At 35.2% G+C, this 72,089-nt stretch overlaps 4 protein-coding genes across 7 annotated transcripts; 1 reads left to right on the plus strand and 3 right to left on the minus strand.

Annotated features, from left to right (window-relative positions):
* Window positions 1-32,204: 32,204 nt before the first annotated feature.
* LOC141666736 (uncharacterized) lies at window positions 32,205-35,104 on the minus strand. 2 transcript variants are annotated; one of them, XM_074472906.1, is made up of 2 exons: window positions 35,025-35,104; window positions 32,205-33,618 (listed from the first exon to the last, which is right to left on the minus strand). In XM_074472906.1, the coding sequence occupies exon 2, from the start codon at window positions 33,579-33,581 to the stop codon at window positions 32,670-32,672; it is 912 nt and encodes a 303-aa protein (XP_074329007.1). In that variant the 5' UTR covers window positions 33,582-33,618; window positions 35,025-35,104; the 3' UTR covers window positions 32,205-32,669. The 2 variants fall into 2 exon arrangements, with proteins under 2 accessions (XP_074329007.1, XP_074329009.1); XM_074472908.1 differs by lacking the exon at window positions 35,025-35,104 and adding an exon at window positions 34,816-34,978.
* Window positions 35,105-36,855: 1,751 nt separating this feature from the next.
* On the plus strand, window positions 36,856-39,243 carry LOC141666746 (peroxidase 43). Its single transcript, XM_074472921.1, has 4 exons — window positions 36,856-37,250; window positions 37,453-37,635; window positions 37,773-37,935; window positions 38,573-39,243. The coding sequence occupies exons 1-4, from the start codon at window positions 36,891-36,893 to the stop codon at window positions 38,995-38,997; spliced, it is 1,131 nt and encodes a 376-aa protein (XP_074329022.1). The 5' UTR covers window positions 36,856-36,890; the 3' UTR covers window positions 38,998-39,243.
* Window positions 39,244-39,774: 531 nt separating this feature from the next.
* On the minus strand, window positions 39,775-43,812 carry LOC141720708 (uncharacterized). 2 transcript variants are annotated; one of them, XM_074523297.1, is made up of 4 exons: window positions 43,644-43,812; window positions 42,370-42,814; window positions 40,715-40,774; window positions 39,775-40,582 (listed from the first exon to the last, which is right to left on the minus strand). In XM_074523297.1, exons 2-4 carry the CDS (start codon window positions 42,799-42,801, stop codon window positions 40,148-40,150), a joined length of 927 nt encoding a protein of 308 aa, XP_074379398.1. In that variant the 5' UTR covers window positions 42,802-42,814; window positions 43,644-43,812; the 3' UTR covers window positions 39,775-40,147. The 2 variants fall into 2 exon arrangements, with proteins under 2 accessions (XP_074379398.1, XP_074379389.1); XM_074523288.1 differs by having other exon boundaries at window positions 43,523-43,810.
* Window positions 43,813-44,048: 236 nt separating this feature from the next.
* Window positions 44,049-48,757, minus strand: LOC141666754 (uncharacterized). 2 transcript variants are annotated; one of them, XM_074472932.1, is made up of 2 exons: window positions 48,603-48,757; window positions 44,049-46,603 (listed from the first exon to the last, which is right to left on the minus strand). In XM_074472932.1, exon 2 carries the CDS (start codon window positions 46,280-46,282, stop codon window positions 44,327-44,329), a length of 1,956 nt encoding a protein of 651 aa, XP_074329033.1. In that variant the 5' UTR covers window positions 46,283-46,603; window positions 48,603-48,757; the 3' UTR covers window positions 44,049-44,326. The 2 variants fall into 2 exon arrangements, with proteins under 2 accessions (XP_074329033.1, XP_074329040.1); XM_074472939.1 differs by having other exon boundaries at window positions 48,570-48,693.
* Window positions 48,758-72,089: the final 23,332 nt, after the last annotated feature.

The raw sequence follows: 72,089 nt of genomic DNA on the forward strand, positions 1-72,089 counted from the left end.
GTCTTCTGTTACACAAGATATAAGGGTTGGTATGATAAGCAATTTCGTATCAGGGATCAGTATGTGGTAGGTATGTATTTGTGGAGTATTACCGTGTAGGTATGGTTTGTATATGTGAATTCAATAATCAACGATTTATGAAGAAACAGGCTTATGGCTCGAGATCAATAAGAATCAGGGTTCGGGTTAAGTACTTCAAAGTACTTGTAATATAGAACAATAACTGTTTAAAGTAATTGCGATATAATGAAGAGCGTTCTAAAATACTTGCAATATATTCAATAAGGAAATAAACACTTGCCTTATCGATTCGCTTTCACTTTACTAGCACTTATCAATTGATTCTCACTCACTGACTACCTGCTTTCCCTTTTTACATCTCGCTTCCTCTGTTAAATATCACATATACTCATCAACACTATTTCTCAACTCACTCTATTCGATACAAGCTTTTATCTACCCTTCATTTCACCCAAATCCGAGGTACGGATTAAAAATTACAGTAGAAACAGTCAAACAATGCACGTACAATCATATTATGCATCAATCAGATCACATATAACACGTAACACGTCAGATTTTTAATTAAAATAATTAATCAAAGAAGATTCGGGGTAAAAATGATGTTTCAGGTATTTATTACGAATTTTTAAGCATTTTTCGAAATTTAAATGGGACTCCGAATCATTTTATAATTAAATAATAGGGTTCGAACACCCGAATCTGGCTTTAAAACAATTTTATAATAATTATCGAGCCTTGAAAATAATTTAAAATAATATTTTAAAGCTCGAAATTATTTTTCAGGATTTTTAAATCAATTTTAAATAATTAAATCTAATTATTAAATCAATTAAAATTAATAACTAATTAAATTAAATAATCAATTAATATTTAAATTAATTGTCTAATTAAATAATTAATTATGAACTAAAATTAATTAATATAATAAATAAGTATTATTTTAGAATTAAAATAACTTTTCAGAACTAATATAGATTTTTAGAAATTAAAAATTAATTTATATATATATAACAGAATTTTAAAATAATTTTTTAAAATAAAAGAAATCAGAAACAGAATTCAAGTTTTTGCAATTGAGTTTACAGGATCATAACCGGGTTTTGATTAAAAAAAACGGGTCGGTAACCGGGTCGGGACGAACCACCGGTTTCTGGGATGAACCCACTTTCCGGTGGCCGTCGCCGGACCCCGGCGACCTTAATTTGGCTGCAAAACTCGACCTCTGGCATCGTTTTCTGTTGTGAAATCGTTCCCCACTCTCCTGCGAACTCAGACTGATCATTTAACAACATAAACAACAACTGGAACAAGAAATCTGGCGGGTTCAACCATGAACTCCGACAGTTTTTAAATCGATCGATTCGAATATACTAGGAACTGTTTGATACTTTCAGATATATGAATCGTTTGCTAATCTCGTCAGGAACATGATGAAATCAACAAAAACCGCTGATAACCCCCATCTCAGAAACGCCCAAAATCAATCAAGAACATTCATATGAATATAACCCTAATTTTATTATTCGGAGATTAAATTCAAATTTAACCATGTTATTGAACTCTATTTTTGACATATAATATACCAAATTGACCAGGAAGAAATAATCTACACGATTATGCCATCAAATCATATCAAAAACATCAAGACCAAAAATTTTTCTAATCCATAATTAATTCAAATTTAATTAATTGAATCAGAAAAATACGTTGATTTTTGGGCAAAACAAATGGTTGATTCAGAAAGAAGATTTCGAGAGCTTCGTTTTGATATGCTGCACGGCCGAATCAGAGTTCGATAACGCCTTCGTTTGTACGATTGATTCTCAAGGACGTATCATTTTTAAGGTTTTTCTCTGTATTTCTTATTTGTTACTGATTGGTTATGATTATTACGAGTAAAATGAAATAATAAAAGGGCTATATATATTTATGGAATATTGGTTCGTGTTGGATCATTTTGGATCGTTAAATTAGTTATTTAGCCACTAAGTAACTACAAAAACGATCCGATTTAATACCCGTATTGGATAATTATCCCAACCGGGCCTTTTGTAAAACACTTTATACGAAATAATGTAATATTATACCGTCTTTCAAGAATACGGGTTTTGTTGATATATCGAAACAATTATCGTATCGAAAATTGTACGCCGGAACGCGTACGGGTCAAACCGTAATCCGGATCGAAAACGTCAAAACACGGAAAATGTCCGGAATTACCAGATTAGGTTAGGAAGGAGTTTTCGGAAGAGTTTTTGGTTGTAAAAACGGCTGAGGTTGGGCTATTCTCGGCTTTATAAAATAATTTTATAATTATTCAGAAAATAATTAATAAATTCACAAATCAATATAAAATCATATAATATTCCAAAAATTACTAGAAAAATTTCTTAATTATCTATATTTTATTCTGGACATAATAGAATTAAAACACTCACATTTTATCACATATATACATCTAAATATTATTATCAATTAGCAGATAATTTACCAAAATTCACATAATAATAACATAAAAATCATTTATTGATAAAATAATTACATGCGATATCCCGTATATTACATGAAGACCCTTACTATAGAATCAAACACAAAGGACCATTTCTTCCTTAGGTTTGTTCTGTTCAAACTTGCCAGATTGATTCTTCCACCATAGTTGATGAAATCCATGAACTCAGCTAACTCATCCTGTATTGGCACCTCCACTAGATTAGCAGTTAGAAGACCCAAAACTGCATTCACATCTAGCTCATTGAACTCTATATGTTGGCTTTCAAAGAGATAGGTATCCGTTTCGAAGAGCTTGTTCCCCCAATTGAGCATGTTACCACCAAGGACACAGAGTTGTCATTTATAATAGTTCTCACCACAGCTGTTGTCCAGAATTCATGCAGAACATCCAAGTATAGGATTGGGTTAGCAGTTAAGGGACCTGCAAGATAGGATTTAGACAAAAATTTCACAAACCCCTTGAAACTGTCAGGGGTTGATTAGCATCAGTAAAAGCAATATAGTTGGTTCCTTTCTCTGGGATTACAGCTCTAACAATATTGAGTGCCATTGTTGTTGAGTAAGAGTGAATGGGTAAGAAGAATTAGTGAGACAGAGCTTGAAACGAGAAAGAAATCGGTTTGGAATTGAAAAGGCTAGGTCACTTAGAGTTCTCGAAGGCGTAAAAATATGTGTATTGAGATGTCTGGGTATTTATAGTAAAAGTAAATGACTTATCGAGGACTCAAAAATAGACGTTTTGAGTATACTTATCGAGAAGTCATTTTGAAAAAAAAATATTACAGATCGAGAAGTTATTTTAATTTACTCCTTATAGAGAACTAAAATTAACTTATCGAGATGTAAAATAAATACCTAGTTTGTCCGGAATGGACTGAATTGTTTCTAATTTTTATTTGAATAAATCAAAATAAAATCAGAATAATTTTGCCAAAAGTATTTTACCAAAATAATTTATTGGATTAAATTATTTCAGTTCTGAGTTATTCATAAGACTAAAATTTATACTTGTAGAGAACTCTGTGAGTTAACACTTATAGAGAACTCTACAATGACTTATCGGTAAATCATAATAAAGCTTATCGAGAAGTCACTCGAGAAGTCAGAAAATTGACTTATCGAGAACTCACTCGAGAGGTCTTAAAATGACTTGTCGATAAGTCAATTAGACTTATCGAGAACTCAGTTCTCTGTATACTTTTGACTACTTTGATTCTGCCTTGCTAATTTTACATATTGAAAATGTAAATCAACATCCAGACAGTTTTCTTAGAATTTGAAAATTTTCAAGCTGAATTTTGAACTTTTGAAAAATAAATATGCAGAGATTTCTGAAATATTTATAATTCATATTCCAGTTAATTTCTAGTTAATCAAATGAATTTTGATTTACTAGAAATTAATCTGCTGCAAAACATTAGCCGAGTTCTTACCTTAGGATGAAGAATTAAGCATTCCAATTTCACCTACAAGTCTAATGAAAGTTGCTTCATCCAAAGGTTTAGTAAAAATGTTAGCTAATTGTTTTTCTGTTGGAACAAAAATGATCTCAATGGTACCATTTGCAGCATGGTCTCTAATAAAATGGCACCTTACATTAATGTGCTTTGTCCTAGAGTGATTAACCGGATTAGCCAAAATAGATATAGCACTAGTATTGTCACCCATAATTGGAATTTTGTGTAACACTAGGCCATAATCCATTAGCTGATTTCTAATCTAAAGCACTTAAGCACAACAACTTTCAGCAGCTATGTATTCTGCTTCAGCCGTGGAAGTTGACACAGATTGTTGTTTCTTGCTATACCATGATACAAGTCTTTGTCCAAGAAACTGACAGCTTCCACTAGTACTCTTTTTGTCAACCCTGCATCCAGCAAAATCTGCATATGTGTATCCAACAGCTTCAAAACCAGTTCCCTTAGAATACCATAATCCCAAGTTTGGAGTCCCCTTCAAGTATATGAAAATCCTCTTCACAGCCATCAAATGTGATTCTTTTGGATTTTCTTGAAATCTTGCACATAGATATATAGCAAACATGATGTCTGGTCTACTTGCAGTTAAGTAAAGCAATGATCCAATCATTCCTTTATAGCTTGTAATATCTACACTCTTGCCCTTTTTATCTTCATCCAACTTTGTTACTATAGACATAGGTGTAGATGCAGGTGAACAATCAACCATGCCAAACTTTTTCAATAAATCTTTAACATACTTAGTTTTGCTGATGAATATTCCATCACTTATTTGACTGACTTGAAGTCCAAGAAAGTAACTTAATTCCCCTATCATACTCATTTCATATTCACTCTACATAAGCTTAGAGAATATTTGACATAGCTTTTCATTGGTAGAACCAAAGATAATATCATCCACATAAATATGTACTAGGATCATATCATCACTATGCTTCTTGTAAAAGAGAGTCTTGTCTATGGTACTTCTAATAAAACCATGTTTAAGTAAGAATTCTGACAATGTATCATACCAAGCTCTAGGTTCCTTCTTTAATCCATGTAGAGCCTTGAGTAGCTTGTACACAAAATCTGGAAATTATGGGTCTTCAAAGTTAGGTGGTTGTTGCACATAAACTTCTTCTTCTAACTCACCATTTAGGAAGGCACTCTTGACATCCATTTGATACACTTTGAAATTTGAATGTGCAACAAATGCTAGAAAAATCCTTATTGCTTCAATTCTTGCAACTGGAGAAAAAGTTTCATCATAATCAATTCCTTCTTTCTGTGAATAGCCTTTTGCAACCAACTTTGCCTTATTTCTGGTAACTGTACCATTTTCACCCATCTTGTTCCTGAACACCCATTTTGTTCCAATTACACTTCTGTTCTTTGGTGCATGAACTAACTCCCAAACTTTGTTTCTTTCAAACTGATTAAGCTCTTCTTGCATGCAGATATCCAATCAGGATTCATAAGAGCTTCTTCAGTTTTCTTAGGCTCTATTTGAGACAGAAATCATGCATGTAGGCACTCATTAGCAGTTGCACTTCTAGTCCTTACACCAGTATTGGGACCACCAATTATTGCATTTGGATTGTGACTCTTGTCTCATTTTCTGATGTAAGTTTGTTGACCGGTGTCTTCATCAATTTCTTCATTACTGGTATAACTAGTAGATCCTTCTTCTCTTTCTCCCCTTGAGTTTGTGCTATCATAATCAGGTGTATGAGATGAGCTTCTACTTACATGATTTTCATGTTCAGCAATCTCTTCATTCATCATCTGTTGTGCATTGACTTCAGCCTCTTCATCAAAATCACTGTCAATATTGAGATTTTCAAATGCAAGGGCTTCAGCTTCATTATCATCAAGGCATTCCAAGCCTGGACACTTGTCATCATCAAAAGTCATATATGTTCTCTCCATGATTTTCTTTTGATCAATTACATAGACCTTGTGGGCAGTTCTCTCCAATGAATATCCCAGAAAAATTGGTTCAAAAACCTTTGAGTCAAATTTTTCCACATATTCAGAGTTGTCTTTTAAAATGTAATGCTTGCTTCCAAACACATGACGATTCTTTACAGTAGGCTTTCTCTTAGACATGATTTAGTAAGGTGATTTGCCATGAATCTTGTTAATAAAATATTTGTTCAGAGTGTAGCATGCAGTATTTACATTTTCTTCCCAAAAACTAGTTGACAGATTGGCATCTTACAGCATTATCCTTGCAGCTTCTACTAATGTTCAGTACTTTCTCTCAACTACCCCATTTTGTTGAGGTGTTCTAGCAGCAGAGAATTCTTGAACAATACCTTTATTTTTGCAGAATTCACCCAATGTTGCATTTCTGAATTCTGTTCCATTATCACTTCTCAATCTTTTCACACAGTTTTGATCTTCAACCTGTTTCTCTTTCTTCTTTATATGCTCAATTATGATGTGTGGAGTCTCATCTTTAGAATGCATAAATTCTACCCATGTGTATCTTGAGTAGTCATCCACAATCACAAGTGCATATTTATTTCTTAAAATTGATAAGACATTTACTGGCCCAAACAAGTCCATGTGAATAAGTTACAATGGTGCACTTATGGAATTCAAAGTTTTTAATTTGTGACTTGATTTTTTCATTTTTCCTTTCTAACAGGCTTCACAGACTTCAATTTGAGCAAACTCTAATTTTGGCATGTCTCTCACCAGCTCTTTCTTGACCAGAGTGTTGATTACCTTGTAGTTTAGATGTGAGAGTTTCTTATGCCATAACTTGCTTTGCTCTATGGAAGCCTTGGTGTAGAAGCAACAAATTCCATTCTCATTTGTTGAGTCCAAGTCTGCAATAAACAAGCTTCCTTTTCTTGCTCCTTTCAGAGCAACTTCTTTGGTTTTCTTGCTGATGAAGATACATTCTTCCTTGTCAAATAGAACTTTAAAACTTTTATCTGTAAACTGGTTGATACTGAGAAGATTTACTTCAAGACCAACTACCAATGTTATATCATCAATGACAATATTTCCAGAAACAATCTTGCCATATCCCATTGTGAATCCTTTATTGTTGTCTCCAAAGGTCACCAAAGGGCCAACCTTCTCCTCAAATTATGATAGCAGGGCTTTGTCACCTTTCATATATATGGAGCATCCATTGTCTATGATCCATATAAACTTCTTCATTTTTCCCTGCACATAATGAGTTTAAGTGTGTTTAGAAACCCAAGAAGTGTTGGGTACTTTCTTCTTGTTAACTGATTTAGCAGAAGTAGAGTTAAAAATCTCAGAAAGAATAGCATTCAGAGATGTTTGTGCATTTTTCCTTGTAGCTGTAGATCCAATACTGACTTCTTTGAGATCTACTCTCAGCTTGTGGCAACTTTTCATTACTTTTAAGTTACAGGGAATGCGGTCAAACTTATCACAAAATGAATAGGGATCATTTGCCTTGGCTTCATTATACTTGCAGGCTCCTTCAAATGGCTTGCTAACAACCTTTTTACAAAGGTAAGTTAGGTGATTCACAGAGCCACACTTTTCACATTTCTTCCTTGGAGCATCTATAACATAAGCAAAATTGTTGCTTTTGTTTATCCCAATCTTCCCATTTCTATTCTTCTTCTTATTTCTTGCATCTTCAGTTTTCATTTCCTGGACAGTTGTCTTGGAATCTTGGTTGGCCATGGGCTTCTTTTCAGCTTTGGAAGTTGGAGTTGTTTCTGCATTCATCTTCTCATTGTCTTCATCATCAATTTCTTGCTTTATGATCAATTTTTCTTCACTGAAATCTACTTCACATGCTTTGAATATAGGTGACCCAACCTTTTCAGCATAGCTGGAACATCTTCATTTTCATTTGCTTTTCCTTTTTCATCTACAGCTTTCTTCTTGTTGTTCAAGGCATCATAATCAAGACCAATAGCAATATTAGCACATAACTTGTTCTTCTCATGGTATTTTCCAGCCAACTCAGATGCATCCCTAAAAGATTTCAACTTGACTTCATTCTTTTCTAGCTTCTCCCTTAATACTGCTTCAATCTTATTTCCACACTTGAGCTTGTTCTTCAGATATGCATTTTCTTATTTCATAGCTCCAAGTTCTACCAGCAACAACTCAATTTTTTGTTTCTCATTTTCAAGCTTCTCATTTATCTTTGTCAGTCTGCTAACCTCTTCATTAGCAACAACCATACTTGTATGAATGTGAACATTTCTTTGCGCATCTTGTTAACAGTTTCCTTATATTGACTTACATTTAAATCAATGGTGGTAAGAGTTGGTACCTGTGTTTTTATGAAGGATGACTCTCCTTGCTCCAAGGCCATAAATGCATAATTTCTAACTTCCTCATCTTCATCATTATCAGAATCATCCCAACTCTTTCCCTCTGTAATATAGGCTTTTCTTTGTTGTTTCTGCAGAAGAGCTTCATACTTTGCTTCTAGTTCAATATAAGCTTTGTCTTTCTTTGTTTTCTTGGGTTTCCTGCATTCTGTAACAAAATGGCCTAGCTCATCACAGTTATAGCATCTTATCTTTGATCTGTCAACAGATCCAGTTTTGTAGCCATTTTTGCTATCAGGTGTGTACTTCCCTTTTTCTTTCCAGCTGATGTCAATTGTCCTTTTCCCTTGAAGAATCTTGGCTTCTTTACTCTAATGTTAGAGAATTTTCTTGCCAGAAAGGCCATTGATTGATCTAGCTCATCAAGTTCATCTAGGGTGTAGAACTCATCTTCTTCCAATTCCAGTATGACTTGTTCCTGTGAATCATTGTTTCTTTGCTCACTAGTTGAGACACTTGGAGTCTGTAATCTTGGCTCATCATTAGAGATCTGGCTTTCATTAAAAATAAGAGCACTTGAACCATATACAACATGCCCTTGACCAGTTTGAATCATTTCCAATTCATATGTTTTTAAGATTCCATATAGAACTTCCAGAGTCAATCTGCTCAAGCCTATCCCTTCTCTGATTGCTGAAATTTTCTGTTCCAAATGGTCAGGGAGTGTGAGCAAGAACTTCAAGTTCAGTTCTTCAGCTTCATAATATTTATCATGTAGCTGCAAGTCATTAATCAGCTTGTTAAACCTTTCAAACATATCAGTAATGCTTTCCTTTGGCTTAGCCATGAAACCCTCATACTGTGAAATCAGTATCCTTCTTTGATTTGATCTAACTTCCTCTGTTCCTCCAAACAGTATCTCTATCTTCTCCCAGATCTGCTTAACAGTGTCACATTTGACAATGTTATTGTACATTATATTGTCAAGTGACTCTATCAAGATCAGCTGCAAGCCACTATCTAGGGAGACTTTTTCTTTCTCAGGCTCAATATATTCTGAAGGATCTTTAGGAGCATAATGAGCTGGAATGACCATGTCCCCATCTGTAGATTCCTCAACTCTTACCATAGGAGTGAAAGGTATATTCTTGAGAATCTGAATGTATAATGAATTGGCCATCCTAATAAACAAGAATATTTTCTTCTTCCATAGAGTGTAATTAGTCTTATCAAAAGTAGGGATTTTGATGCTACTGATTTTCTGTGTATTCATTCTTCCAAGATCTTGAATTTGTTTACTTTCAGATTTTGCTCTGATACCACGTGTTAGGTAATGAATCACACACAGGGGGGGTGCATGTGTTTTATTGTTTTTCTGCTTTTCTTGAAGTGTTTATGGTGATGAACAAAGTAAATTAAAACCTTGAAGTAAAATATGTTAGTACTGAATTTAAAAGGTAAGAACAGTGAACACAGATCTTTCAAAACTCAATTAATTTTATATTAAAATTAAGATTGTCTTGCTACAAAATTTCTGGGCTCTTTGTTGATAAAGAGCTTAGCTTCTTTCTTGAGAGAATACAAGATTTTTGATCTATTTGTTACTCCTAAAATAAAGCATCCAGTGTTACTTTATAGAACAGTAAACATTTCAAGCTGCTTTTTGTACACTTGTCAATCCAACTGATTGGATTGTTTGTTGATTTTTAATCTTGGATATTGAACTGGTCTGCACTTTGTACTTTGAGTTTTTACATCGAGATCTCCAGTTTTATATATAAAGAACTTGACATCTCGAGAAGTATAATGACTTATTGAGATCTCTCATCATTCTATAGTTGTTTTGACTTATCGAAGTCTCTAAGTTCTCTATAAGAGAATTTGGCTTGTCGAGATCTCTAAATTTCTGCATGTAGAACTGACTTATCGATATCTCAGAGATCTCTAGTGATATTTGACTTATCGATACTGTTATTCCCTAACAATACAACAAGAATTATAGAAGGGGGGGTTGAATGTAATTTTGGCTTCTTTTTGAGATTTATGAAAAATGGTTCTAACTCAATTTATATCTAACTGTTTGATTTGTAAAGTGCGGAATTCAGAGTTAAGTTAATCAAACATAAAGTAATAAAAACTCAGGTCTTTAAAACTTTCTGGTGGATTTGAATGTATCCACCACATATATATATATATATATATATATCAAGTGAAACCTGTGAAGCATGAATAGCTCACAGCTGCTTTACAAGTGAACAAATAAACTAAAGAGAAATTTTACAGATTACAGCTTACAAATGTTTCTCTGCTAGAAATGTGTTTGCTTAGTTTGTTAGTTAGTTTGTTCTACTAGCTACACTTGGTTTATATATCACCAAATTTACATGGTAATAAGACAAGATAATAAAACAAAACCTATCAAGTCTAATTCTATGCTGCTTCACTACTCTATTCCAGCATCTTTGAATATCTTCATAATAGCATGAAAATGGTAATACTTCTTTGTTCTCATTTTCTTGCTAAACAGACTGCCACATTCCTTTTGCAAACACTCGACGCATGTGACTGTGTTGTCACTGTCAACAGATATTTGAATTGATCATCCATCGGGTACATGCTTGTTATCCGTCGGGTAGCCTTGTTGATCATCCGTCAGGTAGCTTTGTTGATCATCCGTCGGGTATCCATTTATCACTTTACTCCATTTTATTTGTGCAAAATTACAAGACATCTTATATTTACATTTAATCAACCTATTCTGCACATCTACTAGCAGTCTATATGATTCATAAGCTACTACGGAATCTATATAAAGTTATTTACAGAAATGTGCTACAGTACTTATTGTTACATAAGCTACTCACCCGATGGATATCAATTAATCATCAGTCAGGACTATATTGAATCATCCGTCGGGACTATAATTGATCATCCGTCGGGTGCTACAAAATTCACTAAGTTAAATCTATTAAGGTGTTTTGTTTAGCATATCATCAAGTACACAACATATTCCCAACAATCTCCCCCAATTTATGTCTACTGGAATTATAGCCATAAATTAAGAGAAACTTGACGATAACAAAACATCCTAAAGATACAGATTGAAAAATAGTAGATAAAACTGATAAGTGCTACAAATTGCTGAAATTTGAACAATGCAAAGTACACAAAGAAATTGCTCACAATTGTTATCAAGATGCTCCTCTAGTCTAAGCAGATAGATCTATTTCCTTGATTGTCTGGAAGACTTCTGTTATTTTCTTCAATTTGATTCTGAAGTTGTCTGTGGAATTCAAGTTCATCAGCTTCAGAAAGATTTAGCATTTCCTGCATTTCCAAATGAGTCTCATTGCTAGAGATACTCAATTGGTACTCCAGTATGAAGAATCTTCTAACACCTTTGTCATTTATGAATTTCATCAGCCAATAGGGCCTTAGATACACTCTTTTTCCCATAAAGGGAATAGATAGAGTTTTTGGAAGTACATCTTTAGCTCTAATACTCCTTAGTTCCTCAATCTTCTTTAGAACTATTCTTCTTGCAGTCACATTGTATCCAAAGTTCTTTTTGAAGGATGAGTAGACTTTAATCAGAACATATTGGCTTTCTTGGAGAATCCTGTGAAGAGGTCATGTCATCTCTTTCCCTCCCTTGTATCTAAATACCAGTCTTTCAGGAAGATGTCTGTAAGCATTAATTTCTTTTACTTCTTCCAGTTCATCCAAGTAGAGATTCAAGTCTGAAAATTCCTTGAAATCACAAATGTACATAAGATCTCTCTTGTTGACTGTGGGTTGGGATTTGGTTAGAGCTTTGGATTTGAGAGATACATGCTTCACTTTCTTGCTAGCTCTAGTCTTTGTCTTCTTTGTTTTGAAGATGGGTAAATTTAGCTCAGGAATTGGTAAACTATCCCCGTCTACAGGCTCATCCTTATGAACAATTGGTTCACCATGAATATTTTTTGTTGGATCAACCACTTTGAATTCTTCAAATACCACTGAGGGTTCTGATGTCTGAGTTGTAGTTGTAGGATTTTTGGGAAATTGGTCTTCCGATTCCTCATCATTAAAGTTCACTTTCCTCTTGGAATGGAGTTTGTATCTAAATCTTATTTTCTGCTGTGATTCTTCTTGCATTTTCAGATCCTTAGGTTCAGTAATTACAGTTGGTTGTACAGGAAGTTCTGTTATGGTTTTTACAGCTTAAAGCTTGGACAAGATAGCAGCTTGTTCTTTCTTTTGCTTTTGCTTCTTAGCATCCAAATAAACTTGCTTCTTTTCTAGCCTGATTCTTTCTTTCTCTTCCTTCTTAGCTTCCACAAACAGTGGGTGTCCAACCACCACACAAATCTCCTTACCATTTCTGTAAATTTTAGCAATTCTCCTTTTCAATGCTGAATCAGTTGGATCCTTGTAGAATGCAATAGACCTGGCCAACAGCTTCTTCTCATCTGGCCTAGGTGTTTCAAACACTGTATCCATAGGATTCTTGTCTGAAAACTTAGAGTAGTTCCTTTTGGCCTTCATGATGAGATCTTTCTTTGGAGATTTGATGCAGGAAGTTTGACCTCTTTCCAGATAGTTCATACTTATGTCATTTATAGAAATTTTCATGACTTTAGAGTGATGATTGAAGACTTTGTCTGGCTTCTGAATTGGCTCAAACTTTTGTTGGATATCTACATCTATCTTTCTCCGTAATTCTTTTATTTCCTTCTCTAAAGTTGTAATATCAAGCATCTTGGGATTTAATTTTGACTCAAGCTTTTCAGCTGCTAGTTGGATTAGATCAATATTATCCAACACCGGTGGCTTTGTGAAAGCAATTGTTGGCACAATCACTTTACGGACTTGTATGTTTAGCATTTTTTGCTCCCCCTCACTTCTTGACCCCCTTGACTGAATGAGACAATTGAGCTTGCTTTTTCCCCCTTAGAAGAGGTTTCTTTCTCCCCCTTTTTGTTATTAGCAAGTTAAGTAGAAAAAGAGGTTTGTGCTGCCACTAGCCTTTGAAGTAAGTCTATTTGTTGTGCCTGATATAGATGTATAACTGTTAGAGAGGCTTCCATTGCTGTCATTCTTTTCTCCAAGGAGTCCACCTTGGTTGGAAGATCAGTGTTCTTCCTTAATTGTCTTTTAACATCAAGCATTGTAGCTTCTGGAAGTTTTGCATCTAATCTTTCAGCTATATCCTTCTTCACTTGGGTGATCTCTGTTTTGATAGAAGTGATATCCTGATTGTGTTGGAAGCCTTGGATTTGATGCAGATGTAGAGAATTAAGATGTGCTTGTAGAAGCTGCTTGGTGCCTGCATCTATTGTAGATTGAATGATATTATGTATTTCCTGGATTTGATGAATAAGAGTGACCTTAAAATGTTGAAGATCACAATACTTGGAGATTGCCCATGAGGGAAGGCCAGATCTAGAACTGGTGCCTACTTCTCCCCCTATGTTCATGATTTCCTTACTTGCACTATCATCTCCAAAGAAATCAGCAGATTCACCTGTTCCATAGTCAATATCATTATCACCTTTAGGTGGCATAGCTGTAATAGCATCCTTAGCTCTTTGCATTGACTGAGTGGTGTGCACCAAGTTCAGCATCCTTTCTGCAGTCTCATTGCCCTGTCCAGCCAAAATTTGATATGCCGGGACAGGATGAGTAAATGCCTCAGCATCCAAAGAGGATGAACTTATAACAGCTTGATTGTGCTGAGATAGTTTCTCTAAGTCTACATCATTGGCATTCATTGGCTCACTTGCAATGGATTCCACCCTTATTTCTCCTGTACTGTATTTCTCTCATTTTCTCTCTCTTTTTGCATCAAGGGCTCCCCTTGGCTCCCCACCCTCACACCCTCACCTTCACCATCTATGGTGGGACTCCTCTCACTCACTTTTGTCAGTCTTGAAGAAATGGACTGCACTGGTTCACTCTTTTTCTCTCCTTTTTCCTGGGAGAAACCCAGACTCTCACTCAATTCACTCCCTTCCCTCAGTCCTAGGAGTGATTGCACTACTACTAAGTCTTCTGCACTTGTAAGAATTGAAGAAATTTGAGGTTGTGCAGAGACACCCGACGGATGAGGAATATCCATCGGGTTAGTAGTTTGACATCCAACGGATGACTGCTGTTTAGCTTATCCGTCGGGATACAATCACTACTCGACGGATGATGAATATCCATCAGGATAGAAAAAATAATTGAGTTTGAAGTGGAGACTATTATAGAATCTCTGTAGATTGATGAAAATTTTGGCACAGATGTCTCAACAGTCGCAGAAAGAAAAGGCAAATGAGCCAACAAATCATCTAAAAGATGATGCTCATTTGTTTTCATTTTTGGCTTCTCCAAGAAAGTTAAAGATGGAGAATTTGGAAGTGATGTGTTTATCATGTCAATATCCAATGAGTGTGTGGGAGAATTTGGTGTATCAGGTGCTTCAATTATGAGAGATTTTGGCTGTGACTCCATATTTATTGGAGCCACATCAACCTGACTTTGAGAAGGTGCAGTGACTGGGTCTTTTGCACTAGTTTGTACAGTGTGTGAGCCCTGTGCATCCCCAAGGGTTTTTGATCTATTCTTTCTAGCATAAGTTTGTAGTGAGCTAGTGTCCCTACCACTCTTGGCCTGTGCTCCTGGTTGGGAGCTTGTTTTAATAATAACACCCTTTTGGGAGGATGAAACCAGTAATGAGCTAATATCCTTATTAAGCACTGCAGTTTGTTGAGAAACTGCAGTGTGGCTAGGATGGGAAACACTCACCTCTCCAACCTTATCCTTAGGGCTTCTTTGATTTTCACCTTGTCCCTCACCTTTCTTGCCCACCTTCACACTCCCTTCTTTAGGTTTGGTGGATTTTACAACTGATTTCTTTTAAAAGAAATCAGAGGGGGCTTTCTTAGCTTTGGATTTAGGAACTTTTGTTGGTTTGGTAGCTTGGGTAGGCAACTGTTGGGTCATTGACATAGTTGCCATAGCTACAATAGAAAGCAAAGAAATTTGTGAGGTTGGAAGAGTGGAGACAGAAGAAATTACCTCACTTACCCGAGGTCCCTCTATTACTGGAAAGTAGTATAAGGGAACCTCCCTGTGATGGTTTGCTCTGTTTAAATCTGCAATTATCCTTCTTTCTTGAACCCAATAATTTAACTTGTTGGTTGGGTTCTCAATCACAATATCTTCAATAAGATGGTTAGCAAACATCATAAAAAATCTAGCTTAATAGACACTTTTACCTCTCTTATTGATCTCTCCTAACTTAAAACCTAACTCAAACAAAATCAAATCACTGAAATTAAAGTACTTATCAGTAACTAGCATGTAAAGCATGTTAAGCACAGAAATGTTTATAGATTCAAAGTTACTAATTTTACCAAAAAACACCTTAGTTACTACATCACACAGATAACTCCATTCTTTCCTAAGACCCAACCTCATAATTTCACTTAATTTAGAAGTAGTGAGTGCATAGCCCATGGAATTAAGCATATTAACAATATCAATGTCTGTGTGTAGAGCAGTTACAGTATTATCAGGAATCTTGAAGCATGCTTTAATAATATCACTATTTATGCAAAACTGCTTACCTTTCAGAGTGAATGTGATGGTCTTGTCTGTTGAGTTGTACACTGCAGTTGTCCATATCACTTCAACAACCTCACAGTAAATGGTGGGTGATTCCAGCATGGCATAGTTGAGTTTGCAATTCTTCACAAAATCCATCATTTTGTGATAATCACCAGACTGTTGAATCTCCTTATTCACCAAAGCTGAGAAGTTATTTTTCTCATAGATATAACCGGTTTAAGACATAATTTTCACTACAGGTGCCATTGGTAGAGATTTGGAAATTTCCAGAGAGAGAGTTTGCTTTTGAGGAGAAAGAAATTAGAGCAATTGAATCTTGAGAATGATAAAAGAAATGAATAAAAGTGAATTTAGCTTTTATACTATCTCAGAAATTAACTGACAAAAATAATAAAGTAAAATAAAGTAACCAATGAAAATTGCCCAAAATAGCCGTTTAAAAATAAACTGTAAAAAATCTGTCTCTTATCCGTCGTATCATGCTTACAAACTGTAAGTATACTCGATGGATAATGTTCAGAGAATTAACGGCTAGAATTGAGACAATTCGACGGATGAGGATAAATCAGTTATCCGTCGAGTTATAAAATATTCCAGAAAAATAATTGATTTTATTGACAAATTGTATTCCGACGGATGATCAAACTCGATGGATAAAGATCATCCATCGGGATGTAAATTTTGACTTAGCCAAAATTTCATCCAAAACAGAAAAATCAATTAAATTTCTGGCTACATAACAACTTGCAAAATATCTGAAATGATTTAAGAAAAATTTAGCATATTTAATTCACTTACCAACCTTGAAAAGGTGGATTCATCCAGTGGCTTGGTAAATATATCCGCAAGCTGTTTTTCACTTGGAACAAAATGCAGTTCCACAGTACCATTAATCACATGTTCCCTTTTGAAGTGGTACTTGATGTCTATGTGCTTTGTTCTTGAATGCTGTACTGGATTTTTCAGTGATGACAATTGCACTTGTGTTATCACAAAAAATAGGAATCCTATCCACTTGTAGACCATAGTCCAACAATTAATTTTTCATCCACAAAATCTGTGCACAGCAACTACCAGCAGCAATATATTCAGCTTCAACTGTAGAAGTAGAAACTGAATTTTGCTTTTTACTGAACCAAGACACAAGCTTGTTTCCTAGAAATTGACAGGTTTCTGTTGTACTTTTTCTGTCTATTTTACAACCTGCATAATTTGCATCTGAATAACCAATTAGATCAAAACCAGAATCTCTAGGGTACCAAATGCCAAGTTTTGGTGTTCCCTTGAGATATCTGAAAATTCTCTTAATAGCTACCAAGTGAGATTCTCTAGGATCATCCTGAAATCTAGCACAAAAACAAGTAGCAAACATTATATCTGGCCTACTAGCTGTTAAGTACAGAAGTGAACCAGCCATGCCCCTATAACTTGAAATATCCACAGACTTTTCAGTAGTGTTTAATTCAAGCTTAGTTGCAGTGGCCATGGGAGTTTTTGCAGATGTGCAATCCATCAGATCAAACTTCTTTAAAAGATCATAAATGTATTTAATTTGACTAATGAATATTCCATCACTAACTTGCTTAACTTGTAAACCAAGAAAGTAAGTTAGTTCTCCCATCATGCTCATTTCATACTTACTTTGCATCAATTTGGCAAACTTTTTGCAAAGTTTTTCATCTGTAGAGCCAAATATAATATCATCTACATAAATTTGAACAAGTATACTAGAGCCATTAATATTTCTAAATAATAAAGTTTTATCTACAGTACCTCTTATGAAGTGATTTGTTAAAAGGAACTTTGATAAAGTGTCATACCAGGCTCTAGGTGCTTGCTTCAGTCCATAGAGTGTCTTCAAAAGATAGTAGACATGATTTGGGAAATTTGGATCTTCAAAACCAGGAGGTTGACTGACATAGACTTCCTCCTCCAAATCTTCATTTAGAAAAGCACTCTTGACATCCATTTGATAGACCTTGAAATTGGCATGGGCTGCATAGGCTAAGAAAATTATGATGGCTTCAAGTCTTGCAACATGAGCAAAAGTTTCATCAAAATCTATTCCTTCTTATTGACAATAGCCCTTAGCAACCAATCTAGCTTTGTTCCTAACCACTATGCCATTTTCATCCGTCTTGTTTCTGAATACTCATTTGGTGTCAATTGGATTCTTTCCTTTAGGCTTGGGTACCATCTTCCATACTTTATTCCTTTCAAATTGGTTTAGCTCCTCCTGCATAGCTAAAATCCAATAAGGATCCAACAAAGCTTCTTCTACCTTCTTTGGTTGTTCCTTAGATAGGAAGATGCTATATATACATTCTTCTGGATTTTCTCTCCTTGTTTGAACTCTACAAGATACATCACCAATGATGAGCTCAAAGGGGTGATCTTTTGTTCATTTTCTTTGTTGAGGTAGATTAGCTCTAGATGAAGAGGCCTCATTGTAGTCTTAATATGTAACTGAGTTTTGATTATTAAAAACTCCCCCTGAGTTTATGGATCTTTGATTTGAGAAAGGGGAACTTTCTATAAGTGATCTAATCTGACTTTCAGCTTCTTTTGATGACCCGACGGATGGTGCATTTTGAGTTCCGACGGATGAAGCTGATTGTCTCCCGACGAATAAAGCAGATTATCTCCCGACGGATGAAATATTTTGCAACTCGCCAGATGTTGAATTTTGTGCTTCATTAGTAGTAGATTTTTGTGCATTATCCTTGGACATTGTTTCCTGATCACTTTCATCATCACTATCATCACTAACCATCTCCACATTATCAAATTTGAGACTTTCATGAGAATCTTCATCTTGCAGTCCTTCAATCTTTTTATCATCAAACACAACATGTATTGATTCCATAACAATGTTGGTTCTAAGATTGTAGACTATATATGCTTTTCCCACAACATATCCAACAAAAATTCCTTCATCTACTTTAGCATCAAACTTCCCATGTTGATCAGTCTGATTTCTCAAGATAAAGCATTTACAGCCAAAGGCATGAAGAAAGTTTAAAGTTGGCTTCCTGTTCTTGAACAATTGGTAGGGTGTCATACACTTTGCTTGATTAACCAAAGAAATATTCTGAGTATAGCATGCAGTATTTACAGCTTCAACCTAGAAGTATGTTGGTAACTTTGATTCTTCAAGCATTGTCCTTACAGCTTCAATAAGTGATCTGTTCTTTCTTTCCACTACTCCATTTTGTTGTGGAGTTGTTGCTGCTGAAAACTCATGCATAATCCCATTCTCTTCACAAAATGCTCTCATAACAGAATTTTTGAACTCAGTTCCATTGTCACTCCTGATTCTTCTAACTTTGAGATCGGGATGATTGTTGACTTGTCTTATGTGATTGATGATGATTTCACTAGCCTCATCTTTAGACTTTAGGAAATATGTCCAAGAGAACTTTGAGAAATCATCTACAATTACTAGGCAAAATCTTTTCCTTGAGATGGATAACACATTGACTGGTCCAAACAAATCCATGTGTAGCAATTACAGAGGTTCTTCAATTGTTGAATCAAGCTTCTTCCTGAATGATGCTTTAATCTGCTTTCCTTTCTGGAAGGCATCACACAGTCCATCTTTAGAAAACTCCACTTGAGGAATACCTCTAACCAGTTCTTTCTTGACAAACTCATTCATGGTCTTGAAGTTTAGGTGGGACAACTTCTTGTGCCACAACCAACTTTCATCTTGACTTGCTTTACTGAGAAGACAAGTGACATATTCTGCATTTGATGAGTTAAAGTCATCTAGGTACACATTTTCTTTTCTCACTCCAGTGATAACCATTTGTTGCTCCTTTTGTTTGTCACAACACTGGCTTCTGAATTGAAGGTTACTGAATTGCCTTTATCACAAAACTGGCTGATACTCAACAAATTATGCTTGAGACCATCCACTAAGGCAACCTCCTCAATGATGATATTGTCTTTAAAAATCAAGCCATATCCCACAGTATAACCATTGTTATCATCTCCAAAAGTAATACTTGGGACAGCTCTCTCCTTGAACTCTACGAGCAGGGTAGAATTTCCAGTCATGTGTCTTGAACAACCACTATCCAGGTACCAAAGATTCTTTCTGTTTCCCTGATTACTTGAAGAACTTGTTTCTATTTCATCAGATTTGGCCATTAGGGCTAGATTTACATAGCTAACATCTTTATCCTCATCCAAACCATTTGCTGCCCAGTCATTTTCATGTGTAATAAAAGCCATTTCCTTTTGTTTGAGCAAATCAAAATACTTCTATTTATAATCCACAGGCTCAAACTTCTTCTTGCTATAATCTGACTTTCTACACTCACTGGAAAAATGCCCTGCCAAGCCACATGTGAAACATTTGTATTTTGATTTATCCACCATGTTTCTATTTGGCTTAGCTGCTCCAAAGTTCTTCTTGAACTTGAGCTTGGCAAATCTTCTGGAAAGGAATGCAAGATGTTTATCAATATCATCCATGTCATCTTGGCTCAAAGAATCTTCATTTTCAGCTACCAGCCCTTTTCCCTTGTTTTCACAGACCTTTGTAGTAGACTCAACAGCTACTACCTTCACCTCTTTCTCTTTCTCTTTCTCCAACTCAGTAACCAGTAATATGGACCCTCCTTTCTTCCTTCCTTTCTCCATCATCTCATCCTGCTCTATTTCAAGCTCATAAGTTTTCAGGATGCCATACAGTCTCTCCAAAGTAAACTCCTTGTAATCTTGAGAGTTTCTCAATGAGATTGTCATCGGTTTCCATTCCTTTAGAAGAGATCTAAGGAACTTGAGATTGGAGTCTTTTGTCTGATAGACTCTTCCATGCAACTTCAGAACATTTAGAAATTTTTGAAATCTACTAAAAATGTCAGTGAGAGACTCACTATCTTCACAATAAAAGTGCTCATATTGCTGAATTAGCAGCTGCATCTTATTCTCCCTTACTTGCTCAGTGTCATCACAGATAATCTAAATTATGTCCCAAACCTCATTGGCTGTTTTGCAGTTAATGATGTTATCAAACATATCACCATCAACTCCATTGAACAATATATTCATGGCCTTCTTGTCTTTCCTGACTGGCTCAATATCAGGATCTGACCATTCATGCCTAGGCTTGGGAACAGATGGTTCATTCCCTGTTGCAGCTCTCATTGGTACATGAGGACCTCTCCCTATGCAATCCACATAGGCCTCATCTTGAGAAAGAAGATGTAGGTGCATCTTCACCTTCCAGTGGTGATAATTGTCTTTGTCCAGAAATGGAATCTTGACTCCAACATCCTTCTTGTTCATCTTGTTATTTTGTTGTGATCTTTAAACTCTTTGTACTTCACGAGCTTGCTCTGATACCAATTGTTATTCCCTAACAATACAACAAAAATTACAGAAGGGGGGGTTAAATGTAATTCTGGCTTCTTTTTGAGATTTATGAAAAATTGTTCTAACTCAATTTATATGTAACTGTTTGATTTGCAAAGTGCGGAATACAGAGTTAAGTTAATCAAACATAAAGTAATAAAAACTCAGGTCTTTAAAAGTTTCTGGTGGATTTGAATGTATCCACCATATATATATATGTATATATATATCAAGTGAACCCTGTGAAGCTTGAATAGCTCACAGCTTCTTTACAAGTGAACAAACAAACTACAGAGAAATTCTACAGAATACAGCTTACAAATGTTTCTCTGCTAGAAATGTGTTTGCTTAGTTTGTTAGTTAGTTTGTTCTACTAGCTACAATTGGTTTATATATCACCAAGTTTACATGGTAATAAGACAAGATAATAAAACAAAACCTATCAAGTCTAATTCCATGCTGCTTCACTACTCTATTCCAGCATCTTTGGATATCTTCATAATAGCATGGAAATGGTAATGCTTCTCTTTTCTCATTTTCCTTCTAAACAGGCAGCCACATTCCTTTTGCAAACACTTGACGCATGTGACTGTGTTGTCACAGTCAACAGATATTTGAATTGATCATCTGTCGGGTACATGCTTGTTATCCATCGGGTAGTCTTGTTGATCATCCGTCGGGTAGCTTTGTTGATCATCTGCCGGGTAGCCATTTATCACTTTACTTCATCTCATTTGTGCAGAATTACAAGACATCTTATATTTATATTTAATAAAACCTATTCTGCACATCTACTAGCAGTCTACATGATTCATAAGCTACTACAGAATCTATACAAAGTTGTTTGAAGAAATGTGCTACAGTACTTATTGTTACATAAGCTACTCACCCAGTGGATATCAATTAGTCATCCGTCGGGACTATATTGAATCATCCGCTGGGACTATAATTGATCATCCATCGGGTGCTACAAAATTCACTAAGTTAAATCTACTAAGCTATTTTGTTTAGCTTATCATCAAGTACACAACATATTCCTAACAGATGTCTTTGAGATCTCTAGTGATAATTTGACTTGTCGATATCTCCAATATTTATGTCTTCAATTTGGCTTGTCAATATCTCTGAGTTCACTAGTAGCTTTTCTTGACTTCTCGATAGGTCATTCTGGAGTTCTCGAATGACTTCTCTATAACACATAATCCGTGATTTGTAGACTTTTTGACTTAGAATATTTTTCAAAAAAATAGATTTGTTCAACTTCAAGCTTCTTCATACTTTATCTGAGGCTTGATCTTCATGATCTTCTTCCAGAGCTTATTCTTAGGCTTGAAACTGTTTACAGAAAAATACTCCAGTCTAGTCTATTTACATTTTTACAGACTTAAATGTTACAATACAAAATGCAAACTAAGATTATAATACAACTTACTTAGTGTTCGATAATGAATTACACACAGGGGGGTGAATGTGTTTTTGTGTTTTTGTGCTTTTCTTTAAGTGTTTATGGTTATGAACAAAGTAAATTAAATCTTATAGTGAGATGTGTTAATACAGAAATTAAACAAGCAATAACAGTGAACACAAATCTTTCAAAACTCACTTAATTTTATATTAAAATTAAGAATGTTTTGCTACAAAATTTTTAGGCTCTTTGTTCCTAAAGAGCTTAGCTTCTTCCTTGAGAGAATACAAGATTTTTCTTGTCTAAACTGTTACAACTAACAAAGCATCCAATATTTACTTTATAGAACAGGGAATACTGGTTATTACACAGCATGCAACATCATGTACTAAATCCTATTTTTAGATAATCAAATCTTTCTATTTCTGGCTTAGTGTATCTTTTCTAATTTTGCACGCCTGTGACTTTACTCTGTCAGTTATTCTTGGCCTTTGATCTTGTACTCTTCAAGCTGCTTTTTGTAGACTTGTCAATCAAACTGATTGGATTATTTGTTGATTGTTAATATTGGATATTAAACTGGTCTGCACTTTGTACTTTGAGTTTTTACCTCGAGATCTCCAGTTTTATATATAAAGAACTTGACATCTCGATAAGTATAATGACTTATCGAGATCTCTCATTACTCTATAGTTGTTTTGACTTGTAGAGGTCTCTGAATTCTCTATAAGAGAATTTAGCTTGTCGAGATCTCTCATCTTCATGTCTTCACTTTGGCTTATCGATATCTCTGAGTTCTCTAATGGCAAATAGACTTATCGATATCTCAGAGATCTCTAGTGATATTTTGACTTGTCGATATCTCAGAGATCTCTAATGATATTTTAACTTGTCGATATCTCAGAGATCTCTAGTGATATTTGACTTGTCGATATCTCAGAGTTCTCTAGTGATATTTGACTTGTTGATAACTCTGAGTTCTCTAGTGAAAAAATAACTTATCGATATCTCCAATCTTCATGTCTACAATTTGGCTTGTCGATATCTCTGAGTTCTCTAGTAGCTTTCCTGACTTCTCTATTAGTCATTCTGGAGTTCTCGAATGACTTCTCTATAACATAAAATCTGTGACTTGTAGAGATCTTGACTTGGAATATTTTTCCTAAAACGGATTTATTCAACTCCAAGCTTCTTCATAATTTTTCTGAGGCATGATCTTCTTGATCTTCTTCCAGATAGAATTCTTTGGCTTGATACCGTTTATAGAAAAAGACTCCAGTCTGCTATATTTTTATATTTACAGACTTAAGTATTACAGTACAAATTACAAACTTAGATTATAACACAATTTAATTAGGGTTGTCGATTTGACTTAATCTTGTTATAGTACAGGCATGTCTTGCACAACAATTTCCCCCAATTTGTGAGAAGGTTGTTTATCACAAATTCATGCCTGTTAACAAGACTAACCCCAAGCTTTAATGGAAAATAAGATTAATACATAAAAATTGACACAATTACAACATTTATACATTAGGAGATTTCTTGAGTTTAAATAGTTACAACATTTAGGTAAAGACAATTTTTGCTTCTATTTCTTCGCTAATGAAATCCTTTAAGTAAACAAGAATGTCAAGTTCTTCTATAATTGGTGTCTCACTTAGAGCTTCCATAAGTTTGAGTCTGTCTGTCTTTGGATAAACATTTAGCAAATCAATCCTAAATCTTGTGAATTTTCTAGCTTTGATGTTTAGAAATTTTCCACCTTTAGAAATTCTGCTCATTCCTTTGGCCTTGAGTTCTTCTGATCTTTTCATGTACATTTTAATCTCCTTATTATATTTCCTTATCCTTTCCTTAGATTCTGCTTTATTCCCTGCTCTTCTTTCCTCCCTTTTAATCAACCATTCAGCTAAAACAGATCTCCATGTTCTTATAGCAGTATCCTTATCCTTCAGTAAACTTATCACTCTTTTGATTTCTGTGGGGGAGAGAGTGTCCATTAAGGTACAACCTAGAAATATGAAGGATCCATCTTTATACTAGATTCTTACTTCCCTTAGAGTTAAATCCCAGACTCTAACTATTTCCTCAGCTAGTTGTTGAAAATAATCTTCATCTGAGATGCACCAGTTTAAAGGCAGAAAATCATTTCCCTTGAAACAATTCCAGATGGCCCTTTCAATGACTTCCACTTCTTCAGTAGGCTTAACCTTCTTAGGTTTCCTCCCAACAGACTTGTAGTTAATTTGGAGTGAGGGCTTGACAGAAGGTAGGTTTGTGATTTTCTTGAGAGATGTTTGGCTTGAGGTGATTGGTATTTTTAGGAAGGTGTTTGCAGTTTGTTTGTACAAGAATTTGGGCTTAGAGGTTTGAGGTGGTTTGATGTTTGAGATTGTTGAATTTGAAGGTTGAGCTTGAGTTGTTTGGATTTTTAGGGTTTGTTGTGGTTGTGATCCTGAGCCATCTTGCTTCTTCTTTCTTCTCCTCTCATCCCATTTCTTCTTCTCATCATCCTTCTTCTTTTCATCCTTGCTTCCAGCTGCCTTAGAGGATTGACTTGGATTTGAGCCAGAATGTTTTTTATCATCTTTTTTCTGCTCATCATCATCCAAATTATCCTTGTTGATTTGAGTTTTAGGCAGGTTGGCTTCAGCATTCCTTAGATATCTCCCCAACAGCTTGATCATCTCTTCATCTTCAACAATCTTATTTCTCTTTACTTTCAACTCAGTTACCAGAGTCATGATAAGCTTCTTGTTGGCCATGACACACTGCTTAGGAATCTGGAAGTGTTTGAAGTGTTTGGTGGTAGGACGGATGTATGCCACTCCCTTGCTTGGTTGTAGGTATGCTTCAGGAAAAGCAGCCACTTGAGCATTCTTCAATTTTGTTAGCAAGAGAGTGTCTTCATGAATCACCATTCTGACTTTGCTTATTAGAATGTCTAACTCAGATGCCCTCCTAGAGATAAGATAGTTGAGGGACACCTGCATACACCTGTCTACTCCTGAGTCATTTATGTTGACTACAATCCTTCTTGCCTGAAAATTGTCTTTTGTTATCAAGATCACCCTTATTGAGTTTATTTTCCTATCCAAGGCTTTCTTGTAGGTGAAGAAATTGTCATTGTGAGAAGCCCTTAGAGCCTTAAGCAATCCATTAAATTCCCTGCTTAGACTAGGTCCCTCAGCTGCTTTAATAAGCCTCTCCATTCCAATATCATTTTTTTGAATTTTGCTCTTGTCAACACTTTTGTCAGCAGCTTGGACATTTTGAGTAGATAATCTTGATCATGATAGCCTAGCCTATATATCCCCCTTAGTCTTGTTGGCAGGCATGAGAAGAGGAGTAGGAATTTCAGGCCTCACATCTTCAGGAAGTGCAGGAAATGGTATGTTTAGTTTGCCCATGATGGCTCTCAAAGTAACATAATTTTGTATTTGTAGGTGCTTGTGGGAGTCCACCAAGGCTTGAATGCCATCATGTTGACTCTTCACCAGTGTAGTGAGAGCATGCACCTGAGCTGTGAGATGGTCATTAGAAGATTGCAGAGTAGAGACTTGACCCTGAAGTGCTTGGATTTGAAGATTTGTTGATGTAGAGGCAGGTGGATGAGAGCTTGAGGAAGAAGAAGGTCCAAATATGTCTGTTACAGCTTGTGTGATACCCTCCATAAGCAATGTAGAAGGCTCATATATGGTTTGGTAAAGCTGATCCAACTTGATCTTGGTGTCATTTGAATGTGTGATTTGTTGTTGGACCACTTCATGAAGGGCAATGAAGGATTGTCTGAGATTTTTGACATCTTTTTCCATAGTGGTCAAATATAGTCTTTTTATTTGGTCAGCAAAGTGTTGAAACTTTGAGGTTATCTTGACCTGAGAAGGTATAATCTCATCCATCTTCTCATTTACCATTTTCCTTACCCTGTCTTCATGACCAATCAATCTGAGTTCTAGTGCTTTTTCAAAGAGATGGAAAGCTTTGAGTTGAGCCTTGGAAACTTCACTGATTGCATCATAGACCTCACCAGGAGTCAGGGCTTTAGCATTGCTCTCCAAGATAGATAGATAGTCTTCCCTGAATTTTGCTAAAACACCCTCCATCTCCAGATTGTAGTCATTGTTTAGCCATGCATCACAGTTGCCATTTTGTTCAGCTTCATTAACAATTTTGTCTTTTTGCTCTTGGACATCTGTTTGATAGGAGAGCATTATGGCCTAGTAATCCTGGTTAGACATATTTGAGGTTAAAAGTTATTGAGAGATCTGAGCAAGGCCAGCCAGCTGATCAACCCTGAAATCTTCCAGAGTAGATGAAGGTGCAGCTTCTTGTAGCCAGTCTGAAAGAAGGTGTGGTTGTTAGGGTTGTGAGGTGGAAGGTTGGTGTGAAGGATCAGAACTACCTGTGATAGAGGTCACAGTTTGACTCACAGTAGGTACTGTGGTTATGACAAGTTATTGTTCCATACTAGTTGTGGGAACCTCCAATTGAATTGGAGGGGATTTGACTGGGTTACTATCATGTGCACCAGTCTCAAACTCTTGTGCTTCTTGCAAAGTATTGTCACATGAATGTGATAAACTTGCCTCCCCTATGACAGGATCATTGGCAATTGTACCCCAGCTTCAATTATCAAGGCAATCTCAACCAGGATTTTGAGGGGAGTTGGTCCTGGAACAGGGTCCTCCAATTGAATTGGAGAGGATTTAGATAGCTCCCCCTCAGGAGTACTAATATCAAACCTAATAGCCTATGAAGGATGATTTGCACATGAAGGTGCATTTGTAACATACATGGGGTCTTTAGTAAAAACAGATGAATCCCCATGGTTTTGATGGTGTCATCAAGGTCTACCCCAGCTAGTAGCCTCTCACCATCTGATTGTAGTGTCTGGGTGATGAGCAAATTTTCTTGAACCAAGTCACTTGAATGAGCTTGCACTTGAGGAATGGATTCAAGTGTTATATGTGAAGAAGAAATTTGTGAGATGAAGAGTTGTTGTTTAGTAGTGAGTGTTGGCATCTCCCCCTAAATGGATGAGGGAGCTTCAATAAATATGTTATTACTATGTGTGTCATCCTTATTTCTTCTACCATACACTTGAATTTGATCAAGTGTTGGTTGTATAGACTCTTTACAAGATGCATTGGGGAGAATGCTCTTTTCAATAGAAATACCCTGTTGAGAGGATGTATCTAGAGTCTGTTTTATCTCCATTTGTACAACTGCATCCTTTTGGGAGTATACAGAGGTGGTTTGAGTGGTCAGCTCAGATTTCTTACCCTTCTTTATCCTCTTGACCAATGGTGACTCAGCTTCTGTTTGATCCTCACCACTCTCATTCATAACAGTTAAGCTTATCTCCTTTTTCTTCTATTTACTCACTTCACACTTTTGAGAGGATGAAGTGGTTGGTTTCCTAGCTGATAATGGTTGTGAAGAAATAGGCTCAACATGGGTAGGTTCCTGTGGTTGTGCCTGTTTTGTGCTTCCACAGGCTCAGGAACCATTGTTGCACTAGGTTGGCTTGCACTGGTTCTCACTTCTTTGACTGACTTGAAGTCCAAAAAAGTAACTTAATTACCCCATCATACTCATTTCATATTCACTCTGCATAATCCTGGAGAATCTTTGGCAAAAACTTTTCATTTATAGAACCAAAAATGATATCATTCACATAAATCTGAATTAGGATCATATCATCACCATGCTTCTTGTAGAAGAGAGTCTTGTCTATAGTGCCTCTAGTAAAACCATATTTAAGTAAGAATTCGGACAATATATCATACCAAGCTCTAGGTGCCTGCTTTAAACCATATAGAGCCTTGAGTAACTTGTATACAAAATCTGGAAATTCTGGATTTTCAAAATTAGGTGGCTGTTTCATATAAACTTCTTCTTCTAGCTCACCATTTAGGAAGGCACTCTTGACATCCATTTGATACACTTTAAAATTTGAATGAGCAACAAATGCCAGAAAAATCCTTATTGCTTCAAGTCTTGCAACTAGAGCAAAAGTATCATCATAATCAATTCCTTCTTCTTGTGAATAGCCTCTTGCAACCAACTTTGCCTTGTTTCTGGTAACTATACCATTCTCATCCATCTTGTTCCTGAACACCCATTTTGTTTCAATTACACTTCTATTCTTTGGTGCAGGAACTAACTCCCAAACTTTATTTCTTTCAAACTGATTCAGTTCTTCCTGCATGGAAGATATCCAAATAGGATCCATTAGAGCTTCTTCAGTTTTCTTAGGCTCTACTTGAGATAAAAAGCATGCATGTAGGCACTCATTAGCAGTTGCACTTCTAGTTCTCACACCAGCGGTTGGGTCACCAATAATTGCTTCTCTAGTGTGACTTCTATCCCACTTCCATGTGTAAGTTTGTTGATTTGTGCCTTCATCATTTTCTTCATTATTGATATGACTAGTGGATCCTTCTTCTCTTTCTCCCCCCTGAGTTTGTGCTATCAAATTCAGGTGTTTGAGATGAACTTCCATTTCCATGATTTTCTTCTTCAGTAATCTCTTCATTCATCATCTGTTGTGCATTGACTTCATCTTCTTCATCAGAATCACTATTAATGTTGAGGTTTTCAAATGCAAGGGCTTCAGCTTCATTATCATCAAGGCATTCCAATCCTGGACACTTGTCATCATCAAAAGTCACATCTGTGTTTTCCATGATCTTCTTTTGATCAATCACAAAAACCTTGTAGGCAGTTCTTTCCAATAAATATCCTAGAAAAATAGCTTCAAAAACCTTTGAGTCAAATCTTCCCACATATTCAGAGTTGTCTTTTAAAATGTAACACTTGCTTCCAAACACATGAAGATGCTTTATAATAGGCTTTTTCTTAGACATGATTGAGTAAGGTGATTTTTCATATGCCTTGTTAATGAGATATTTATTTTGAGTATACCACGCAGTGTTAACAGTTTCTTCCCAAAAACTTGTTGATAACTTGGCATCTTGCAACATTGTCCTGATAGCTTCTACCAATGTTCTATTTTTCTTTCACCTAGCCCATTTTGTTGAGGTGTTCTAGTAGCTGAGAATTCTTAAACAATACCTTTGTTTTTGCAGAATTCACTCAATGTTGCATTCCTCAATTACACAAAGAGGGGGGGGGGTGAATGTGTTTTTGTGCTTTTCTTGAAGTGTTTATGGTTATGGACAAAGTAAATTAAATCTTATACTGAGATGTGTTAATATTGAAATTAAACAAGAAATAACAGTGAACACAAATCTTTCAAAATTCACTTAATTGTATATTAATAATTAAGAATATTTTGCTACAAAATTTTTAGGATCTTTGTTGCTAAAGAGCTTAGCTTCTTCCTTGAGACAATACAAGATTTTTCTTGTCTAAACTGTTACAGCTAACAAAGCATCCAATATTTACTTTATAGAACAGTAAATACTGTTTATTACACAGCATGCAACAACATGTATTAAACCCTATTTATAGATAATCAAATCTTTCTATTTCTGGCTTAGTGTATCTTTTCTAATCTTGCACGCCTGTGACTTTACTCTGTCAGTTAATCTTGGCATTTGATCTTGTACTCTTCAAGCTGCTTTTTGTTAACTGGTCAATCCAACTGATTGGATTTTTGTTGATTGTTAATCTTGGAAATTGAATTGGTCTGCACTTTGTACTTTGAGTTTTTACCTCGAGATCTCCAGTTTTATATATAAAGAACTTGACATCTCGATAAGTATAATGACTTATCGAGATCTCTCATTACTCTATGGTTGTTTTGACTTGTAGAGGTCTCTGAGTTCTCTATAGGAGAATTTAGCTTGTCGAGATCTCTCCTCTTCATGTCTTCACTTTGGCTTATCGATATCTCTGACTTCTCTAGTAGCAAATAGACTTCTCGATATCTCAGAGATCTCTAGTGATATTTTGACTTGTCGATATCTCAGAGATCTCTAATGATACTTTGACTTGTCGATATCTCAGAGATCTCTATTGATATTTGACTTGTCGATATCTCAGAGTTCTCTAGTGATATTTGACTTGTCGATAACTCTGAGTTCTCTAGTGAAGAAATGACTTGTCGATATCTCCAATCTTAATGTCTTCAATTTGGCTTGTCGATATCTCTAAGTTCTCTAGTAGCTTTCCTGACTTCTCTATAAGTCATTCTGGAGTTCTTGAATGACTTTTCTATAACACAAAATCTGTGACTTGTAGAGATCTTGACTTAGAATATTTTTCATAAAACAGATTTATTCAACTCCAAGTTTCTTCATAATTCTTCTGAGGCATGATCTTCTTGATCTTCTTATAGATAGAATTCTTAGGTTTGATACTATTTATAGAAAAAGACTTCAGTCTGCTCTATTTTCATTTTTACAGACTTAGGTATTACAGTACAAATTACAAACTTAGATTACAATACAATTTACTTAGGGTTGTCAATTTGACTTAGTCTTGTTATAGTACAGGCATGTCTTGCACAACACTTAGGGTTGTCAATTTAAATTAGTCTTGTTATTGTACAGACATGTCTTGCACAACAAAATAGATAATTTATGTTTCAAAATATACGGAGGAACAGATAGTCACTTACAAAACATGTAGCTAAACAAATAATACAGAGCAACGGAAAGTTACTTACAAAATACGTAGGCAAACAAATAATACGAAGCAACAAATAGTTATTTACCAAACACGCAGGCAAACAAATAATACGGAACTACGAATAGTTACTTATAAAACACGTAAACAGATAATTCACATCAGAACACATATTCAATCATTAGCAACCCATCAAACACGACACATCTAAAATCTCGATCTTCTCCAAGATTACAGATCTTGCCACTTTTTGACCCTCTAAATGACGTTTTCTTGGAAAACAAGAATCACAAAAGTTGTAGAGAACGAGAAAAACTTTCCGAAAAGTTCAAGAACAACGAATTCTAACTTACGATGAATTTTCTACGAATTTTATAAGATTGTTGATTTTTCTGTATAAAAGCCCTGCGAATTTTAACAATAAAAACGAGGAACACGAATAAGATTTATTTATAAAAATACAAAATCTTATATCTTAACCTACAAGTTCTGATCCAAATTATAGGTTCATTAGTCTAACTCAATTTTAAATCCTAGTCCCAAATTCACAATAATCCTATACACATCTACGCCACATAATCTCTATAGGTAAAACTTAAACTATGCTCCATAGGAACAAAAAAAATGTACTAGTTCCATACCTAATACCCTTCGAAAGATAATCTGACTCTGATACCATTTATAACATCTCAATGCACAACTGAATGCGTACCGAACTCAATAATCCACCATTGATCAATCCGAAAAACTAGCAATTTTGGTACACATTAATTGTTGACTTGTATGATGTATCTATATAGGTCCGAACACTCTTACTTTTATGGACGTCAGATTTTACAGATTAAGCACAAGAAATCAGTAGCATAGTAAAATTTTAGTAGTAGTTTTATGTTAATATTTAACAACTCTAATCTTCTGCTATGTTAATGATTATCACTACAACACATCAATTAGCAAATAAGATTGAGCACAAGAAATCAGTAGCTATATAGAATTCAGCTCTAGATTTATGTTTCTACTAGTAAGAACTCTAGTTTTATGTTTCTACTAGTAACAACTCTAATCTTCTAGTGTGATTCAAATAGAAGATTATTAGTACAACACGGTGAAATATATAAGAGTAATTAAGCAATTTTACATACAACACTTTTCAATTGTTGTAATAGGAGATAATCTATTAGGCAAAACCCCAGAGCAGAGCACAAGGAACAAAGAAGTACTCTCAGCAGCATCTGCAAACCTTCTACTTCAATGTCAAATGTCTACAGTCGATAGATCATCCCAAAACATGAGTCTTCATCCATAGAGTCTCTGTTTTTGTGATTCTACTAATGTGAAACAACTTGCTTCAATCTCGAATCTTTTATTTCACTCTCCATTGAATGATTTTTTTTCTGAATTGCCAAAAAAAGTACAACGGACAGAGATCTAGTACTTCCCCTTCCATGAATGCCACTTGAGCTTTAACTGGAACCATAAAGGAGGAGTTCCCAAGACCCCTCGAGTCAGGCTCGAATCGTAGACATCAAAATGCACACGTCTTAAAGAATCCAAGAATACCTGAGCAGGCACAGCAGGCAGAAGCACCGGACGAGCCTCTGCTGGCACTGAACCTGCCAATTCACGAGCCTTTAATAGATGTGCATTAGCTACAGATGCCATCTCAAATACGGCATTACATAGGTCAGACCGGGAATCCATCCGGATCTCTGATTGACCTGCATGCTTAACCAATAACCCATGTTTTTCGGCCACGTCAGTGGGTATATAAGAAAATTGGTTGCTCCGACTTGCATGGTAAGGCAGTGACTTTAGTAACAACAAAAGTCCACTTGCCTTGCCAATATGCGATGCTGCATGGTCTGCTGCAGCGGACTTGATACCGCCTGCTTGAAGGGTGGTGTACAATAAAGTTGATACAGTGTCCTCGGAATATTTTTCCAATTCTTCTACAGTTTTCCAGATGTCGGTAACCTCCCTCTGGGCATCATTTATCCGAGCTTCAACAGAGCGCTTCAGCCAGCTCTTGCTCACCTTATGCTCTGATATCACAGCTGCAAGGGCCTGAGCAGTTGGGTGCTCTATCAACTTGTTTGCGTATATCTTGTCTATAACTTCTTGCCACCATAACAAGCGCATAAGCCCGATTTTTGGATCAGAAGCAACATCCATAGCTCTAGCTGTTTCAACATTAAATGCGCGGAGGGCAAATGCAGCTTTTCTCATATTTGGAGGAAGTTCCAGGAGGCATAGGTAATGGTGGTAGTCATAATTCCGTACCTGCTGGACGCAATAGGACAAAGCTGTACGTAACCCACCCGATGCAGAACGTCCACTCATTTAAGCCGGTTATAGTTCCTGGTGCATGCTCACTGACCTGGTAATAACAAAATAACACGCTTTTAGATACCAAATTACTTAAAAGTTATACTAGACTATGAAAGAGTACCAATTATAATTAAATAAACAATGATACAAGGATTCTCCAGAAGATTTTATAGAGCTACTGAACAGAAAGAGAAAAAGGAGCTGGTTTAGGGGAAAGAGATGAGAGAAAAAGCATCAGAAATGGGTAAATGCAATCCTCTTTAAAATCTGCAGCTGAATGGACACCCTTTCTGTACCAAATGTTGATCTATAAAAAATATGTTAACAGTTGAAACTTGAAAAGCCCTTATCAGCAGATAATACTTAACAATTTCCATAGGACAAGATAGTGTCACAGCTTGAAAATCACTAGCAAGTCATGTCTCAGGACAGAGGTTCAGTAAGTGCTTTTTTTTTCTTATTTTGATGTTACATTGATTATATTTTAACATAATTTATGTGTGCTTGTGTAAAAAAGTTTCACTTCCCAAATATAACAAAATATGTATAAAGATACTAATGTTATTTAACTATTGTTATAAACATATTTTGGGCCTGAACTCACTCATGAACATCGTGACCGCACCCATACACACACATGTAATCTCATATGAAACAATTATTTCACCTTCTCAATAATGATATTGCATGTACAATAAATGCTTGCAAAATCATATAGAATGGACGATATTGCATTACTATCACAAAATCAAGAATAACCACATTATTTCTATGCAAGGAAATGAAGAAAAAATAAACAGAACAAGTAATGTGTGATATAAAAATGTATGAATTACTTTTCGGGTTGCAGAAAACATTAAAATTATGTAACAAAAGAATTACATATGCAGTCACTACAAGTACTGGCATTGTTTACGCACTAGTTTCAACACTATATCACAATATCTTTCACTAACTCAAACAGTCAAAACATAAATAGTATCATTTTAATAGCATGATTATGTTTTACACTGTATTAATAAGGTGTTATGCCTAGAAAATTTATGCATTACATTATTAATCGAACATACTTGATCAAAGAAATTACACGATAACACAAATGCAGCTCACAGAAACTATAGTCATATAAATTATATAGCACACACAACCACAAGAGCAATGTTCATGTTTATAAGTTATAACAATCGTAAATGCTATAATACTATCTATGTTAACCGGCAGACATTAGCTAATCCCTGATCAATACCAGAATTTAAATTGCTACGAAGAAGTATTGTCCTTGTCAGGACTTTCATCAAACACTTAACATACATTAACTAAAAACTTCATTTTCCTGTAAAGAAAGTGAATTTAGACATTTTAACATCATATTCAGTCATTAATCAACTTTAAAAAGTAAAACCAAACTAATTTAAACAATTTAATCAAATATAAAAAACTGATTTAGGGCATTACCTGAGTGGTGTGGAGTCGGGAAAATTTATGAGCTACCGGCCTCAACAAAATTAAATGCTAATGGGCCTTACCCTTATTATTGGGGATGAATGATTTAAATTGGGCTAGCTGCCGAATTGATCTTAATGGGCCGAGCTTATGAAATGTAAACCCAATTTAAAGCCGGTAAATGTATGTCCTAAAAAAGCCCTTGTATTTTTAAAAAAGTTTATTTATAGTTTCACATATACAAAACCTAGATTTTACAATTATTTGTATATAAATAATCAAAAATTGATAAAATTATTTTTAAAATTTTCAAAACACGAGTTATTGTGACTTCGAAATCCAATGCATTTACATATATTACATTCGATTGTATTTTTGTCAAAAAATGAATTTAAGGAAATAACAAAGTGCAAAAGTTGTAATATGAAAGTAAAGAAAAATGTTAAGGTCACAAAAATCGTTTTCCAATTATGAGTTGTTAATGTGTTATTAGATGTTTAATTATGTGACTGAATGAATACAAATTTAATACATGTCCTTTTAAAAATATTTTTGTGATTTTTTTTAAATATATATCAAGCAAAATAGATTTGTAAGATATTTTTTTAAAGTGTCACCGTCCCCTAGAAAGCTTTATTAAAATAGGTGATGATATGTAACAAGGGTGACGAAATTGGAGATTAAATATTTTTTTACCAAATCCAGTCACATACACAAAAATAGAGATAAAAACTGCCCCCTCTATGATATGTTTATTCAATTTTGTGATCATTTGCCCATAATAAATGAAGCATACGTAGTAACAGTTTGACATTCTTACTTTTGGCACCAAGAATTTATTTATATCATTTTTACTTGTATAATTCAATCATTTAATTATATGTATTGATTGTATAATTTTATTGGATTCTTAAAACTTTTTCTTTTTTGAATAAAGATCTAAGATTCAAAATTTTATGCACAAAAAATATAATTTAAAAAGTGATTAGAAAAGCTATACAATCAATATATCCTAAAATACGAGAAAAAGTTAAAAATGGACAAGTCTGGTGCATTATATAGAGATTGATTTACTTTTAAATTCAAGTTTGTTAATCTGTCTATTCAAGTGTTAATAGATTTTCTATTTATTTTCCTTCGATTAAAACATGTAGATTAACCACTTAAACATCTCATTACAGGATTAGGCAACACAAATTTTACTAAACTACTTGATCTGCTCCACTCTTTTTTAACACCTATCATTATTGTTGTCCAGTTGTCACAAAAAATTATTACTACTATATGTGAATAAATTTTCTAAATTGATATGTAAATATAATGAGCATTAAATATGACCATAGTATATTGTAAATGCATAATTTAGTTGTAAATAATATAAAAAATAAATTTGTGATAAGGACATTGAAAACAAGTTGGGAAGAAAGGCATTAGAGATAGATTGGAACAGCTATAAATGAGCAGTATCCATATGTGGCAATAAATGCTTAAAACTGTAATCCACCATTGTTCATTCAAGAATAGGTTGAAGAACTACTCCTGCATGATACCAGATCATGGGTAAGTTAATTAATTATATTTCTACTCTAATTTTTACACATGACTTTCATTTTTTCATTTTTAGTTAAGTGGTGTTATCTTAGCACATCTTACTCATTTATGGGAATATATATCATCTTCGTTTATCTTACATATGCTGGATTTTTTTTGTAAATTCAACCGAAACCGAAAAAAATAATTTATTTATTTTAGTAAATGTAATATTTATCTGTAATTTGACTACTCTATGGGAGGTCCTAGCTAGATTACAAACCACATGCAAGTCATTCTTTGACACATTGACATCCACCATCTCTTAAATGCTGCCACCTTTTATATATGAGTTGTGCAACATTTATCCCCCCTCTGCATATTTCACCTATCCTCCCTAAACTTCCTTACTCCAGTTTTTACACACACAATAACAGCCCCCTCTTCTCTCTTAAGTTTTATTCTTTTTATGAAACCATGTGCACTTCTAATAAATTACTAATTTATTACCAGATTATGCTGGCTGTGAGTATTACTTTCAGCTGTTTTCTTGGGTTTTCACAAGGCCAGCTTATGTTTGGTTTTTACTCTAATTCTTGCCCAAATGCTGAATCAATTGTTTCCAGAGTTGTCAGTGATAAAGTCAGAGAAAGCCCAAATAATGTTCCTATTTTGCTCAGGCTTCACTTTCATGATTGTTATGTTCAGGTTCTTGATTTCAGTAATCTTTCCATTTACATATATTTGATTCCACTGCTTTTAGTGTTTTTTTTTTGTTGGAATGATTTCTTGCTATGTTTTCGATAAATTTTGAAGGTGACACTAGTAAAAATTGAGAGGCATGGTGTGTGTTTGTTTGGTGATTCATGACAATTGAATGGTGATTTGTGCATGTTTATTTAATGAATAGGGGTGTGATGCATCAATACTGATTGACAATGGCCCAAACGCGGAGAAAACTGCGTTTGGGCACCAAGGAGTTAGAGGTTTTGATGTAATTGAAGCAGCCAAGGCTCAATTGGAAAGTGTTTGCCCTGGTGTAGTTTCTTGTGCTGACATTGTTGCCATGGCTGCAAGAGATGCTGTTGCTTTGGTATTTTTATTTTTTATTTTTACTCCTGTGACTTTGTTGTCGGTTGGTTTCAGGAATTTGTACTGAATTTATTATTTATGAGTACATTTAATATGTGTTGATGATTATATCGTGTGGATTGAATTTATTGGAACTAGGCGAATGGTCCGAGATATCAAGTGCAAACTGGTAGAAGAGATGGAATAGTTTCGGATAAATCTCTAGCAGAGGATATGCCGGATGTTAATGATTCAATTCAGACTCTCAAGGCCAAATTTGTTAGCAAGGGACTCAATGATAAAGACCTTGTGGTTCTTAGTGGTAATACATACTGTATCTCTTTCTTTCAATTTATGGTGTGCTTTTGTTGTGCACTTGTGCAAACTGCTTCTATCAATCACTTCATATCACATACTACTAGTTAAGTTCTCTCTCTCTCTCTCTCTCTCTCACACACACACGGGAAAGGACATACATGCAGATAGGGTGGCCTCCTAGTTGGTAAACATTTAAGGTGTATGAAGAAGCTTTAATATCATTTGCATTTTACCAGTTTAGCATTCAATTGAAGGGCAATGGTCAAGATATTCAAGGAAGAAGACCTCAGTATTGTTTTAAGATATGGCTGAGGTTACTTAACAATTGAATATATAGTTTTTAGACATCTAATCATGCCAAGTACATGGTTCTTCGCTGCCTACCCTTTCTTTCAAGTTTCGACTTGATTGAAATATCCCGAGCAGGACATTTTGGTATATTTGGTCTGGTTACTTAACTGGACTCATGGCTATGAGCATTTCTGGCAAAGAATTGGAAATCTCAACTTTGTAGCACATGATGATTGATCAAATATATTTTTTACCGGAGTGCTAGTTTACATTGTTGAGCAATATATACTGTTAATTGCTATTTATACAGACTGATAACTTTTTTAATTTTGGGTTTCTTCAAATTTTAGCTGCACATACAATCGGCACAACAGCATGCTTCTTCATGGAAAAAAGACTATACAGCTTTTTCCCAAATGGTGGTGGTTCTGATCCGTCAATAAACCCCGCTTTCCTACCAGAATTACAGGCCACGTGTCCGCGTAATGGAGATGTCAACGTCCGGCTACCAATGGACCGCGGCAGTGAACAGACTTTCGACAAGCACATTTTGCAGAACATCAGAACCGGTTTTGCAGTCATAGCATCTGATGCAAGTTTATATGATGATGTTATGACAAGGAGCGTAGTTGACTCGTATTTCGGCCCCCTAAATCCGGTTCTTGGACCGTCTTTCGAGACAGATTTTGTTAACTCCATGATAAAGATGGGTAGTATTGATGTTAAGACCGGTACTGAAGGGCAAATCAGGCGCGTTTGTAGAGCTTTCAATTAATATATACTAGCATGTCAAAGAGAAGAGAAAAATAAGTTTAAAGAAATTGTATAATTATATTTTGGTAGTTTGTTAATAATAGTTAACTTTTTGTGTGGTCATTCATACTCGCAGACTAGTCTAGGAAAGAGAGGAGAAAGAGAAAACGAGAACAACCTTCCCTAGTAACCGACCTTGCTATACTAGAATACAAATTGTATTGCATGCCTGAATTAATAAAACCAGCGGCTATGTTTTCTATGCTAACATGTGAGTCCTTTGATAATATATACTTTGTGTTTCTATCTACACCGCCATGCATATCTACAGTCAGACTACAGATAAGTGTGTAACTGATTCTGCATATAGATTTTGATAATACAATATTGGTTGCAACATTCAAATATGAATGCATCTATTTCTCCGCTAAATCTTGGACCATTTACGTCTGATCAGCAAAAGCCGCTTAATACTTAAACACGGATGTCTTTTCTTTTTTGCTAGTTAAACACACTCATGCACTCAGCTTATGTTTGACAAAGTTCGAGAAGCGAGAGAGATACCAGTACACCAAGGGGTGTTGGGTAAACACCCACGTCTTCTAAATAATTTCCCTGCTAAAATTGACTTTCATAGTCTTGTTATATTACAAGTTGCTAAAACTTCAGTGTAGATTGTAGCATTGCAGGGACAAGATGTCTCCGTCAAATATAAACTCTTCAAGGTAGAGGCATAAGCCTAATAAATCTTAGAAAAATAGAGCATTCTGTTTTTAGAAAGATAAATAGACGACTCTACTTAAAATTATCCTTAAAGAAAATATAAAAATTTGATCTTACAAAAATCTGAACGTTTCTGATCAAAACACTATTCTGCTTGAGACAACCACAAATTCACAGTTCCATATCAAAATTCTGTTGCTTTTTATATGGCAACCGCCATTGCCAATACTCAATTTGTCTCATGACTCATTTGTAAGTTCAATGTACAGCTCACCTTATTTATACTACGTATGGTCTTTTTAAGATGTATGTATTGAAGCTGGTAACTTGTAAGATTATGCAAGAAAAAATTGCTTCTAGGGCCCCAACACAGAAGCGGGTACAATGTACTTTTTTCCGTCACACGCACACATGTAGAATATGATTTTTGGTTGGGAATGTGGATTTCTCTACCTTGAGCAAATAGCAGCAAAAACAGGCATCTTCCTTTCACTGGAACCAGAAAGAGTGCTGTTTATGTAAGCATCAACATCTCTTTGAAGAGTTTTGTCAGTGGAGGAAGAGCAAGTTAAGAGAACCTTAATGCCATCATCCAGGGGAGACCAGTCAGTTCTAGCAAAGGTGCTGGTGTTGCTATCAGAGCTCATTATGGCATTCTCTAGCTTGAAAGGTGAAATTGTTCGACTTCTATAAGGGATCACACAGACCGGTGAATCTGTTAACAATGCAGATGAATTGCTCTTTGAGACTGTTTGAGGCGTTGAAGAGGTCACCGTGAAAGGAAAATCCTTGCCTGATACCGATAAATCGTTCTGCTGATGAATAAAGTGGCATTTGGACCCGTATGAGCATGACCCTGAAGTATATGACTTGCAAATTTGAGTCTACAAATACCAAAAAATGTTTCTTTAGCATTGTTTAAATTGTTTCTACACAACTGATAGTGACCAAATAATAATAAAAAAGGCTGAAATACTCTCTTTGTTCATTGCAATGACCAGTATCACTTTCTCTACCTGTAATTTGCTCTTGTTAGAAAATCGAGTTGGACGCAGTTCTTCCTTTCCATGTGCAAACTGCAAAAATTGGAGTTACAATGGTAAAGGATCAGATAGTAATAAGGATCAAGTCCAAACTTTCAAGTAACTTGGCTGTAAAAAATTATAACATACTAGACTTTAGAGATATTGTTTTTAGGATAAGAATGGTTTAAACAGCAGGATAGTAGTTTAAAGGAAAACAATCGTCTTTAAATATTTGCTTTTGTAGGCATTGATCTAAAACAGGAATTTCTAGTTTTTGGTAATTCTTTCCTCAAAACTCTTTCTAATCCCAAAGTTCAATAACAAAAAAAAAGGACTTGAATAGCCAGATGTACAGCCCATAACGCCAAAAGTTGCATTTTCATTGATATCTGTTTAATAACTTTCAAACTTCAACGCAGTTTTTTACAAAGATAATTAATCAGAAGTTGTTGACCTGGTTATGATCATTGTCTGCAATTAAGAAAGTGGATCACCAAAATACATCGTGTGAGCACATACAAGCTGAAAAAAATACCAAATATAGAAGAAGGGCTCCAAATGAATTAGTATAGTTACTAATTTTTATTTTTAAAACAGTTACAGAGTCATATGTTTTCCGAACAGAACATAATAACATAACATATAGAGCCATAAACCATGGATCTCAGCACATTTCCAGATTACTATTTTTGCTGCCATCTTAAAATATGGTAAAGAAAGAAGATACGTGTTTCACCTATGTTTGCTCAAAACTAACTCTTTCCACGACCAGGTATATTGATTTTAAAGTTCTAAACTGTAAGTTACAAAACCACTGGATTTCTGAAAATACTGACAAGTACATATTTAATTATGAATCTTATAGATCTACTAAGACAAAAAAAAATAGCCGAGGCTTCTCTATATCAGATATTTCATAGTCAAATTTCATTTTTGTTTGATGTTGATAGTTGGACAGTGGGCACTATTTTGTCACTATATGTTCAGTATGCATGTATTAGAGTGTAAGCTAAACGAGAACACAGTGGACTTTTACAATCAGCAGTCAAGGTGTTGTAATTAGTGAATTCAACATTATATTTGAATACTTCATTTGTAATTGCTTTGATATGCGTGACCATAACTCGATGTATTTTTAACTAGTATCTTGCTCCAGATAACAATTCAGTATTCAAAATGGTAGGTACATTATAGCAAACTCTCTTCTTCAAAATAACTGTATAGCAGCACAGACTTATCATCAAGCTATGCAATTTTCTACTGCACTTGTAATCTTAGAGGTAGAAGATGTAAAAAGCTTACATTACTCAAAACATAACTAGTATAGTTACCAACAACGACATCTACAGACGACAAGCCTACATTTTTTTACACACAAAAATGTCATAAACAAGACTTTCTTCCAACAGATTGAACTTTAACCGACTTTAAGCATTTAAAAATTTCCAAAGTTTGCAAACCAGCTTCGAATATTATAGAGCAAGTTAAAAAGGTTTCCAATCTATAAGTTATATCAAGTGTCTTGTATTTTGCAATGCAAGCTCTTGTAAAGACAAAATAAAAATTGAGCAGCTCAGAAGGTATATCAACTGACTTGTAATTTGTAATGCAAGCTTCTATCAAGACAAAATTACGATCTGTATTACCTGGCATTTAGCTCCATAGCGACAACTACCGAAATCCTCCCATGACTGACAAATCTCCATCTTGTAAAAGCCTTTACCTCCTGAAGATGATGATCCACCACAATCCGACATGGACAAAGACCTATTCCTACCTCCATTCACCGGTTCAACCAAAACTCCATCCATCACAACCACATCCTCCATCTTCACCGGAGTGCTAAACACAATCGGAAACTTCGATCTTGGCGATCCAGACATGTAATTCCTCACAGTTGGAGAGTCATGATTCTCCAAACTACTCAAAACACCAGAATTTGCACGCAAATTAAAACCAGAGCTTCTCCATGGATAATTATATAAACTGACCGGTGAACTATTGACTGGCGAAACAACACGGCTCAACGCCTTGAGCTTATGAAGCTTAGAATTGTTATTGATGTAAATCCGTTCCATTTCACAATCCTCTCTACAATAAAAACAAGACAGAAGCTGAAATTAAATAAAGTAAATTGCGTTAATGCTTCACTAGTTCAAACTACTAATCTTAAAAAACTCTGCAACTAATTAACAAACTCGAACACAAGTCGCAGCAACTTATCGAGTTTCAATTTCACGCCTAATTTTCAATCTCTAACATTGAGAACTCAGTCAATCATTTTAAAACTTCAAATCTTCGATCACTAAATATCAAAACATTTTTCAACACAAACACATACTGAGTATTAAAATTCGCATTTAAATTTCAATCTCTCATTGGATGAAGCTCCGAAATCATTTCAAGCTTCAATCACTGCAAATAGACACATTTTTCTGTATATAACGTGCATACACACATTGAGGTTTTGAATTCGCGCCTGAATTTCAATCTCTCAAATTATGCATTACATACAGAGAGAGCGAGCGACAGAGAGAGAGAGGGAGAGGGAGCGAGAGAGAGAGAGAGAGAGGGAGGGAGGGAGAGAGAGAGGGAGGGAGAGAGAGCGAGAGAGCGAGCGAGGGAGGGAGGGAGAGAGAGATTCTCTTTCGCGCCTAAATTCGAATCTCTCGCAGTAGGTGAAACACAATTCAATCTAATTAAAAACATAAATTGCGAGAAATGAATCATATATATACATGTATACTAGATGATTACAGAGCACGGTGATATGAAATTAAAGTCAGAGAGATAATTTACCTGGATAACTGCGAAATGATGAAGCTTTTATTTGTTGAGGAGAAGGAATTTGTACAAGAGAAATGATTACTCAAGCTAAATGCTAGTTTGCTGCTACTACTGCTACTGATTATGTACTTACAGTTAGAGCTGGCCAGACGAGCGGGCCGAGTTTTCGGCGGTCCGGTTCAATACTTAATTAACTCGTGAACGGCCCGTGAAAGTGAACGAGCAGTGCCTTCCCGTAAGTTGCAGTGAATCACTGATACATATATTCCTCTCTTTGTCGTTTGTATGTACACGTGGCTTCCGCCTCTTGTCTTGCCTTTCCTATCTTTTTCAATTGAATTTTGATTATTCGGGGCATAATTAAGCCTAATTTTTTAAAAAATTAACAAAATCCTTTTTTTTGCTAAATTAACAAAATCATTTTTACTTTTTAGGAACGTGGAACCAAGGATAAACTATTAACCTTTTGAATTATTCAATTATGCTCAGAATTTTTATTTTTAATACAGTAATAATTGTAAGAAAAAAAATCATCCTGTATGTTATGAATATCAGAGAACACATATTATTCAATTTCTTTCAATGTATTATTATATTACAAATATTTTAATGGATCCAAATTTTGGATGCAAGTAAAAGTTTATATCACTGAATTATACACTTATGTGCATTAAACAAAAAACTACTAAAAAGGTTGGACAAGCTTTATAGCTTATACACAAATCACAATATCATGGTTCAACATTCAATATCAACCAGCATTCAAATCCCAAATGGTGGGATGATTTTGGCAATGGAAAGTTGGAAACATCATCATCAAGTTCCATCAATAGCATTCTTCATATCTCCACCAAGCAATGACATTAGACCCCCACCATGAACTCTTCCCTCCGGAACAACAAATTCAAAATTCTTTCTCGTACTGCAATTTCTAGACCCGCTGTCACCATTGTTGCTCCTAATGCTTCCTTCCACATGCTTCTCAGAACTCGACGGTCTTAAATAAGATGTAGAGGACTTCATTGATAAAGGAACCAATACTTGAGGGGGTATCAGACACTGACGTTTAGCCGGCCTGTCCCTGGAATCCATAGTATATTCTGAAATAGCACTTGCCCCAGACAATGAATATGTGTTGTTATAGCTGCTACCACCGGTAGATAATGAATGCACGAGCCCGTGAAAGAGTCCTGGTCCAATCAAACCCTTGGTTTTTGTATCGCGATCTTGAACCAAGCTACTGTGTGCTGCACATAATCCGCTCCTGCCCCTAGCAAACTTCTCGCATTTTCCATCTCCCCAGCTGCACCGCTTTCCACCACCATGTGCTTTGCAGAAGTTAGTGCTTCCTTGTGCACTCTTGTCACAATTTTCGAACTGACAACGCTTTCCTCCACCATGTCTAACACAAGAATCAGTTCGTCCCCGTGCACTCTTTGTGCAGCCTGAAACAGCACATCTCTTTCCACCACCATGTGCAACACAAAAGTTTGTGCCTCCGTGCACACTCTTGGGACAAATCCCACCACCATCAAAGAGGCAGCGCTTCCCCCCACCATGTCCTTTGCACAACGGTGTGCTACCTTCAGCACCTTTGGTGCAACCAGCAAAAATGCAACGCTTTCCACCACCGTGGGCTTTGCAGAACATTGTACTTCCTTGAGCACCCTTATTGCAACTTTGGAATTGGCAACGCCGTCCCCCTCCATGTGAGATGCACAAACCGATCTGACCCTCAGCACTCCGGGTGCAACCCTCTACCTTGCACCTTTTCCCTCCCCCATGTTTGATGCAAAGGCCTGACTTGCCCCGTGCTGCTTTAGCACATCCTGATGGATGCCCACACCTTTTTCCGCCACCATGTGCAATACAATAGTCTGTCCTCCCCTCAGCACTTTTAGTGCATCCAAGATGCTCACACCTTCTACCTCCTCCATGGGCTTTACAATATGCAGTACGGCTTTCAGCACCTTTATTGCACCCTGGTTTCTGGCATCTCTGTCCACCCCCATGGCCAATGCAAAGGCCAGTTGCTCCTCTTGCTCCTTTTGTACAGCCTTCAAATTTGCACTTTTTTGTATTGCTTGTCTGGTAACTTGACATTGTTCCATCTGTAGCAAGCTCAGAGACCGTACCCATTGAATAATCCGAGACAGCAGAAGGCTCAGAACTTAACTGACGAGGATGGCTATATGATTTTGTTACACGGTCAGACATTTCTTCTGGTTTCCAAAAGAGATTGATGTTATTAATACTCGGAGCAAAAAGCAGTGATGGCATATAACCACCTGATTTCTTGGCCGATGTTGAACCCTCGTCGGAAACAGGGGCCATAACTCTGTGACCAACAACTGCAACTTGGTCAGTAGGAGATGATTGTAGATCATTTTGTGACACGAATGGACGTTTGAGCACTGTAACATCATCAGTCCCTCCTGATACGCCAAGTTTCAGAATGGAATCACTCTCGGATGACATCTCCGGATGCAATATAGCTTTCGATGCATTACTGTTACTCAAGTCAATTGGGGGCCAATCATCACGACTCGTACTTGGTGCTGGGCCCAAACCAAGGACCAATCTGCATCCATCATCAGATGCACCTGAAGAAATAAAATGGTTGCCAAGGCCAACTCTAGCTCTTCCAAGGCCTGTGGCTTTCTTTTCTCCATAGCCAAAGAAATCCAGGCTTAATGTAGTATCAGTTGAGTTTTTATTTTTTATCAGCTCACGGTTGCAAGATAACAATTTCTTATTCGGGTTGATATCCATTTTCTGGGTACTATGTGCTAAAATGCCAACAACTAGCAAACTACTGTCACTGAATGAAACTAGTAAAATGTATAAATCAAAATGAACAGAGCTTTCAAATACCTCAATAAGCTACCTCCACTCACAAATCCTGATGTATCTGACCTATCCATTACACTATTTGTTGTCACGAGGGGCACAAGATCCTGTACTAGGAGCACTGAGACCTAACGTTTAAATTATAACTTGGGTAGAAGGGTACTGAAGGGTTCAACATGAGAGATGTGCAGAGTCTAAAAGTATGTTCAACTTGATGCTGGAAACTCCTGAAGCTTCAGTCACCTGGAATAAAACCAAGTATACATGAAGGACAATGACTTAGTACGATTTAAATTGATAAAAGGAAAAATATTAAAATAATAACTAGGCTCAAAACTGCAAGACTAATAAGAGTTGAATGCATTGAGCAATTACAATGTTGCTTTGTGAAAGAATAAAGTTTGCAGATGATAATAACAATAGCCATAATCCGTCACTAACCGGAAAGATGGTCAGATTTCAGAGCATTTCAGTCAAGGGAAAAAAGTGACGACGAGAAGTATGAAATGACATATTATAAGAATAAAAATCAGGGATCACAATAGAACAGAGCCAAAAAATGAATTACTTTCAAATTTCTTGCTCACCAAAGTTTACAACGTAACCAATATCTCTAGCTCGTATAGTTTTCATTACTTAATTCCAAAAAACATTTAACACATATTTCCGTAACTATATAATAATATATGCATTGTTTGAACTAATGTTTCATCACCTTCTAGTTCATCAACGGAAAAATATACAATGCCATGCTTTCATGGGATTTTCATCCCCCATAAATAAACACTTATTCCATTGGATAACATATTGAGAATGTTTAGTTGATTGTACTCTAAAATTAAAGCAGAATAGTCTTATTACAATCTTGATTCTTGAAACATGGCACGAGTCAGAACCATAGTTATGTCCAGATGTTTGAGCTTTAAACACAGCCATGACAGCTAATTATAGCCTGTAATATGTGTCAAGAATATTGCATACATCTAAGAGCTGAATGTAGCATCATTACTTGGTAAAAAAATTAAAAAGAAAAAGATATAAGGGAGATATCAAGAAACTAATATTAACAAGCTAGAAAATCTAGTTGATCAAGGCCATAGAGAAATCTATACTTGTGTATAATTTTACACTTATACTATAATAGAAACCTGCCTAACCTTGAACACAAGTAATTTAAAATGAAGCAAAACCCTTTTGCTTCTCCATGAAGTAAGCAGGGTTGGTCAAAATGCAAACAAAAGAGAGTGATGACCCAAAGACACATTGAAGCACACAAATATCACTATAATCTCAAATAATTAACTTAAGGCTTGTGTTTCCAATACACATGATGTTTTGCATATGCTTTGTTGCTTGTTTTCTGCACTATATTCTACTCACATATCAAAAAGAAAACCCGTTGCATAGCATTTATCTATCTAATGAATTCTTCGAAATTGTCAACGTTCTTTCAGAACCCGAAATTTTTTTTGTTGTTTCGTTCTTGGAAACAGTATTATTTTAAAATACGACCAATTCTAGGATTACAAAAATTTAACTTATACAACCAAGAAACATGTAGAATTAAAGAATCTAACACCCAAACATGAACAAAGAACACAAATCTATAAAAGACACAGAACCAAAAATATTCCATTTCTCAAGAAAACAATACAAAATCCTATCCAATTCAACTCAACCAAAACATAAACTGTGATTAAAACAAGAAACTCACAATATCTTGAATCTTGAGTATAAAGAAAACGTATCACAAATCATCATATAATCATATAATTTGACCTTAACCAAGAACACAAACTAAACATTAAGATTAACTCACCTCATGAGTCATAACTAAAAAAGTTTTAAACTTTATAAGTATTATCAAGATTTATCACATACCTACCGTGTCAAATTCACCAGATAATTGACCATAATCAAGAACATTAAGTAATTATCAAGATTTATCACATACCTACTGTGTCAAATTCACCAGATAATTGACCATAATCAAGAACATTAAGTAAAGATTAAATTTGGGTCAGCTCAGAACTAAATAAAGTTTAAAACTTATTTAAAATTTTCAAGATTTAACACATACCCACCAAGGAAAATTCATCAAAACGCCAGTTTATAATCAAAGCAAGCAACTTTAACATTCATAATCAAGAAAACAACTAAACATACACATACATGCATATAAAGAACTATTATACATACAAAAACATACAGTATATGTGAAGATTAGAGCAGAAAAGGGTACCCTCAGTTAACTTGAGAAGAAATTATGGGTAAGTTAGCAGATCCATAGAGAGAGGATAGAGAGAGAAAGAGAGGAGCGAGAATCGTGAGACACCGCAATATGAGCAATTTTTTTAATATATTTATTTAATGTTTGCATTAGTTTAGTTTGTTTAGTTTGCTACGTTAATAAGATAGTGACAAGTTGAACTATAGACAAAACTCAAAGGTCACCTTGTTAAGATTAATGTTTAATATTATAGTGACCAGTGTTGATTTTAAACCTTAAATTAGAAACTCTAGTGCAAATTAATATGTCTAATTATATATCTAGTAAAATTATACTGTAGTTTAAAGAAATGAATGATCGGTTCAAATTATATTACGATCAATATTCTAAAAATCAATTTAAAAGATCGTTAAATACCCGACTCAGATCTAAGTGGGCATAACTACTTTGAAAATATAAAATATATTTCAATTAAAATGATGTTAGTTTTTGGATATTTTTAAAGAAGTCGAGGTATACAGAATTCGTATTTATAATATTTTTTTCTTATTTGTTCATTCTAACATGTTGTTAGTGTAAAATAAATATTAATTAATTATATCGATATTTAAAAATTTTGAAATCTAGCACTTGAATGTTTGGACGAAATACGATGGACACTAGCTGACCAACTGTTAGATGGACCTCACATACTTTTTGGCGATAATGACATTTGTCAGGGTGTGACGAAATTGACCTTGTTCTGATATTATTACTAGGGGGGTTATGGGGGTAATTAAGTAATTTGGATTATTATATAGGTAGATGTCATATTCTGGTGATGAGAAAATTGGGACAAAAGAGATGAGTGGCGGAGAGAGAGTTGTCGTGGAGTACCCAAGTCACCTGCTTTACAAAAGTGTCCTGTTTGCTCGCTTATTGGCGTCCAGGCTAAGAGCAGCATCTCCAAATACTCAATAAACATGCTCTAAAATCTAAAAATAAAAAATATGGTATAAAATAAAACTTTAAAAATTCTTAAAAACTCTTTAAAATTTTAATAGACTCTTCTTACTTCTCTCTTTCAAGAATAACTAATAACTCTTAATTTATATTTTATTAATAAAATTTGAATGTCCGTCAATTATTGTACAATCTTTGGTCAAGGGGAATTGATTTATTAATAAACTACGAATAAAAAACTAATATAAAAAATATTGTTGGAGTTTGGAACATTAACTTATGTAATAACTTGTTAATAGCCACTTTTTTAAAATTATTTGAAAAATGAATTAATAAACTATTGGAGATACTCTAAATTCATAAGATTATTAATAATCTTTTTTAGTTCGAACAAATGATTGTTAAATATATTGTATTCATTTATGTATAATGGTATATAATAAAAGTATAAAGAAATATTTATCATAATACAATATGTTAAAACAATTAATTATTAAAAAAATATCAAAATTTAAATTTTTTATACAATTATTTTTGATTTTACCAGTTTTTAAAAATATTCATAAAATCATATATTTTATTCTGAAAATATATACAAAATACGATTTTGTATAATATGTTATATTTTAGTTTGCATTTAATTTGAGTCGGGAAACTGTTTTACTTTACATTTTAGATTTCAAATTTGATTACAAAGTTGTAGAATGTTTTTTACAAATATTTTTTCAAAAATTTGAGTTATAGACATGGTTGCAAAATTGCAAAACATATTTCTGTAAATTCTTTCACAAAAAAATAATATTTTTGCAAAAGTTTTTTAAATCTTCAGTATTTATAAAAAGGAGAAATTGTAGGTTCACCACAAACATTGCAAATATCTTCTTTTACGTATTTTGGGTGCGTAACATTGCTCTTACAAAAAATCTTGATTCCTTTTACTTATTTCCTAGTTAAATGTATATATTAAAATTATTACCTAATTATGTTTGTGTTTGAAATTTATTATGGAATATAATTGGAGAATGTCATAATTAAACAAATGAAAATTTATAATTTATAATTTCAAAAAAAATTGTCAAGTATTTTGAATGGTATTCAAAAAATGTAGAGATTAAAGAAATATTTGTATTTTTTCAGCTCCGTAAATTTATTTATGATATAATCGATCTATCCAACATGTGTTCATTAATAACTTATTAAATGACAAATTTTATTTAGCTTAATTTTCATTAATTATAATAGGCAATAGGCATACACACAATTAAATTTTATCAGGACTTTTCAGGATAAGCGAGGATCGAACCCAGGACTTGAGATGATAGGGAATAAAATCTTCACCACTTGGGATATCTAACCGTGTTCGGAACAACCTTTTAAATATAAATGTTCATACAAATTATAGGAAATCGAGCATAACCAAACTTTAAATTTAACTTAAAAATGAACCGCAAATCCAGTAACTTGTTCGTAGCTGCATTAATCAATAATCTGTACTCCAGAGACTGTTGGTAATTATCTCACTACACGCAATAATGGGACATTTATAGTATCAATATTAACAATAACAGATAAGAAATCATATAACGAAATAAAACACAAAAGTAATACAAGATGTAATTAGAGACTGAATTGACAAAGAAATGAGAGAATCACTTAGCTCTACCAGAAGGTTTAAACAAAGTCTAAAATAATAGCCAACAGATGAGTCGCCTAGCCATTGAAAAGACTAAAATGGTCTTAAAGAGATTATTATCTCACTTACGATGTGTTGGGTTGTTGTCGGGAATATGTTGTGAACTTGATGATTACACTAACAAAACACCTTAGTAGATTCAACTTAGTGAAAAATGTAGCACTCGACGGATGTTCAAATATACTCCTGACGGATGATGATTTGACATCCATCGAGTGAGTAACTTATGTAACAATAAGTCATGTAGCACATTTCTGCAAACACCTTTGTATAGATACTGTAGTAGCATATAAGTCATGTTGACTTTAATTAGATATGCAGAATAGGTTGATTAATTATAAATATAAGATGTCTTGTAATTCTGCATAAATGAAATGAAGTTAAGTGTCAAATAGCTACCCGACGGATGATCAACAAAGCTACCCAACGGATGATCAACAAGGCTATCCGACGGATGATAATCATGTACCCGACAGATGATCAATTCAAACATCTGTTGACAGTGACAACATAGTCACATGCGTCAAGTGTTTACAAAAGGAATGTGGCAGCCTATTCAGCTGGGTTTTTGAGAAAAAAGAAGCATTACCATTTCCATGCTATTATGAAGATATTCAAAGATGCTGGAATAGAGTAGTGAAGCAGCATGGTATTAGACTTGATAAGTTTTGTTTTATTATCTTGTCTTATTACTATGTAATCTTGGTGATATATAAACCAAGAGTAGAAAATAGAACAACAAGAAGACTAAGCAAGTACATTCTCAGAGAAACAATTGTAAGCTGTATTCTATAGCATTTCTCTGTAAGTTTAGTTGTTCATATTTGTAAGCAGCTGTAATATCCGGGAAAATTATGTGAATATTATAAGTTAAATAAATAAATATTATATGTTTTATAAATTTAAAGTGATTATTGCTCTGATATTAGATGTTATAGCTGTTATATGTGTTTCCGTGTGGGCCAGAAAATTTTTCGATGGATTAATATATGTTAAAACTGCAATTATATGAATCGATCTGCAATTAGGACTCATATTTATTTACATATTTACTAAGGTACTCGTTTTATTTCATTTTACGCGCGTTTGAATGTATTTTATGCATATTCAGGTTTTTCTGTTAATTTAAGTATCGTTTTGTTTTCCAAAAATTAGCGGACCGGGACCCCACCGGGTGTCAAACCCCACAAAATATGTGTTTTTATTTTTATAAAAAATTTCGTATTTCAAATACCCAATATCTTTGCATTTTTGAATTATTCTCAATTTTGGGGAATTTTGATATCAATATCTATGTCTGTGTTTATATACTACACAGTTACAAGATAATGTTCTAATTGATATCGAATACAATTCTGCTTCCTAATATATATCAATCAGTTATCTTTTCTTCCAAGTATTCTATTCCTCATAGAATTCTTCTCCATGCATATCTCTTCTTATGTTTGTCTTGATCTTCTTTCTTTTCAATCAGCCGCCTTCCTTATCTGAAAGCCTCCTTAAGTCCTGATATTATCTCCTGATAAATATCTTCTGATAACTTAAGTTCTGACAACTTAAGTTCTGATATCTTAAGTCCTGACTTCAGTATAAGTACTGATTTCCAGTTAAGTACTGATTTGTCATGTTAAGTAAGATCTGAAACTAAACACAAATCATATTAGTCATGACATCATAAATATATCTAACAATCTCCCCCAACTTGTAAATTAGCATAATATACAAGTTCAACAGATATTTGATGATGTCAAAAACATTAAGTACAAATGCATGAGAATTTGACTAGATAACTACAACTTACAGTCCTTACAGCTTTACCATCCTTAAATCTGATAACAGCTTCAGTCTGTACATCCTTCAGAATTTAAGCAGTTGTAGATCTTTGACTTGGCTTCAATTTATGATCTCTTTGATATTAGGAGTTGTTCTGATATAGTTATTCAACAGACATCTCTCATCATATTCAAGTTCCTTGACCATCCTCCTTTTAGCATTTTTCAATTCAACCGTATCTTCACCAGTTTGAAAGATAGTAGCCCTGAGATCATTTATTTTAGCTTTCCTTATATCCTGATCAAGTCTGATGATATAGGCTTTATCAGACTCTAGATTGAATTCAAGTCCCTTAATACTAGAAAATGTAGTGATGATTTTAGCAGTATTAGGCTTCATTTCAACAATTTCTCCACTGTGAGATCTGTACTTAGGACAGTATGGGCTGTCAGACTTTACAGAGTAAAGCTTCTTCTGTCTTTGAATATTTGATTTTAAACACCCTACAGCACCATCTGTTTATCTGTTTTTCACTTGAAGTAGAAATAGAACATGTTCCAGTTCTTCAAAATACTTCAATGAAATAGCATTCTCCCTGATCTGGAATACCCTCCCATCTGTCATTAAGTATAACATGATATCTTCTTTCAAAACATAGTGGTAAACCATTTGTACAGATTCAAGTTGATTTAATCTCTCAGGAGTTGCTCCTACACCTGGTTCACTTAAGGAAGTTGGATCATTGGTAGTGTTGTGTATTCTCTTCTCTTTAGAACTACCCAATCCTGATTTATATCTTGCTTCCTTTTCTGTAACAACTCTTGCTTCAAAACCACTTGATGTAGTCTTCAAAGGTTGAGTCTGTTGAGCTTTGGTGAATCCTGGTAGTAGAATCTTTGAAGGTTTAATATGAGCAATGTCAGAGGTTTTTTTTCCTTATCTTCTGATATCAAGCCAACTTGAGCTATGTCAGAGGTTGCTTGCTTCACTGTCATATCAGAACTTACTACATCTTGGCTCTGAACAACTTGAGCCATGTCAGAGGTTGGTTGAGAAATCTTCTTTTTCATCAGAGTAAGACTAGCATCTTCTTCATCAATTATTTCTTCATCCATGATTGGCACATATACCTTTACAGGTTCATCAATTTTTTCTTTGCCCTTGGATATTGGATCTACCTCTACTTGTGATTTGGCTTTGGTTGCCTCAGAATTTATCTTTTCTTTTATCACAATGCCCTTAGTCTTAGGTGGCTTCTTTTCAACAACAGAAGCTTTAGACTTGGAGTTGACATTTTCTGCTTTAAGTCTAGCTTCTTCTTCCTTTAGACTTTTAAAGTCCATTCCTGGATTTTCTTTGAGAAATAATCTCTTTGAAATTTCTTCATCAAGCTCCAAATGTCTATCAGAACTTATTCTTCTTCCAGCATCAGAACTTGTTCTTTGTGTAGAAATTTCAGTTATCCTTGATGAAGAACCTTTACCTTGACCATGACCTCTACCCTTATCATAGTTTCTCTGGTCATCATTTCCATCATCCTTACCCTTCAGTGGTTGAGTAGATTTGCATTTGGACTTAATCACTTTCTCCCCCTTTTTGACATCAACAGGTAAAAGAAAAGAGACAAGCAATTCCACTAAGGATTGGATCTCATTGAGCTGAGTTTGCTGAGAAGCTTGATTCTTTAGAATTTCAGAAATTTGATCTTGTTGCTTCTCCTGAGTTTTTTCAATATACCCAATTCGGTCAAAGGCTGGCTTGAAAAATATGTTCTTTTCCAATTTTATATTCATATCTTGCTGGATTAGAGATTCTTGAATTTTATTCACCTTGTCATGAGTTATTGAGTGTTGACCTTGAAGGTGCCTAGTACTCATTGCAGTAACTCTCAGCTGTGCCTTGAAATCATCATTTATCAGCATTTCATCAGCTTTGGCAAGGTGCTCAGCAAGAATTTTTTCTGTAGGAACAAAACTAATTGTGTTCCATTCCTTAGTCCACTCCTTTCCTCTAGGAGTTTCACTCCAAGGTACTGGTGCATCCTCTCTAACAAACTTCTTGATCAAATCAGCTTTGTTAATTGTTTGTTGAGGTGCATGTCCTGAAGGACCAGCTGCATCAGCATTTAGATTAGTAGCAGCTTCACCAGTAGATTCAGCATTGTCAGCATCAGAACTTACAGAGCCTGCAATATCAGCATCCTCTGATAAAATAACAGTATGCGAGGCTATAGAGGCTTCAACATCATCCTCTAAATTCTGATATACAACTAAGTTCTGATCAACAGCCAAATTTTGATGCCCACCTAAAATCTGATCTTCATCATCTAGATTCAGAACTGGTGTTGATGGAATATCTGCATTGATATCAGCATCCAAAAGTGGTGTTGTTGGTGGAGTGAGTTGAGTTGGTGGAGCTTCCAAGTACAAAACCTCAGGCACAATCAAGTTATGAATATCAATTTCAGCACTTGTACCTGGGTCTTCAACATGTACTGGATCAATTATAGGAGACACATGAGGTGTAGGCACTTGCTCTGGAATATCATCTTGCTCTTGAATAGGAGACTTTTGAGCTTGAGTAAAGTTTGATTCAGATATGGGAAGTAATTCAATGACTATAGGTTCTGTTGGGATCAGAGATTCATGACCCACTTCCTTAGCTGCTGCTTTCAGAATTTCTTCAGAGTGTGATGATACACTTACTGTAACGCCCTCCAGACCCGGGGTATAAGTCTGGGGGTTACGAGCTAATCACCAAACATGTACAAGCTTATTAATAAATAATAAAGAAATGAAACTAAACCCCTTTAACACTAACCAGGACCTTTTTAGGTTGAAGTATGAAAACAAGAACCACTAACTACTTTTATTACAAACCAACATTTAAAATCTCACAAACTCTCTTTATTATAAACCATTGTCTAATTTATTTTTAAACTAAGTTCAGCTTTTATTCAAACATACATACTATCTATCAACACTCCACCTGCTCGGGCAACTCAAAGCTTTCTTCCCGAATTGGGATCAACACCTTGGGTATGAGAGGATCCCGAGGCTTGACCCGCTTCTTTACCACTCGTGTCCTGATGGGTTTCATATTCCTTCTTAACTGAAAATAATAAGGTGAATAACAACAAAAAAAGGGTGAGCCAAAAATTGCTCAACAAGTCCACAAAATATAAACAGTGTTAAAGCATTATAATTGAATCCGTAACCCAGGTATATCTGCAAATATATAACCTCATAAGAATAGAAAGAAGGCCATTACTGGCGAATATAATTGAACTAAACTGGACTCAAGTTCGCAGCTATACCCTGCTGATCAGCCAGAATACAGTGCATATCTATATTTCACTATATAGATCCCGTCGGGTACCCAGGCACTACGGCCCATTTTAAGGATCCGGTTATGTCCCGGTCCTTAGGATTAAGTAGGCTTAATCCCAAAAGTAGTATTATCCAGTCGCTGGAATAGCAACCGGAATAATCGGTATGCTTTGGTATATTCTAATCGCCAGAATATATCAATAATTATGAGTAACGATTGGAATATGAATAATGAATTCAAATGAAGAGAATAATTCAAGAATTGAACCGAAATATGAATAAAGCAATTAAAATAGTGCAAATATAATAAGAATCTGAAGAGAATATCACTATTCTGGAAAATAGAATAGGGGAGAAACTTGCCTTCTACGCGACTTACTGCAATTAAATCACTTCCGTCTATCCCCTAGTTGACCTGCCTTGCTGGCTTAGCTTCTGTTAGCAAAATAGACTGGTTAAGTCATCTTGTATTTCAATTTGCATCTCGAATTGACTTCATTTCGTTCCTATTATCTACCAATACGCTTATGACTAACTCTTATATTACATATAAGCAAGTAAGACTCGATTAACCACATAATGCACATAAGCACATAAGCACATAATTGTTTCTATAGTTTAAAAAAAATTTAGAATCAAAATCGACTTGCTGATTGCTCCATTGATCACCTTCTGCTTCATTTCCCATTTTTCCGGAATTTTTCGGACTCGTCTCGACACGCATTTCGACTGATAATCAAGCAATTAATAAAGTCAACTAATTCGAGAAGAAATTAGGTCTTCATATTAGTTTTAGTGAAAAGAATTCATTTTTCTAAGTCAATGGGCTTTCGTTTTGGTCAAATCGGACTAACGGTTGAATTATTATCAAATAAACACTGATAATTCAATTTATTATTCAATATAAATAATTATTGCTAATTTTTAAATCCAAAATAATTTTTAAATAATTATTTAATAAAAATCAAAGTCAAAAATAATTTTTTTATAATTTTTGGAATTAAAATGAAGAAGTTATGATTTATTGAAAATTATGTGATTAATTATCGAAATAATTAAACACTTTTTTTTAAATATTTAACCAATAAATAACTAATAAATAATTAATAAATAATTATTCAATAATTTAAAATAACTAATCCCTAATTACTAGGATTAATCACAATTTATTACAAATATTTACAACTTATCGTTATTTATTCGATTAGATCGATTATTTATAAATAAATAATCAATCTCATTAACCGATATGATAACTGTCGACTAAATAGACTATTATTCGAATCAGAATTCAATTCAATGATCCACTAATCGTATTTCTACGAGTTATTCGCGTTTCTCGCATAATTATCAAAATATTACTGTTATTATTGTACGTATACGTTTTAAATCAATTATCTGTATTTAATTATTCATTACGAATAATTATTACGATATTATATGAATAATTCACTTTCGTCTGAATAATAGTAATAATAATAATAGCAATAATCGAACTTATCGTTCAATTACTCGTATAATTACGAGTTATTCGCAATTCTCGAATAACTATCGAATCGCTATTATTACTATACCTATACGATTAATTAATCAATTAATTAACTGTATTTAATTATTCGATACGAATAATTATTACGATATTCTTCGAATAATTATCACTCGAATAATAATTTTAATTATCGAATCACTACTCGTATAAATACGAGTTACATGTAATATTCACTAATTATCTGATTATTAATCGTATTATTTAATCCTTATTTATTAATTAATTACCTAATTATTAATTAATTAGATAACTAATAAATAATTAGATAAATAATTAAATAATTAAATAAATAAATTCGAATTTATAATTTACTAAAATAATTTAGAAATTAATAATACTATTTTTCAAAATTTAAAACTGATTTTTATTAAATTTTTAGAATTACTAAAACTAATTTCTGATTTTAGAAAAATAGAATAAATATTAAAATAACCAGAAACACACAATCAGGGTTCAGGGTTAGGTTTTCAGGATCAAACCCGGGTCGAAACCGGGTCGAACCCGGGTCACGAAGAACACCGCCCCGACTGCCTAGAAACCGGCGTCGGCGGCAATTTCCGGCGAGTAAAAACGGCGAGCAACTCGATTACTCCCTTCCCCAACTTCCAGCCTTCAACTGCAGCATCACAGACTCAAGCCTGACGTCCCCATCGACCTCCTGCTTCGTCTTCGTCCAGCCCGACGCCGGAGCCGCGAAGAACAGCGGCGGCGTCGCCGATTTTCCGGCGAGCACGAAATCGAAGCCAAAAACTACGAAACCAAGGCCATTCGACGAGAAAATCGACGATCTACTCATCTATATCGTCATAATCATCTAACAATCAACTAATTAAAGAACCCGAATTCGAATTAAAAAAAACCGAAAATACGAATTAGAACTCGAATAATCAAACACTAAAATCATTTACAGAAACGAATAGGAAATTGAAAGAGATTCACAACCATTACTTACATGATCAAATCGGTGCACAGAATCACTATGAAAATTGGCTTTGATTCCAAGAACTCCAAGAACCCTAATCCCCATTTTCTGAATTTTCAGCTTATTTACTGATTTTTTTATAATTAATTAATAATTAATTACTGAAAAATCAGCTATTTATACTATGTAAAATAATACCCCTAAATAAAATTAAGGGGCTAATTACACTCCTAATAAAAATATTTGGCCCTAATTTTTATAATTTTTGGGTATTAAAATTTAATTTATAAATATTATATATATACAATATATATGTCAAAAATTCCCAAAAATTATGAATAATTCAAAAATACAAAGAAATGGTATAAATAAAAGTCCTATAATTTTATAAAAATAAAGATGTGATTTTTGTGGGGTTTTTTAACACCCAATGGGGCCCGAAAATGTCATTTTTCGTAAAACGAGAAAATTTATAAAATATCTAGATGTTCAGAATAATATGATTGTAAAAGCCGTTTGATGAAAAATAAGGCCCATTATTTTATTTGAAATACTGGCTTTAAAATCATTGTTTGGGTTGCAAAATATTTGAAATGAAACCTATGAATACGATATAAAACATCTGAAAAATACCTTAAAAATACAGAAATGATACGGAATACACGTAACACATAACAATTAGGGTTTACTAGATAATTACACATGAATGACATATTAATACACATATTTTATTATAAATATGATATAATACAACGTAAATTTCCCGGTCGTTACATTCTCCCCCCCCCTTAATAGGATTCTGTCCTCAGAATCTTCTACGAAAACAAATGAGGGTATTTTTCTAACATTTCACTTTCAAGTTCCCAGGTTGATTCTTCAACCATAGGATTTCTCCACAACACTCGCACTAAGTATACAGACTTATTTCTCAACACTTTCTCTCGCCGATCTAAAATTCTTATCGGCTGCTCTACAAAAGACAAATCAGGTTGGATATATATCGGTTCATACTCTATTACATGCCTAGAATCAGGATTATATCGCTTAAGCATTGACACGTGAAACACATTGTGAATATGTTGCATATGAGGCGGTAAAGCTAATTTGTATGCAACTTTTCCTACTTTCTTCAAAATTTCAAATGGTCCGACGTATCGTGGCTTCAATTTACCCTTATTACTAAATCTGGTCAATCTTTTCCATGGCGATTCTTTAAGTAATACATGTTCTCCTTCCTGATATTCCATATCTTTCCTGGCTTGATCTGCATATTTGCATTGCCTGTTTTGTGCTGCATCGAGTCGTTTCCGAATGAGTTCAATCTTTTCTTTCGTCTGTTGAATTAATTATGGACCCAAAATTTTGCGTTCTCCAACTTCATCCCAATATACTGGTGATCTGCATTTTCTCCCATATAGTGCTTCATACGGGGGCATTCCAATGCTAGCGTGATAACTGTTATTATAAGAAAATTCCACTAGAGTTAGATGTTCATCCCAACTGCCTTCAAAATCGATCGCACAAACTCGTAGCATGTCTTCAATTGTTTGAATAGTTCTTTCACTTTGCCCGTCGGTTTGCGGATGATAAGCGGTACTCATGTTTAATTTCGTTCCAAGGCATTCTTGAAATTGTCTCCAAAATCTTGAGTTGAACGAGGATCTCGATCAGATACGATAGATATTGGAACTCCATGTCGCATCACAATTTCCTTGAGATATAGGCGCACTAACTTGTCAAGCGAAAATCTTTCATTAATCGGTAGAAAATGTGTCGACTTCGTGAGTCTGTCAATGATTACCCATATCGCATCATGATTTGCCCTAGTTCTCGGTAGTCCTACTACAAAATCCATTGCTAGATGTTCCCATTTCCATTCTGAAATGTCTAACAGTTGTAATAATCCGCTCGGACGTTGATGTTCCGCTTTAACTCGCTGGCATGTGTAGCATTTACTCACCCATTCTGCTATTTCCTTCTTCATATTCGGCCACCAAAAGTTTTCCTTCAAATCGCGATACAGTTTTGTGCTTCCTGGATGAATGGAATACTTTGAATTGTGCGCATCTCGCATTATTTCTTCTTTTAATTCTGCCATATTAGGGATCCAGATTCTCGATGCAAAGCGTAAAATTCCTTCATTATCTTTCTGAGTTGTGATCTCTTCTCCCGTTAAGTCGTCATCTTGACTCATTACTTCATCTTGACAACGGCGAATCTTCTCTAGTAACTCCGGTTGGAAAGTCATAGTGTAGATAGCTTCTGCAGACTCATTGGGAATACGAATCTCAATTTCCAATTTATCGAATTCCTTGGCCAATTCTTCACATGCAGTTAACCGATTCAATCTTTCTTTCCTGCTCAACGCATCCGCTACAACATTTGCTTTTCCTGGATGATAACTGATTGTAACGTCGTAATCTTTTATCAATTCCAGCCATCGACGTTGTCACATGTTCAGTTTCTTTTGCGTAAAGATATACTTCAGACTTTTATGATCCGTGTAGATTTCACATTTTTCACCGTAGAGATAATGTCTCCAAAGCTTCAATGCAAATACGATCGCTGCCAATTCCAGATCATGCGTATGATATTTCTGCTCATGGGGTTTAAGTTGTCTCGAAGCCTATGCGATGACGTTACCGTGCTGCATCAATACACATCCTAGCCCGCGATACGAAGCGTCACTGAAAATAACGAAATTCCCTTGCTCGTCTGGCAATACCAGTACCGGTGCGGTTACTAATCGATTCTTCAACTCTTGGAAACTTTCTTCACATTTATCATTCCATTCAAACTTTTCACTTTTCGAGTTAACTTAGTCAACGGCGTTGCTATTTTCACAAAATCTTTGACAAATCTTCGATAATACCCTGCCAATCCCAAGAAACTTCGAACTTCTGTGGGTGTCTTCGGTCATTCCCAATTCAACACAGCTTCAATCTTCGCTGGATCGACTTGGATGTCTTCTCTACTGATGATATACCCTCAAAATTGTACTTCCCTTAACCAGAATTTACATTTTGAAAATTTTGCGTACAGTTGTTCTTTCCTTAGAATTTCCAAAGCTATCCTTAAGTATTCCGCATGCTCTTCTTCCGTCTTGGAATAAATCAAAATGTCATCAATGAATACAATCACGAACTTGTCCAAATATTTCTTGAATATCCTTTTCATCAAATCCATGAATGCAGCTGGCGCGTTTGTCAAACCGAATGCCATTACAAGAAACTCGTAATGTCCATATCTCGTACGAAACGCAGTCTTGGGAATATCTTCGGCTTTAATCTTCAATTGATGATACCCAGATCGCAAATCTTTCTTCGAAAACCATGCAGCTCCTTTTAGCTGGTCGAACAAATCATCGATTCTCAGTAAAGGATACTTGTTCTTAATAGTGAGTTTATTCAACTCCCGATAATCAATGCACAATCGCATGCTGCCGTCCTTCTTCTTCACAAATAATACCGGTGCACCTCATGGGGATACACTAGGTCGTATGATGTCTCAGTCTAGAAGATCTTGCAGTTGCGTTGACAATTCCTTCATCTCAACTGGAGCCATTCGATAAGGAGCTTTCGAAACTGGTTCTGTGCCTGGTGCTAGATCAATCGTGAACTCGATTTCTCGATTTGGCGGTAGCCTTGGAAGCTCGTCTGGAAAGACGTCTGGAAACTCGCATACAACTGGAATGTCTTCAATTCTAGGACTTCCTTTTTCAGTATCTAACACGTAAGCTATATACACTTCACAACCTTGGCATAGCAATCATTTAGTCTGCATCACGGTGAGAAATTTATTTTGCTGTTTTTCGCCCTTGAATATTACCGTTGCATTTTCCGCAGTTCGCAATTTAACTTTCTTATTCGCACAATCTATCTGAGCCTTATGACATGCTAACCAATCCATTCCCAAAATTATATCGAATTCTCCTAGCTTAAAAGGAATTAAGTCTACAGAGAAATGATGTCCAACTATTTCTACATCACACGCAGGACATACTCGATCTACCGGAACTTGGTCGTCATTCGCTAATTTTATAATTAACGTCTCGCCCAACCATTCGATTTCGCAATGTAACTCAAGAAATTCTTCAGAAAAAAATGAACGGGTAGCTCCAGAATCAATTAATACTTTTGAATCTACGGAGTTCACCAAAAACGTACCTGCAATCACACTTGGACTCTACACTGCTTCTTTCATGGTCATGTTAAAAGTCTTTGCTTTGGGTTGATTCGGCGGTGGTGGCGGAGGTAATGCCAATACTTTCGGAATACTGACTGTCATTGCTAGTCCTTTACAATTCCTAGTGATATGCCCTTTCTTTCTGCATTGGTAGCAAGTGATTTCTGCTGTTTTTCCTGTTGGACATTCGTTAGAGTAGTGCCCTTTCTGCTTGCATTTGAAACATATCACATCTGCTTTAATACATACGCCGATATGCTTACATCCACAAGTTTTGCAATACGGCACTGGGACCTTAACAATTCCCTGCTGTTTGGAGGCTTGGAAATGATTATCTGCTTTTTGTGTACCCTGTCCTATCCTTTAGAAATTCAAATTTGCCTGGGCTTGAAATCCCGGCTTCCTGTTGGAATGGTCTTGGAAACTTCCCTGTCATCTATCTCGTTGAGATCTTTCACTTTCCCCTTCGATGATCAAAGATTTCTGGACTACAGCGGTATATGTTGTTAATTCAAAAACTGCAACCTGTCCGCGTATCCATGGTCGTAATCCCTCTTGAAATATCTGAACTTGCTTCTCTTCAGTGTCCACCTGTTCCGGAACAAACCTAGCCAATTCATTAAATTTGGCTTCATATTCTGTTACAGACATACTTCCCTGCTTCAGCTCTAAAAACTTTATCTGCATCTGATTCCTTACGTAGCGAGGAAAATGCTTTTCTAAAAATAACTCTTTAAACCTATCCCAAGCTATAACATCTTCACCCTCTAAAGCTTTTTTAGATTCCCACCAATAATTTGCTTCTCCCTTCAACAAGTAACTAGCAAAATCAGTCTTCTGGTCCTCACCTACCTTCACTAGTGCAAACACTTTCTCTATTTCTTTTAACCAGGTGGTAGCTTTGATAGGATCAGTAGACCCATCAAATTCTGGAGGTTTAACTGATTGAAACTGCTTAAAAGTAACAACAGGTAATGCTGGTGGTAATTGAGGCTCAGGACGAGGTGGCTGTTGTAACATTTGTTGTTGTATCTGCTGTTGTTGATGCTGCATCTGCTGCTGCATCATTACCATCTGATGTTGCATCAGATGGAACATTTGGTTCATGGTCTCATTAGTATGGTCTTCAGAATTGCTGTTAGAGGTCTCAGCCCTAGTCTTTCTCTTTGGTGCCATCTTCTTCTGATAATAAAACAAGTGATATTTATTTAACAGTTTAATAAATAATTGACAATATGTAAGGAAAATAATTTCACCTGTATTAATAACATGGTTTATTTAAAGAAAACAGTTACTGAATGTAAAAACTGGAAATGTAAACAGTTAAATAAAATGTTTATTCTTTTCTTTTCTGTTTTTTTTTCAACAGGAATTATAATATAGAAAGCTGTAAAACAATAAAATGAAAGTAAATGCTGTAAACTGTAAAGACTGAAATTTAAATAAAAGAAATTTGAAAAGTTCAATTTATATACATGACACCAGCCTCAGGTGTAAATGCTTGATACAAAAAGTCTCGCTCTGCTGGAAATTATCGGGGCTACAAGTCATACTACTACTACAAGTCAAAATCCTACTACAGGTTAAACTACTAGTACACACATACACACTACTCACTAGGTTATACTATGCTGCCTCTATATACATCTATACCCTGAAGTCACTGTCTCAACTGTCCCTGTCTCAGAACCCAGGCGGAATACGCCTAAGCTCCTCTCTAAGTGCCTGGACCAAAGACTGTGCCAAGCGGAATATCCGATAGAACTCTACAAAAGAAGGAGGTCCATCATGGGTCAAATCATCAAGCTCCCAAGTAGCTCTCATCAAAACTGACCGCAGTCGCTGCCTCATATAGTAATCTGGCTGTAGGGCCGCTAACGGTCCTCTGTCCCTCTGATCAAACAGATGCATAATCTCTCGACACTGTGCCCGCCAATACTCCATATCATCCCTCATAACTCTATACTCATGGTATGGTACCATATGCGGCTGAGCAATCTGACCTACTGACTCCTGTGAAGGAACCCTCAGTATATCTGTACCCTGCTGTGGTAATCCTAGCTGTAAATCCACATCATGCTCTCCCATCCCCTGTAATAACCCCAATTTTTGGAAAATTTTGAAACCCTTATGAATAGTGTTTTTGCTGAATGAGAAAACTTTTCATGCCACGCTATGTAGGGGTTCTGTTATTGATCTTATGGGATATTATTAGTACTCTATGGAGTATATAAGTGTATGTAAAGATCGTCAGAATCCAATTCCGAACACTTTGGTTTTTCCCGGAAATCCACAATATACGGAGAGAATTGAGTATAAGGTAACAGGATAAAAAGGATTTAAATTAAAGGATTATAAAAGAGGATCATAGAAGGAATTTAATATATTGAGAAAGGTTAAGGGAACCTAAGTAATAAGATCCCGGGTATGATCCTTCAAACGATAAAACGAGAACGAAAGTTAAGCGAACCGTATAGCAGATCAGCGGTCATTAGGCAAACGATTAGGAAGTTAATCAAAGGGATTAATGGGAATGATGTCATCCAACCAATAGAAAGAAGACAAGGAAGGAAGGATGACATCATGAGGATGAGGTAAGCATGACATAGGAAGGAAGGAGGTGTGGTTGAATAAGAACCACACAAATTCAAGGGCAAGGTAGTAATTTGCTAAAGCAAGCACAAAAACCAAGCAACCAAGCCAAGAAAAAACCATTTTCATCAAAAATCAAAAGCAACCAAGGCTTGTTCATGAAGCTCTCGGTTGGTTTCTTAAGAAATGGGAAGTCCAAGCTCCTCCACTTGTTATTTTCCAAGGTAATTATCCTAGCTCCTCCTAGTTAAGTTACATACTTCCTATAAGTTTAAGCTTCTAATTCCAAGCCAATCTTTTTCTATAAATCATCAAAGAAGATGGTGAATAGTGTTTTCAAGAACTAAAATTTGTGTTCTTGAAGTTTTGTTTAGATTAAGCTTGGTTAAGGGCTTTAAAGGTGATTCCAAGCCATCCTCTTGATTCTCCACTCTCCAAGGAAGGTATAAACTACAAACCCTAGCTTTAGTTTTGAGTAATTAGGATTGAATGTGTTTGATATAGCATATGTGAGGCATGATGCTTGATTGGTTGAAGTTTGGTTGAGTTTGTAGAGATTAGTTGGTTTTGTTGTATTGTTGGAGTTGTAAATCTTGGTAATTAGTTAAAGAACCTAAGTAAAGCTTTTAGTTCATGTGAGGAATAAGTATAAATGGTTAATATGGATTTGTTGGGGTTGTTATGATGTGATAAGGATGGATGATTGTTGTATGATTGATTTGGGGTTGATTTGTGGTTGGTATCGAGTGGTTTAAATTTGGGAAATCGCGTAAACATAGCCGTCGTAACGGCCGATGTTCTTTGGACTGTTTTTGTGCATAGCATCAGAACCCTTGAACTCACTGCTAGGTTTTGACCATTGTCATGTTTAGATAGTTCATGTTACGAGCTTCGTTTTGATATGTAGTTCGTTCGATTCCGATTTACGGTTTAGGAGAAACGACCGTTTCAAGTAACGGTGTTTCGCGAACGAAACTTTTTCCCTCGCCTTACTTTGAAATGTAGGTTAAAGACCAAAAAGGGTGAATTAATGTATGAAACATTTATGGTAAGTGTGTTAGGCAGTTGGTAAGTCATTCACGAAGGAATCGCTTTAAGACTCGTAAAGGTTAAGTTATTAAAAATGATGGAGCCGAGAGTACCCGAGTGACTTAAGCGAATCGGTGAGCGTAAAACTAGCATTAGAGTCTAAGTTAGCTAAAGCATAGATTTACAAGTGATTTTGGTTTAATTCCAACTTACTTGTTGTTTATAGGTTACCAGACTCGTCCCGAGCCATTCGTAACCCCCAGTCGCTCAGGCAAGTTTTCTACCAGTTATAACTGTTGTTGTGATGTAAATATATGTATATGCATTATCTTGCGATAGTGCATGATTGTTATTAGCAAATTCTTGCGATATATTGTAGCATGTGATATGGTATATATGCATGCCTGTTTCATATTCTTGAAATTTATATCTGTTGGTTATTTGATAATACCTATGCTAGAGGATAGTTGTATCTTGCATATACCCTTAGTATAGGGACCCAAAGGTGAAAATATTTTCTAAAACCGGGAGTCGAGGATCCCGAGTAATCTTGTATATATGGATATGGATATATATATATATATATATATTTATATATATATATATGGTTATAGTTTTCCAAACTATTAATCGAATAAGGTTTATTCGATAACTCTAAACTTTATTTTATTTATTGAATATTATTTGAATATTCATTCGAGGGCTTATGACTCTTTTATATTATTTATTGAATATTATTTGAATATTCATTCGAGGACTTATGACTCCTTTTATTTATTTAAATGAATATTATTTTGAATATTCATTCGGGGACTTATGACTCCTTTTATTTATTTATTGAATATTATTTGAATATTCATTCGAGGGCTTATGACTCTTTTATATTATTTATTGAATATTATTTGAATATTCATTTGAGGATGTATGACTCCTTTATTTTATTTAATGAATATTATTTATAATATTCATTCGAGGTATTATGACTCAGCTTATTTTATTTATTGAATATTATTTGAATATTCATTTGAGGATCTATGACTCCGATTATTTGCTGTGATATATTCTTTATTTTATTAAAGAATAAGGTGTAAATAATCAAACTTATTTTCGATTATTCAAATAAAGATAATACTTTCATATAAGTATATCTTGGGTTATTTAATACTCGTTTCAAGTATAAATTTAATACTTCTACTTCAATTATTTTTATAAAGATTATTCTTTATGGGAATATTATTTAATTAATAATATTCAGATATTTTCTAATATTCTGGGGACTGATTTACTTCATTAAATCAGTCTTACTCCAAACACTCTTTAAAGTGTTTTCGAGTCTTCAAAATGATTTTTAAAAGTTAGAGCGGATCCCAAAACTCATTTTTATATTTAAGATCTTCCTGTTTAAAGGGGATTTAAATACTCGCTCAAAACCTGGGGAATCCGGCTCTGTGGTGTATTTTATATTCGCAACGAGGTTGCAGATTTGGTAAATGAATTGATTACTTGCCCAATGTTCGGGAAGTAAGCCCATCTAATTGAGTCGGCATAAGCGACAGGCCGGGGTACGGTCTAATATTGTGTAAGTGGCTGGGTGGCAGTCCATCAACGCGTGAGGGGCCGGGGTACGGTCGAGCGCGAGGTCTTAATTATGACCAGGGTGATGACCGGTGAGGAATTCATCCATCTACAGTAGAAAAGGTTACTTATTGGTATCTGTGCCTGATCAGCAAGATATCGGGTTTATGCCAAATGTTTTCTTTTCCTTTCCAAAAATTCATTGGATGTTTCGAACTCTGTTCATACTTCACATAACAGAGGTTCCAGGAAATGTTTAAGAGATATATATATGTGGATATATATATATCGGGACTAAATAAAGTATCTCGTAACTTTATTTCATTCAATAATATTTCAAAGATTGAATCTATTCAAATCTTGTCTTGTAGTCTCATCTATGTGATGAACTTTTGAAACTGATTATAACTTGAACGGTGGTAGTTCAAGTAGTATTGGGAAAGATATAAGTATATTGGGGTATTTGGTAACCTCATCTTTTAAACTTATATCTAATTAATAATTGTCTTTTGAATGACAAAGATTTTCAGAAAAACGTTGAGACAAGGTTAGATATATGAGATCACCTTGCAACGATATTTTTTATACAGTTATACACTGGGACTTTGTGTATATTATGCATGGAAGAGGACTTCCAATATTTTGAAAAGTATATATGTATATATACTGAATATTTTGCGACTTCATCGCATTAAGATATCAAACTTGGTTCATTTCTTTTGACCAAGACTTTCATGAGTATTATGAGTAGGCTCATATATGGTAAATCATTATACATATTATTTTGGTGGGCTTGCTGCTCACCCTTGCTTTATTTCTTCATCACACAACAACAGTTAGGAAAGATGGCCAGACTCCAGCAGACCCAGCGCAAGCGCGTGGGAAGCGTCCCGCGTCTTCCCGTTGATGATGTAGCTGCTATAGCTGCAGAGGTAGATCTATTGTAGATCAGACCATCTACTTTTGAGAATCAATTATGTATAATTATAACTTGTGGCAGATAATGGCAATTAACTGTAAATTTATCAAGTAATCATTTCGGGTTGTAATAACTTTTAAATTGTGGATTCAAAGACTTGTACTTATTTGAATTTCATCTCTGAGACTATAACGGGTTGTGGTGTATGTTAGTGTGGGGTCACAGCATAAGGTTGGTTATTATTAATTAAGTGAAGTGATATTGTGGAAAGAAAGACCGTGACGACCCGGATCCCCGACCCCGGATCCGGGGGTGTTACAGAAATGGTATCAGAGCTAAGCGTTATAAACCTCAGAGATGATGGGACGTTAAGATAATAAGTTCACTAAGATAATAAGAACTCTTGCCAAGTTCATAGTCGGGCTACCTAACGTAGTACTGACAGTTAAAACCCTTATGGGAACCCTTATAAATATCGTGATAGGAGCGTAGTTCGTTATCATATATGGTAGCGGGACTCCGAACCCTGAGGTTGAGGAGCAACATCGCGATGATATTTTATTACTAATTGGAGATCGGATTGTGGATCCGATAGAGTGTCCTAATGCAGGACCGGATGATGTTGATATTGAGGATTTAGCGGTTGAGGATGTTGTCCTAGAAGGGATAGTTGTTGAGGAGGATCCCATGGAGGATCCTGACAGGATTGGATAAAGGACCACTGATGAATTGATGACCATGGTTTGGTCGACTACCAGAGGTAGGATTGGCCGGTCACTACCGGAGGTTCGTTCAAGTTGTAAAGATAGTAGCCCATTTAACGCGGCTTACTCGTAAGACTGAGAAGTTCGAATGGACAGAGAAATGCGAGAACAGCTTTCAAGAACTGAAGCAGAGGTTGGTGATGGCCCTTATGCTGGCATTGCCGGATGGAAAAAGAGATTTTGTGAAGTATAGTGACGCTTCGCACAAGGGCTTAGGGTGCGTGCTTATGCAGCACGGTAAGGTAATCGCGTACATGTCAAGACAATTAAGGTAATATGAAATTCGATATCCCCGTTCATGAGCTTAGGCTCGTGGCAATAGTTTTACCCTAAGGATTGGAGGCACTACTTGTATGGAGAGAAGTGCAAGAATTACCTAAGCCATAAGTGCTCTAGTACATTTTCACGTAGAAAGAGCTCAACATATGCCAGAGGAGGCAGTTAGAGCTAATCAAGAATAATGATTGGGAGATTCTTTATCATTCGGGGAAAGCCAATATGGTGGCTGATGCCCTTAGTAAAAAGGAGAGACTCAAGATGATAATGTCTTTTGGAGAGTTTATAAGAGATTTTGAGAAAATGGAAATAGAAGTGAAGGTAACCGGAGCCGGTACCGAAAAGCTGTTTGAGATTGCAATACAGCCCGAATTATTGGAAAAGATCATATTGTGCCAGAAAAAAGTTATGAATGAAGGCAGGGAGCCAACAATTAGATAAAAGATTAATATCGAGAAAGATGATAAGGGAATAATGAGGTATTCCTATAGAATTTGGGTTCCGAAAGTTCAAGAGCGTAAGGATGAGAACTTAGATGAGAGCCATAGTTTGAGGAATAAGATTTAGAGCAAACCCTGAACGTGATAGTCAGGGAGGTCGCCATCAAGATAGAAGGAACCCATGACATAATGGAGTGGAAAATGAGGATTTTAAATTAAAAGATGACCCCAATTATGGGGAGTAGGATGAAACGTTTCATACTAAGGAAACAGAAAGTCGAGTAAGGAAAGGAGACCCGAGACGGTACTCCTATACGGCAATTCATGGACCTGTCTAAAAAGAACTTAGACTATTATCCCCAACCACCACCCTGAGGAGACAGTGCGGTGAGAAATTCTTTCAGGACCTTTAAATCGCTAAGCTCTCAGAGTTCCAAGGAACAAGCTGACCCAGTCGAGGCAAGAGCCTGGCTAAAGGAAATATAGGAATCATTTGAGATTCTAAATGATTGACGAATCACAAAAGACTGTTTTTATCACTTACCCTCCTAAGAGAGAGACCACCCGCTGGTGAAAGACCAAGAAAGGCACGGAGCCAGAGGTTATGATAAACTGATTAAAGTTCAGCCAATTGTTTTTGGGAAAGTAATTCCCGAGGTTATAGAGAGAGTGTAAAAGCTTTAGAGCCAGAACAAAGGCATACGAGTATGATGAATGGTGAATTTAAGTTGTAAAAGTTGTCAAGATTCGTTCTGAGGACACGAATCCAGAATAACGGGATATTTGAAATCAATGCTTATGTTGTGTTGGTTCATGAAATAATGATAAGAGAAAGGAAAATAAAAAGGAATTGAAGTGGAAAGGAATAAAAAGGCAACAGAGTTTGAGGAATGATAAGGGAGTTGGGTATGAGGAAACCCTAAAGACTCCTAATAATAGAAATAGAAAAGTATGTAATCGTCCGGATGAGAGTGATTCACCATGAGTTAAATTGATGATTGAAGGCATAAGAGATGCATATATTTTATCCCCTTTAAGTTGGGAGGATTCGAGGAAACATTGAGATAGTTCGAAGGATAAACAATGAGACGCGGATAGACTGAGGAGACAAGGAAGTAAGAAACTAGGAAAATAGGATGAAGGAAGTGACCTTCAAGAATGAGAAATGTAAGACCGGTGGCATGATACCCAGAAAGGGAGACGCCAGGTATGAAAGATATCCCAACATTGAGGTGACTGTTGAGATAAACAACAAAAGTAAATAAGGAATTATTAAGAAGAAGTTCACGTTGAACATGACCAATATCTTCCAGAACATCCTTGTTATCATTACCAAATCAGGAAAGAAAAGCGGAGGACCATTGTTATCTTTTGGAGGCCATGTGGATTGACCTTAACTTGAATAAGGATGCTATTGTGAAATTCGGTATAGACTATCGAGGTGGAACTGATTGAATAAGATACCCTTATCAGGCATATATGACTTTATTTATCCATGGAAGGATGCTTGT

This window comes from Apium graveolens, chromosome 1, assembly GCF_009905375.1.
Source record: "Apium graveolens cultivar Ventura chromosome 1, ASM990537v1, whole genome shotgun sequence".
Taxonomy (NCBI): Eukaryota; Viridiplantae; Streptophyta; class Magnoliopsida; order Apiales; family Apiaceae; genus Apium; species Apium graveolens.

Bases quoted from the DNA above. Each gene is read 5' to 3' on its own strand.
- LOC141666746 (XM_074472921.1), top strand. From the start codon at position 36,891: ATGAGTTGTGCAACATTTATCCCCCCTCTGCATATTTCACCTATCCTC. The intron at 37,636-37,772 runs GTATTTTTATTT...TATTGGAACTAG, and splicing joins CAAGAGATGCTGTTGCTTTG to GCGAATGGTCCGAGATATCA. The intron at 37,936-38,572 runs GTAATACATACT...TTCAAATTTTAG, and splicing joins AGACCTTGTGGTTCTTAGTG to CTGCACATACAATCGGCACA.
- LOC141666754 (XM_074472932.1), bottom strand. From the start codon at position 46,282: ATGGATATCAACCCGAATAAGAAATTGTTATCTTGCAACCGTGAGCTG.
- LOC141720708 (XM_074523297.1), bottom strand. From the start codon at position 42,801: ATGGAACGGATTTACATCAATAACAATTCTAAGCTTCATAAGCTCAAG. The intron at 40,775-42,369 runs GTAATACAGATC...CAATTTTTGCAG, and splicing joins GCTATGGAGCTAAATGCCAG to TTTGCACATGGAAAGGAAGA. The intron at 40,583-40,714 runs GTAGAGAAAGTG...TGGTATTTGTAG, and splicing joins CTAACAAGAGCAAATTACAG to ACTCAAATTTGCAAGTCATA.
- LOC141666736 (XM_074472906.1), bottom strand. From the start codon at position 33,581: ATGAGTGGACGTTCTGCATCGGGTGGGTTACGTACAGCTTTGTCCTAT.